The sequence below is a fragment of the Ochotona princeps genome, chromosome 10 (assembly GCF_030435755.1).
Source record: "Ochotona princeps isolate mOchPri1 chromosome 10, mOchPri1.hap1, whole genome shotgun sequence".
NCBI lineage: Eukaryota > Metazoa > Chordata > Mammalia > Lagomorpha > Ochotonidae > Ochotona > Ochotona princeps.
In genome coordinates, this window is record NC_080841.1 from 28,269,802 (window position 1) to 28,341,447 (window position 71,646).

The 71,646-nt window shown below is 45.5% G+C and overlaps 2 protein-coding genes across 2 annotated transcripts; both read left to right on the plus strand.

The window, feature by feature from the left end:
* The first annotated feature begins 274 nt into the window (after window positions 1–274).
* On the plus strand, window positions 275–23,681 carry MTARC2 (mitochondrial amidoxime reducing component 2). The gene is made up of 7 exons (XM_058669196.1): window positions 275–639; window positions 5,335–5,508; window positions 10,341–10,503; window positions 11,001–11,141; window positions 21,800–21,861; window positions 21,950–22,021; window positions 23,531–23,681. Exons 1-7 carry the CDS (start codon window positions 353–355, stop codon window positions 23,652–23,654), a joined length of 1,023 nt encoding a protein of 340 aa, XP_058525179.1. The 5' UTR covers window positions 275–352; the 3' UTR covers window positions 23,655–23,681.
* A 2,788-nt stretch (window positions 23,682–26,469) lies between these two features.
* Window positions 26,470–43,062, plus strand: LOC101521779 (mitochondrial amidoxime-reducing component 1). The gene is given in 10 exon segments (XM_058669697.1): window positions 26,470–26,519; window positions 28,332–28,513; window positions 28,628–28,736; window positions 28,738–28,878; window positions 32,665–32,681; window positions 32,684–32,831; window positions 35,837–35,939; window positions 36,482–36,542; window positions 36,641–36,713; window positions 42,936–43,062. Coding segments are annotated over 10 exon segments (1,011 nt in total).
* The last annotated feature ends 28,584 nt before the right edge of the window (window positions 43,063–71,646 follow it).

Below are 71,646 nucleotides of genomic sequence, written 5' to 3' on the forward strand. Positions count from 1 at the left end.
CCACTGGCCGAGGACAGCACCTCCTTCACGCGCTGGGGCGCCCTGATTCCAGCTACAAGGAACATCTGTTAGCAGAGAAGGCTGCAGAAGAGGCGGGTGGGGGAAGGTAGCGTTACTTGGGTAACTTCGCCCTACCAGTCGCTCGGCTTCACCCTCCACTTGAACTCTTGGCCCTTGGCACTGATTCCAGGCCTTGCCTCCTCCGGGCAGCCAATCCCCTTCGCGGCCAGGAAAGGGAGGAAGGGGCCGAGGCTGGAGCCCAGATTGGCTCCTCCCGCCCAGGTCCTGGAGCGCCTGCTGGTATTCCTCGGCCTAGTCCCTGCAGCGTCTGAGCCTAGGATCTCGCTCCGCCATGGGCACTGCGAGCTCCTCTCCGCTCGCTCGCCTCGGACTCCCCACACCGCTCCTCCCCGCGCCGTCCCGATCCAAGTGGCTCGGGGTCGCCGCACTGGGCCTGACCGCGGTGGCACTGGGGGCCATGGCCTGGCGCCACGCGCGTCCCAAGCGGCGCCGGCGGCTGCAGCAGGTGGGCACCGTAGCACAGCTGTGGATCTACCCGATCAAGTCCTGCAAGGGGGTGGCGGTGAATGCGGCGGAATGCACCCTCATGGGGCTGCGCAGCGGCCACCTGCGGGACAGGTACAGTCCAGCCGGGCGCGTGGCAAGCGGGCATGTTGGAGGTTGGGCTTGTCCTGTTGGGAAAGAACGATAGAATTTTTACGTCACCTGTTCTTTCAGGACTGAAGGTTGGGCCTTTTATCCTTTAGCTGGAAGTCCAGTTTATATCTGAATAGGATTTGGACAAGTCAGTAGAGGCCAGCCCCACCCTTGTAGATATATTGCTTGGAACAGGAGGCGCTGATCTCCAAGTCTTGTGTAATCTAATGTTTAGAACACTGTCTTAGTATAAAGCACAATAGCAGAAGCACAGAAACAAAGAAGCAAAATGTTAGTGTTGTTCAAAGACTTTGGTCTTGTTGGGGGCTGGTTCCTCCCATTACTTCAACTCTGGGAACTGTGCCTGTGAGAATTGATCTACTGTAATGAATACCGAGCAGATGAAGAGCAAGCTCTTTGCCCCCATAGTGGGAATAACACTTGCTATCAAGGAGTAGTGCACCCCTTTCTCCCAATGGCACTGTGGCTCCTCAGTGAGGCACCCATGAGCAAAAAATCTTGTCTAGTTAGGGCCCTAGATAGCATATGAACATTGCAAATTTAGAAGGAAGATGCTTTTTATGTGGCTGGAATAATTTAGCTGTGGGAGGAGGGAGTTGTGCGAGTTGATCATTCAAGGACTCTGCTAGCAGAAAGCCACCTGCTGCCTCGCGTCCCTGCTTGCCACATGGACACCCTGATATCCTTTGGGATAGTGTGGGCTCCCATTGTGCTGGAAAGCATTGCTTGCTGTAGAGAAGTGTTGCACATGCAGATCGTAAATGTCATGGGAGAGTTCCTTCCCCCTTCCCTATCCCAGATTTCTAATCCTGGAGAGGTTGGTAAAACTGATCTCCTGAGAGGTGCATCCAAGGACAGCTGGCTCAGTCACCAAGAGGGAGGTCAACTTGTCTATGTTGACAGGCGATTCTAATGTTGCATGCAATTCAGGGTTTTGTCTGAGACCACTTAGCAATGATGGTTAGAGTTTATTCAGTATGTTGGACTTGAAAAGCCTGCTTATTGCTAGAAGGACTTCCTGTGTGGCAGTCCTGGAAACCCTCCAAAGCCAGAGAAGAGGATTCCCATGATGCACAACCAGAGAAAATGGCCGCGCCCTGCTTCCTCCCTCTGGTGAAGAAGAGCAGCTATTTCATAGTTTTCCAGTCCTTACCGTATTTCGTCTGGTCACCAGGATAGTTGGCTGCCTTCCCACTTTGCAATTGGCTGCCTTGCTGTGGCCATCGCTACCTTGGAAGGACCATGTGTACCCTTGTCTGTGCTTTCCTGCTTCTGTGAGCATCTTTGAAGAGGATGCTGGAGAGCAGGTGGAGACTAGAGTAGCAAGAAATGCAGTGAAGCTGATACTTACCCAGTGCTTAATATGTAACAGACTGTGAGATCCTAGGGTATAACTAAAACCTCCTGACAGTCTCTTGGGGTGGATACTATTACCTTCATCTTGCAGAGAAGGAATGAAGGCTGAGTCTCATCCGAGCTCACAAAACCAGTATGTACTGGAGAGATTTGAACTCAGCCCTGGGTGAACATTGCTCTCACACTGGTTCTTCGAAACTAGTGAGTGATGGAAAAGTAGGAGGATTATGTGGGGGACCTTTGACCAAGTTATTTAACTTTGTAAGAGGTTGAACTCGGTAATGCCTAAGACTCCCTTCTCACCTAGATTATTTTAAAACTGAAAGATCATTGATATTTGAAAGCAAACTTTGGAAAGTGTTCTGCTTATTGGTTGCTATTATTCCACCCAAGAAGGCTAGATCTCCGTTACACATATTCCTAAAGTGTACAAGGACTCACTTAATCCCTCAGTGTGTGTTTCTGGGGAGTTGCAAAGCAGCTGAGCTTGTCTTCTGTAAGTGCACTGTGCCTCTGTGTTCTGGAGGTATTTTGCTCTTGAGCTTGGCTGAGCACCTCAGTCACCCCAAAGCTTGCATGGGCTGGGAGGGGATGGCTGCCTTTGCTGATTCTTCAAGTCCCTGGTCTTCCTAGCAGCCATGTTGGTTTACATCTGATCGCTTACATCTCTCCAAACCCCTTTGGAAGCTAAAACTGAAGGGAGTCTCTTGGGAGATTATTCCGTGCCATCATTTCCTGCCCAATTTCTTCTTCCTGTCCCTCCCCACGCCCTGAACATGGGGGTGGGTAGGTAAGGATTTCTGCTGTCTCCACTTGGAAGCTCAGTTCCTTCTGCTCCCCTAGCCTACAGTTAGCATGAAAAATGAGATTGTCATGTCACGGACAGTGCCACCCCCTTGCTGCTGGCCACTGAGGCCCAATTGCTTTTGGGGCACCCTGGGCTCCCACACTCTGCATGTTCACATCTTACCTGTCAAATCCAGATGTAGATGTTGAATATTACAGACTAGAGTGAGATGACTTGGTCATGAAAAGAATCCACATGCCTGATCTGTCTTTTCTTCAGATCTGGTAGAACAGAGTTTATTTTTCACTCAGTGGGCATGATATGTTTGCAAGAGGTGAAAAATAGTAACACTGAGGTGACAGAGTAACCAGCTGGTGAGGGCATCTACAAATGGCAGCCTTGTTTTTGTCCTATCCCCACATTGAACTGTCTGCAAGGCACTGCTTGCCTGTTTGATTGCACCGAGTAGCAGGAAACCCCAGTCACCACTTCCCACTGTTCACTGCAGCAGTTCCCCCTCGACAAGCTGTAGCTGAGGGCAGCAGCGTGAGCCACAGGGAAGGATGGGTGGGGGATCAGAAAGCTAAGTCCGGGGAGGCAATGGCTGTCTGGGATGACATGCAACTGAGTTGTTCCTCCTGTTTGGATGTGTTTTGGTTGTCTCATCAGGAATCTTGTCTGGGGATTGGGCATGTTGGCATGAGAGGTACAGGCTTTGGTGTCGTTAACTGGTGGAGATGTGCTAATTTATAAAGAACAGAGGTTTCTTTGGCCCAGAGTTTGGAGACTGGGAAGTTCAAGAACATGGTGTTGAGGTCTGAGGAGAGCTTCTTGCTGCATTATAGCATGCCAGCCAGCACCACGTGGTGAGACAGAGTGGGTGTGCTTGAGAGAGCTTTCTTTAATGACACAGCGACTCCCTAGATAATCCGTTTATCCATAAAAGTAATGATCGGCTCCAGCAGGTGGGGTCCCTGCTCACATGACACAGGTCCCACCTCCAAGCATCATGAACATAAGAATTTGGGGATTATTTTTCCAAACCAGGCAATCTAGGGGACTCAAACTGTGGGCACAGATTCAGTCAGATCTCTGTACTCAAGGACGAGGGCCGAGCCCCACGGGGATGGGGGTCACGATAAAATAGGCAGAAATCGCTGAATTATAAGAACTTGTCGCAAGGGTGAGTGGAGCAGATTATTGTTGGATACAAAGACCTAGGGGGGAAAAAGCTGTCTTCCTCAGAGCAGCAGGCATCTGTTGCTGGCCAGCATGGCCAGGTCCCGGGAAGGAGGTAGCCAAGACAGCTCCCAACGTGCTTCTATCCGATCACATCCTTGCACGTCACCAACACCAGCTGGCTTGGCCACAGGGAAGCAATAGTTCAGTCGACACAGGGAATGGATTCTTGTGGCAAGGAAGGGTCCATGTGCCAGGGTCAGGGAAGGGCAGAGACTGAGCCCCCTGCACCCTGTATTAGATGCTGTCACTGGGTTGCCACAGGCGTGTGCTTCTGGCCACTCTCATAGTTTGAAATTCCTCCCTTGGAAGCACTGCCCGTCATTCTAGAAGGGGTTGCCCCTCTTGATCCTGCCCACACTTGGGAAGGCTTAGTTTTTCCATGGCTGCTCACAGAGTTCTCCCGCTCTACTTGTCTTCAGGTTCCATTTTTCTATCTGAAATCATGATTTTTAAGACCACTTTTCCCTAGGAGAAGAATACCTGTTTTAGCAACTGGATCATTTGTACAGTGCATCCCAAACCTATGCTAAGCTGTAAATAAAAGCACGATTGACCAGGCCACTCCTCAGCTCCCACCATGGCAATAGGAAGTCTGGAATTTAGTTTACACATGATGCAATAAATCTGTGTTCTCTACACCAGAAGTTGTACATAGAGGAAAGTACACAGGACCTGCAAGTCACACTGAGGTAAACAGAGCAGAGGCCAACCTTCATTCACCTGCAGGCTGCAACACGACAAGAGCTTTGTGTGTGGGGGGTCCAGTTCACATGGACCCCTAGTTTTGATCCATCCCTTTTTGTTTCACAACAAAAAGACCTGGGAGGTATTTTGCTTCCCCAGGGGATGAGAGACACATTTAGCTGGCCACAAAGAGGTTTCTAGCCAAAGCACAGCAACAAATAGAATAAGTCACCTGCTTGCCTCATCATGAGGAGAGAGACAGTTCTTTCTTTCTTTCTTTCTTTCTTTCTTTCTTTCTTTCTTTCTTTCTTTCTTTCTTTCTTTCTTTCTTTCTTTCTTTCTTTCTTTTTTTCCTTCAAATCTGTAGATGTTTATGCCTTGGCTAGACTTTCTTGCCAGGGCTAATTTTATGAAACAGACTCCGTTTGGGGGACACCATTTTATACATCTCAAGGATTTGCCCAGACTTTGACAATAATCTAGAAAAGGGTGCTGGGTCCCTGTGGAGGCAGGTGGGGGTTTTGAGGAGGACTCTATAGAAGATGCAGACGGACTTTCAGAGTGTTCCCTTGTTTGCTTCTCTGCAGGTTCTGGCTGGTGATTAAGGAGGATGGACACACGGTTACTGCCCGGCAGGAGCCTCGCCTTGTACTGGTCTCCATCACCTATGAGAAAAACTGCCTGATCTTCAATGCTCCAGGCATGGAGCAGCTCGTGTTACCCAGCAAGCCGCCCTCAATGAACAGCATTCATGACTGCAGGTGCTCTGGCTGGGGACATTCAGGGAACTGCAAGAGACTCCACTTCCCTGCAGGCTCCTTCCTGCCTTCTGCTCTGTTTGTTCAGCAGATGTTGAAAGTGTGGTCTGGTTTGGGATTGGGCGAGTACTGGGGTGTGAGTGGTTGATGCAGAGATTTGCTTCCTGGGAACCTAGGGTTTGTTTGAGTCAGGTTAAGATCTGCAGACCCAGAAAAGACTGCTGTGCAGAAGGAACCTGTTTATGCACACATATCCAGAACAGGAGGCATGGCACAGCACCTGGGGCCACGAGGGAAGCACGGGGAGTTTGTCAGTGGGTAGAGGCAGCCAAGGGTGAGTGTGGTCAGGAGCCTTTAGTTTTACAGGCAAAATGAAAGCAATGAGGTAGACAGGTTTAGAATTGGCCAGGTTGAATGATTTCAGTATAGAGGTTGTCCATGTTTGTCTGCTATCTGGCCCTGGGGGGTTGAGGTGAGGCAGAGCGGCCCAACAGGTAAGACCTGAAAGGAAGGGATGCTTGACAACATGGACTCTGCATGGGCTGTGTTCATGTGAATGGTGTGGGGGGGATGATTGGTTTATTTTCTCCAAGAATTGGCTGACCCTGGGAGGAGCAACCCCTTTAGCATTAGCATATGCACCCAAAGTATAGAAAATCACGGTTAATACAAGTAGGAAGGGGGTACAATCTTTAGGGCTTGCCTCCTTTCATGCAAGTCAGATGAATTTTTATTTCAGGCTGGCCAGCCCTTCAGGCAGACAACATGGTTAGTGGCATCAGGGCTGGCTGGTAAATGCGCCAGAGCTTGCCAGGGTGGCTGCAGCCTCTGCGGTCTACGGTTGAAATGGAGGCGATGGAGGAGGCCTTGTGTGTTAGGGATTCTCACCTCTCAGACCTCAGATTCCTTTCAGTCTAGGGGACCCTGCCAAGCTATCAAGGTCCATGCTAAACTCTTTGTCCTTTTCTATTAAGAAGCGTTAGAAACATGAATGCTTGTCATGGCGTATTTTGGCTCCCTTCGTAACTGAGTGTGTGGAACTCAGTGTCGTTAAAAGATCTCAGGCTCAGAGAACCCCAGGTGACGGCTTGTACCCTGAACTCGAGGTTCCCAATTTTCGAAATATTAGGCAATAATTCCCTGAATACAATATTTCAATTAATTGTCTTAGAAAGCCTACAAGGTGGATATCATTAATTCTGCTTTACATGAGAAAGCCAAGACTTTGATCGCGGACACGCTGAAGTCGACACACCTGCCTCCAAAGCCTTTGCTTTTATCACATATGTGCAGGTTTTCACTGAGTGATGTGCTGTGGGCAGATACATTTATTGAGGAAAACTCGACATCCCCACATGGCTAGAGGGGAGCTGAGGCTTGAAGGGGCCTGCTTAGCTTACATGTAGAGTGAGGGGTATGGATGGTGCCTGGGCCACTCACTGTCACTGGCAGTAATCTGGTTTCCCCTTGGGGTTCTTTTAGCCTAGGGAGGCTCAAATCCTCCTTGGATGGAGAGAGGAGAAGAGGTGGCTTTTGTGCAGGTACTGGCCCAGATGTGACAAGGGTGCCAGGTGAAGCCTGTTGTGTGATTCTATTCTATGCATCCCTTTGTATTTTTTAAATTTTATTTTATTTTTATTGCAAAGTCAGATATATAGAGAGGAGTAGAGACAGAGAGGAAGATCTTCTGTTGATTCACTCCCCAGGTGGCCACAATGGCCAGAGCTGAGCCAATCCAAAGCCAGGAGCCCAGAATCTCTTCTGACTCTCCCACGGGTGCAGGGTCCCTTCCCTGTTTTTTTTTTTTTTTTAAGATTTATTTATTTTAATTGGAAATTCAGATATACAGGGAGGAGAAGAGACAGAGAGGAAGATCTTCCACCTGATGATTCACTCCCCAAATGGCTGCAGCGTCTGGAGCTGAGCCAATCTGAAGCCAGGAGCCAGGAGCATCTTTCGGGTCCCAAAGCTTGACTGCTTTCCCAGGCCTCAAGCAGGGAGCTGGATGGGAAGTGGAGCTGCTGGGGTTAGAACTGGCGCCCATATGAGATCCCGGGTGTGCAAGGTGAGGACTTTAACCACTATGCTATTGTGCTGGGCCCCAAGAGTCCCTTCCCTTTATGTTTTTTGTCTGATCTGGGGTTAGAGAACCCAAAGTGGATGCCTGAGAGCTGTGGTTTGGACTGACTCGGAGGTGAAATTCCTGTGCTTCCTCCTCTAGCTGGTTACACCTGTATTTATAAACTATTCTTTTTTAAATGGATTGGCTGCCATGGGAATGGCTAAAAGCTGAAGAAATTGTTTAAGACAGTGTGTTGGCACCACCCGCTATAATGAAATACTGTAGACTGGAGGCTTACGTGACAGAGAGCTTGGGCAGATCGAGGTGCTGTGGAGATCCAGTGTCGGGAGAGCCTTCTTCCAGGTTGCAGGTAGACATTTCCCCACAAGCCTTAGACGACCTTTCCATGGCGTGTACTCACAGAAGGGAGGAAAGGAGGCACAGAGAACTCCTCCTTGTTGTTAGAGCACTCATCTTGTCACAGCCCTCATAGCCTCATCTACACCTGATCACTCCACAGGCCTTCCCTCGCAGGACGGTGAAGGATTCAGCACAGGCATTTAAAGGAGATGCAAACACTCAGCCCATAGAAGACGGTCAGTGACAGCACCATTCGCAAGAGCAGCTCACAAAGGCTTCAAGTAAAATAAACCACAGCCTCAAGCTGGAAACCAGAAGTCCCTTAAAGGGGTCATTTGGACAGCTGAGTGGCGTGAGTTTCATTCACGCTTTCACTGTCGGTGGATGTGGATGTGAGGGAGTGCTGAGGAGTGGGCCTGTTTGGAGACGGGCAGAGAGAAAAACGAGTCAGGTGGAACAGTGGCTCCTGGAAGAGGGTTAGAGAAACAACAGAAAAGCAGCGCTAAGATTTGGCAGCAGATGGGATAGGACATGAGAGGGCGAGTCTCTCCGTGTCAGACCCGGATGTTGAACCTCCAGGTACGTAAGGGGTCATCTGACCAGAAGCACCTCAGGTGTCCACCCTGATTTCGTTTACTTACGTCACCTCTGGAATCAGCACACTGACATAAACATAAGGTTTGTGGTGTGTGAGAGAAAGTGTGTGTGTGTGTGTGTGTGAGAGAGAGAGAGAGAGCGAGAGAAGAGAGAGAGAGAGAGAGACAGAGAGAGAGAGAGAGAGAGAGAAGAGAGACTGACTTCTTGGAGTATGTGAAGGTAGAGGGATGACTTTAAGGGAATGTTTTTCAGATGTTTTGAATCTCATAGATTCTTTCTCCAGATACTGTGTCTCCAAATAATTGAACAAACTGGGGTTGATAAAGAGGATGATTCTGATAGCAGGGTGAAATGATAACAGGTAGACAAATGATTTCAATTGTCTATCTTGTACTGAAATGAAGGAGCCTCTCTAAAGTTATTGCTGCTAAATTGTTGAAAATATGTTTCTAATTTGAAAGGCAGAGAGAGAGATTTCATCCATGAATACATTCCTCAAAAGCCCACAGCGGCTGGGCTGAAGCCAGAAGGCAAAGTTCAATCTTGGCCTCCTGCATGGGTGACAGGAACCTCTTGGGCATCACCTGTTACTTCCCTGGGTTTGCATTAGCAGGAAGCTGGAACAGGGGCAGAGGTAGGACACCAGAGCATGAAGTAGTCATTCCAACTGGCAACTTGACAATAGGTCAAACACCAGTCCCCAAAATTACTTTGTGATGACAGATCATTATGTAGAAAATATCTTTGAAGGGTTCAAAGAATGAATTACATGACTATAACTCATCTTCCTTTTCTTGTAGTTATGTGGAATACTTCTCAGGATTCCTTGCTTCTTGTTTGGGAGAACTGGATTGGGTTCCAGGATCCCGGCCTCAGGCTGGCCTTTACCTGGCTTTATGTGCGTTTGGGAAGTGACCTAGTAGACAGGAAACCTCTCTCTCTGTCTCTGTCTTTCAAGGAAAAAAAGAAATTAAAATTTAATGTCAGGCCCAGCGTGATAGCGTAGTGGTTAAGGTCCTTGCCTTGTGCGTGCTGGTATCCCATGTGGTCGCCGGTTCTAATCCTGGCAGCTCCGCTTTCCATCCAGCTCCCTGCTTGTGGCCTGGGAAGGCAGTCGGGGATGGCCCAAAGATTTGGGACCCTTCTCCCAAATGGGAGATCTGGAAGAAGTTCCTGGCTCCTGGCTTCGGGTCGGCACAGCGCCGGTCGTTGCAGTCACTTGGGGAGTGAATCATCAGACAGAAGATCATCCTCTCTGTCTCTCTTCCTCTCTGTATATCCACCTTTCCAATAAAAATAAATAAATCTTTAAAAACATTTAAAGTTATCGTTGGTCATTATATGGGAAGGTAGGCTCTATCTTATTATCTCTGATTTACCAATGGAGACAGAAAACCAGAGAAGTTAGATGATCTGCTTGGGTCATAGAAGTAGAGAATGACAATCACAACATGAACCAGGGTCCAGGCTCAAGGTTTGCCTGCTGCAGAGTTATCCATCTCTTCTGAAATCATCTCAACTTCTTGCTACTCAAAGTGTGGTCCATGGACCAGCAGAGCAGGTGTCAGGCTGTTTGTCAGGAATGTAGATTGTCAGATGCCAACACAGACCCACAAGACCAGTGTCTGTAGGAAGAAGATCCAGGCTGATTTGCCTCCTTTTTGAAAGTTTGGGGAGCGTTTCCCTTCCCTCTCTCTGCTCCTGCCCAGTGATGACCTTCGGGCCACTTCAGCAGGACAGTCAGCTGTGCCATCTTTGACGCCACCACTCAATGTGCTGATGAGAGTAACTGGGTGTTCTCCTGTGACCCTTCCAGAATATTTGGTATGGACATCCAAGGCAGAGACTGTGGCGATGAGGTGGCTCAGTGGTTCACCAGCTTCCTGAAAACTGAACCATACAGGTTGGTCCAGTTTGATATGAAGATGAAAGCAAGAGCATCAAAGAACCTATTCCCTGTGCCTGTACCGAAATACCAGGTGAGCTGTGGCGTCTGCCTCCACTCCTCTCAGCTGCCCGCTGCCTCTCAGCATCCTTCTGTACCCATGGAGATCCTCTGTTGGGCCCCAAGGTCTATGAGGGTCCAGAATCTTTCTCTGCTGGCTTCCTTGCTGCTCCTCCAATGAGAACAGTGCCAGTGTGGCGCAGGCGCCTAGTAAATGTAGAGCCAATGGGTGTTATTGAAAACGTTGACCATGAGGGTGTAGCTGATTGATGGAGGACCTGTCCCTGCATTGGAGCACCTGAGAAGAGGTCACACGGGGGAAGCTGCCCCAGGATGCTGCTCTGTTCCTGGGCTTGCACAGGAGATGTGCTGCAGCACCAGCCATTGCCATGTCCACTGCCACCTGTCCTGCCTGGCCATGCCTGTCATCTTTGCCGAGGTGGTTTTGTGTATGGACCTGGTTAACTTTGCAAGTGTTCCAGGCAGTTTCCTGGGATGCTGAGGCCTGATGGTGCTGTGTTTTGGGTATAGGTGGCCTATCCAGACTCCAGCCCGCTCATGATCCTCTCGGAAGCCTCCCTGGCAGATTTGAATACCAGGCTGGAGAAGAAAATCAAAATGGAGCAATTCAGGCCAAACATCGTGGTGAAAGGCTGTGAGGCCTTTGAGGAGGTAAGTGACTCCCTGCTTTTGTGTGTTTTACATGGTCTGCTGCCCAAGGGGGTCAGGACACACTGACCACATCCTCCAGATTCTCTTTAATCTGGTGAGGCTGTGGACTTACTGCTGCCACTTTCACCTCACCTTGGCCTTGGGGAAAGGGTTGCTACTGCTCACCTTCTAATGCCTTGCACCCCCAAAGCACACAAGTCTGAGAGTGGAGCACATACTCACAGCTTGGGGAGGAAAAGCAGAAATGGAGATACAGGCAGGGGTCATGTCCCTGTTCCTTACAGGGTCTTGGGGTGTCTTCAAGGAGCTGAGGCTGCTAGAAGCCCCAGACCCCACAGTGGAGGCCCAGAGTATATAGGAAATGCCCTGTATGCACCTGCTGGAATGTAGCTTGCTGTGGCCTTAGGGCTCTGCTGACGGATACCACTACTTCCTCTCAGGGATGGGATGACCGTATCAGAAACCAGTGATGGGAAAGAGCACATCAGGACATGAACTCCACTGGGCTGAGGTTGCTTGGTATTGAAACACAGCACAGGCAAATGAAGCAGGGTAGGGGTGCCGGGTAGTGGGGGTGGCTCTGTGAGCACTGGACGTGACAGTGAGAAGCACTGGTGGGGTTTTCCTGGGTGCCAGGCACCAAACCAATCAGCCCCATCACATAAATTAAGTTATTCCACTCGGATCACGGACATACTATGAAGTCTGGAGGATTGTTCCGCTTCTGTAAGGCCTTGTCTAGCATGTACGTGTGGCACCAGGACTGCACACTGGCAACTCTGTAGAATTGGCATGGTTCCTGTGTGTAGACCCTCAGGTTCTCAGAGATCTTCTTAGTTCTTACTGCACCCTGGGATGGTTGCATGTTTGTCTGCATGAGTAAAACTTTCCCATATTGGCCGGTGCACGCTGTTGGGGCTTGACCTTTGCTTAGAGTCTGCTGCAAGTCCTTGTACAGGTAGGCTCTCCATATTATTTGAGAATTCTTTCTAAATGAAGACGTTATCAACTTAGTGATGTTATCTTGTCATTTATGATCTAGTTTTTCCACTTCCTCTTTAAATGTGTTCATTATAATATGTTGAGCACTTATTATGGGTCAGAAAAATTATCTGGAGCCTTGGTTACAGAAATGGAAAATAGGGTCCCTGCCCATTCGGATTTCCCATGGGAGAGGCATGGCCCTGTTGCCAGAAAAGCTTGGTCGGTTCTTTCCCCAGCTTAATATAGAAACAAACAAACAAACAAAAAACAAACAAACAAAAAAAAAACCCAGGCATCAGTGACAGAGAAGTTTTATTTGCAAAGTGACCGGGGAATGTAAAAAGAAAAGGGAAGGGAAAAGCATCTCCCAGGAGAGTGCTGGGAGATGGGGTGACTGTTGGAGGGAGGGAAAGATGCCAAAAGTTTGAGGAAGGCTCTGGGGATTTCAAGCCTTCCCTGAGCCCTCCATGTTGGGCGGGAACCTATGGGTAAAACATTCCCCATTAGTTGTCTCTTAGCCAGTTAGGAAATGACTGGGCAATTCTTGTGACATCCATCTGAAGGTGTGGTCAAGATCTCAGTGGGCTTGGATGATCTCAGGCAACAAAACAGTGGCAGGGCAGTGTGAGGAGTGCTGTGGTGGACACTCTCAGAGGACAACAGTGATGCCCGGGAGTAGAGATTCCCCCGGACAGGTGCGCACTCACTGCTTGAGACACCCACATTCCATATCAGAGTGCCTGGGTTCAAGTCCTGCCTCTGTTTCCCATTCTAGCTTCCTAGGTAACTAGGTGATGGCTCAAGTATTTGGATCCCTGCTGCCTGTGTGGGAGATCTGGGTTGAGTGTCAGCCTCCTGGCTTTTGCCTGGGCCAACTCTAACTTTTGCAGGCATTTGGGGAGTAAACCAATACATGGAAGCTCTCTCTCCTTGTCTTTCAAGTATAAACAATTTTTTTTCCCAAATAGTAATTCTCTTAAAGTATTCCTTGAAAAAGAAAAAAAAAGCCTAAATCTGTCTGGAAAAGGGGTACTGGTATAGATCAGGGTGGTGGAGGGGCATGATGGCAATTATAGAGGCAGCTGCTGCCAGGCCCACAAGCATATGAAGCTATGACACACAGCAGTGCCTGGGTGTTATTCCAGAGTAATTGGGCAAAGGAGAGGTGACAGGTAGGGGCTGGGCCCATAGTTGGCTGGTGGCAGGAGTTTGGATTTGATACTGTGGGTGTTGAGTAACTGGGAATGATTCCAATGAAGGAAGTAATTAAGATTTGCATTCATCCAGCAAATTCCCAGTGGCTGCCTCCAGCATGGCCGTCTTGCTGCCTTGCTGCAAGGGCCTAGAACAGCCATGGAGAGCCAGCGGAGCCTGGGGCAGAGAAACCAGTGCCACATTGAATGGCCAGGGTCATCTCTCTCACAGAGTGACAGATGAAGCCAGGACCCAGGAACTTGCTCTGGGTCTCTTAAAATGGCTGCAGGGGCCCAAGCACTTGGGCCCTCCTCCACTGCTTTTCAGACATATTAGCAGGGAGATGGATCAGAAGTAGAGCAGCTGGGACTCAAACCAGCTCCCACATTCAATTTGTGCACTGTCAATGACATCTTTTATCCTTTAGGCCAGACTAGATAAAATCTTGAGTTGAGACAATAAGAAAAGATACTGTCACAGCTGGCTAACCTAACCTCAGGTCAAGCAAGACAAGCCTAATCCTGCTCTTAGGAAATCTAACTATTGCCTTTTTCCTTTAAATACAAAACTGCTATGGAAATTTATACTGGCAAACCCATTTGTTTTATTCCTGCATTGTGAAGGACTCATAGAAGTGGCAAATAAGATCACTCTTGCTTTTCTGAAGGGATCACCTGGTCATGCACATTCTAGAAAGGACCCTTGCTATGAAGTGTCAGTGTCTCAGTGTCCTCTGTCTGGAATCAGGGGGCCCAGGAGTTAAGGACCTGATGCAGTAGCCCGTCTACCTCGTGCCACAACGAACTAGGATCCTTTTCCGTTAGTGGGGCTCTATGAAATATTAAAGTAAAAGAATAATGCTTTAAATAGTTAATAGACTAATAAAAAATTAGCCAACCTCAGCATAGTACAAAATCCAGACCTCTATTGCAAAACTGTAGAGCAATAGGAAGATCTGTTGTGAAACATTTAGTTTTCAGTGACCTGGAGTACTTTGTAGTTTCTCCAGGTAACTCAACACATTAAGCATGGTTTTAAAAAGCTTCTGTCTTTGGGCCAGTGGGTGGGTTTGAGGGCTGGGAATGAAGAGTTATCAAGTTCAAAATAACACAAGCAGGCCCGGTGCGATGGCATAGTGGTTAAGGCCTCGCCTTGCACATGCCGGAAACCCATATGGGTGCCGGTTCTAATCCCGGCAGCTCCACTTCCCATTCAGCTCCCTGCCTGTGGTCTGGAAAAGCAGTCGAGGACGGCCCAATGCTTTGGGACCCTGCACCCGCTTGGGAGACCTGGAAGAGGCTCCTGGCTTCGGATTGGCTCAGCTCCAACCGTTGCAGCCGCTTGGGGAGTGAACCATTGGATGAAAGATCTTCCTCTATGTCTCTCCTGTCTGTATATCCGCCTTTCCAATACAAATAAAATAAATCTTAAAAAAAAAAAGAAAATAACACAATCACCCAGTGGTGCTCAGCTTTGTCACCGAGAGCTGTGGGGGAGGCAGTATTTCTGGAGGTTTGCTCTCTGTCCTGCTAAGCCAAATGACTTTGTTGGGGAGTGAAAATGAGGTCGGGGAGGAATGTCTTGTTCTCAATCCACAGTAGGGAAGAATCATGGAGATACTTCTAGAAACATTTCCCTGACCCACCCTGCCAGGTGTTATCAGTCATTGCAGAAGTGTTTCCCTAAGAAACTTCTGGAGAGGGAGATGTGAAGCCAGGCAGCTGTGGTTAGAGCCCCATCCCGCCCTACTGGCAGTGTGAACTGGGTCCTTCTTTTGCAGCTATTGGGAAATGAGATTTTGGCAGATCATCATTATCAGACACTTTTGTCCCCGCTGACCTGACTTGGGTTGAGTCAGGGTTTTATGTAGGTGCTTGGGAAACCAGCCCCGTCCTGGCCTCAGAACAGCTCCCTGTCCTGCAAGGGTTCCTGAAGCAGCAAAACACTGGCAGTGTGTTTTGGAAGTCCTACTCCAGTTGTGCTTGCAGTGATAAAGCTGTGAGAAGGGCGTGCTCAGAGGTGGGATCTGTCAGCTGCCGGGGTCAGAGGTACTGAGGACTTGTTTGATTGGAGCTGGGTCCGAATATAGGAATGATGCCCTGGGTTTTCTGCAGAGGGAGAATGGTTTTATTTTGGAACAGGACATTAAGGAGCATGCATTTGCAGATTTCTGTGTTTATTTGAAAAGCAGAGTTGTACTCAGAGAGGGAGAGATGGAGAAAGATCCTCCATCCACTGATTCAGTCCCTCAAATGACTGGGCCAGGAGGTTCATTCAGATTGCCCTTGTAGGGGGCAGGAGCCCAAATACTTGGGGGTATCTTCTACCCAGGTACACCAGCAGGGAGCTGAATTCGAAGTGGTGCAGCTGGGACTCAAACAGGTGTTCATATGGAATGCTGACATCATAGGCGGTGACTTAATCCACTGTACCATGAGGACACTGGCCCCCTATTTCTAAGTCTTTAAAATAAACATCCATTTCTAGTTTGTGAGAGTTTAACTGAGGATCACAATGGGAAGAGCATGTTTGTTCTCTGGCTCCAGGCACGGAGCACCTATGCCCTTGGAATTTCCTGAGTGACAGGTGTGCAGGACCATTTTGTTGCTTGTACCAAGCCTCTTTCCATCAATCTGAGTTTAGGCTAATGGCATAGCCAGTGTGATGGCTGAGTGGCTAGTTAGCGGTTGGGATAGGGACTAGTCTCTAGAAAAGCCAAGCTGTGACTTGCAAGTTGAGATTCTGAGTCTGCTGTTGGACCCCAGGCAAGGAAAAGGGGCTGGTGGTAGAGTTTGGTCTCCAGAAGGCCAGCGGGTTCCTCCACCATGGCTTTGAATGGAGCATCTGTGGGAGCACACAGATGGGGTCCAGAGGGCTTTGGAGTTGGCAGCACATAGAGGACCTGTGTAGCCCCAACCCAGACCTGGCCCCCTGCCTCTCTCATCGGGATGTTCTCGATAATCCAGTAATAGCACGACACTTTTCTAGCTCTTGGAGTCATCTGGCAAATTACTGAGCCCAAAAAAGGGATCATGAGGGCTCCTGATTAACATCAGAGCACAGGTCACAGGCTGGGGCTTACCATTGGCCTGCTGGTTTACTCCCCACATGGTTGCAACAGCCAGAGCTGAGCTGATCCAAAGCCAGGAGCCGCTTGGGTGCAGGGACCTAAGGACTTGGGCCATCTTCCACTGCCTTCTCTTCCCATAGCAGACAGCTGGGTGGGAAGAGGAGCAGTGGGACACAAACCAACCGGGAGTGCTGGCACTTGCAGGCAGAGGATTAGCCAATGAAGCCATCTCAGGAACCCCGACTAAAGTAATTTTTAAGTAGGGTGGATTATAAGGCTTTTCATACAGATAGAATAAATAAGGAAACAGAAGTAAATAAACATTTACTATAAGCAATTATATTACTTATGACAAACAGTACTACGAGGAGTCTTGTGTGAACTGTGAGCCTGTAAGTACATAGCCATGCAGACAGATGGTTTGGCACATGCTATTGTCTGAATATCAGTGGTGTATGAAAAGCCCCCTAAACCAGAAAGGAATCCTGAGGCTGAAGAATGAGAAGGCAGCTTACATTAAGAGTTCGAACCCAGAATGGATGGGCAAGCTTACCAAAGACACAGGACATGAAGGAGTTGAACAGTGGCTAATCCCTGGAAGCTTGGCTGGAAAGCCTTCTCATCACAGCTTCCCTTAGGCTTCTAGGAGGTGGACTTGGGCTTCTTGCTGGTCTCTCCGACTTTGTCAGGAAACTTGTGGCATCCCTGAAACTCGATGGGGGCATCTGCAAGGCTGGTGGGTGCTTAGATACTCTTGAGAGAGGCAGGGGTCAGAGAGGAGGGTCGAATGTCAAGAGGACGTTTGCACATTTTGCTGTCTCTCCTACAGCTGCTGATACGTGATGTGCTTCCTCCACTCGGCGCGATGTCCTTTACTCAGTGTTCACACTGCAGTCCCTTTCTGATGCCCACTGTGGTTGTGGCTGATGCCTCGTGTGTGCTCTGCCAGCCTCTGGTAGATGACTCCCAGCCCATTGATCTCAATCAGGAGATTGCTGTGGATCTCAAAACACAGAACAATTGTGTGTGTTTATTCACTTAGTCATTTCCTCAGTACAAAACTGCTTCTGACTCTGCGTGTGCAACACAACGTAATCGACGTATGTGCGAGTGTTAAAAAATAAGGGAAGTGCTAACTCTGATCAGGACTGGGGGCCAGCAGCCAGGATGGCGGCGGCGGGTGGGCACCCAGAAACAGAAACTCCCAGAGGCAAGATAACTGTGGGTCTGATGTGAAAAGCAGGTCTGGTAAGGATGCTTAAGTTCATTTATTAAAACAAAAAGTTGTTTATTTGATTGTCAGAGTACACACACAAGAGAGAGAGAGAGAGAGGAACTGATTTTCCAACCACCAATTCACTCCCCAGATGGCTGCAGTGGCCAGTGCTGGGCCGGGCCAGGAGCCATGAGCTTCTTCGGGGTCTCCCATGTGGCTACAGAGGACAAAGAGCTTGAGCCGTTCAACAGTGCTTTCCCAAGTCATTAACAGGAAGCTGGATGGGAAGTGGAGCAGTTGGGACTTGAATCTATACCCACGTGGGAAACTCGCATCACAGCTTTACCTGCTCCAGAGTGTCTTGTTCTGAGGTCATCCCTCTCACATCCTTAGACGCAGCAGCCACTCAGGCCCTCGCTGTCTGTGTCTGTATCTTGCTCAGATGTCTCTCTGACCTGTGGCTAGGTGGTGTTGGAGAACTCACTTGGGCCACCACGGCCACCTGATGTGTTGCTCCACATGCCTGATCTCCATGTACATTACATGGGTATCCCTCCCTTGCCCTCCCCTACCCCTGCCCCCTTCATGCTTAGGCTTCTGTTTCTCAGTTCCTTGCTTGTTTCTGAGTGTTCTGGGGGCCTGTGGGAGGTGGCTCCCAGCATGAGCGGTGCTCACTGCCTAAGTTGTTTCTGTGTTTAGGAAAGCCCCTGAACCTTTTTTTTTTTTTTCCAAATCGAAAGTTAAATTTCATACAGTATTCATTTACTTTTCAGTAACTGGCAATGTATTATTTCCCTCTGCCATTTAGGATGATATTGAAACTTTATTAGCTGAGTATTTTTGTGCAGCAAATAACGCTGTCTACCGAAGGTGGGGACAAAGAGCAGGCTAGAATGAGTGGCGTTATTCTGCGTAGGGCCTAATATTGTCAGAAGTAGTCACAGCAGGGATTTGGGTGCCCTGGGTTCTTAGGGATCCAGTTTGCTAGCTTAGTAGGGGTTCTGAGGCTTAAAAGAGTGGGAGCATATGACTTTAGTCTTGGAGGTAGAAACTTGACTGCCGTTTTCAGACCTTGGAATGTGGCTTTCTAAAACTGACTTATTCATCACTGGGGGTGAGCAGGGGTTGAGCAGGGGGTGAGCCCGGAGCGCCTGCCCACCCCGAGCGCCTGCCCTGCCCACCCCGAGCACCTGCCCACCCCGAGCACCTGCCCTGCCCACCCCGAGCGCCTGCCCACCCCGAGCGCCTGGCCACCCCGAGCGCCTGCCCACCCCGAGCGCCTGCCCTGCCCACCCCGGGCGCCTGCCCACCCTGAGCGCCTGCCCACCTGAGCTCCCACTTGCGGTCTGCAGCGCCCTCGTGTGGTGACACGCTCTCAGGGCACCTGTCTGCACCCGTGTCACTCCAGCACACTGGAGCAGGCTGGCTGTGTAGACTCGCTGGTTTGCGTGCGGCTACCCTGTCTCTTACCAAGGTTCCACTGTTCATCTGTGCGCTGGTTGTTGCGGACTCAGGGCGTCCGCTGAGACCCGCTGATCTCCGTCCACAGCTGTGGCCACAGCAGGTGGGTGGTCTCTGGAGTTTTGGAAGCGGAGAATCTTTTGCACATTTGCTAGATCTCCGCTGAGGGTTCCCTGCTGGGGAGGCAGGGGTGAGAGTACAGCTCCTGGCCCTGAACTTGTTATTAGCATCAAGGAATGAGCCTGCAATGCAAACCTCACATCGGCACGGACAGGCCAGGGCACCTTAAGGTTAAGGAACACAGGTGGCTTTTCTGATGTCATCAACAGGAGGACCTGTAGCCTTTTTACAACCCGACAGACTTCCCTTCTGCATGTGACTTTGAAATGACCAAACTCTTCATCAAGGAAAGGGAGCGAATGAAGTGTAGGAAGTCCAGGCGTCACACAGGCCGGTGGGCCCCATTCCTGAGGCCGCAGCGCCCTCCTGTGGTGAAACGCGTCCATACAATTACTGATAGAGTGTCAGGGCTGGAGTAGAATTTGGCTCCCCAAACTTAGACGCTGGTGCTTAAACTCTGAAGTTCTCATGTTAGAGACTGATGGGTCGTGGACGGAGAATTGATCTCGTGGTGTCCGAGGTCATCTGCAGTGTGACCTCAGTAGGGAGTTCTTGCCAGAAAGTTGGATTAATTAATTAATTAATTAATTATATGCAGAGATGAGACTAGGTTCTGTCTACTTCCTGGCTTCCCTCGTGTCAGCTGCTCCACACCTGCTCCGTCGAGGCTAGCCTTCATCACATGCCATTCTGAGTGATGAGACTCCAAGCTGCCAGGCAAAAGAAGGGGCGTTTTAGCGACAGTGCTGAAAGCTGTCTGATACACAGCGTTGGGCATGCTCACTATTATGAGTTAAGGGTGCTTGACCCACAACAGGTGCAAGAGGGTCTCCCTGACCTACCTTCCTTTTCCTGACACATGGGAGCTGAGGTTCCCACAGGAAAGAGGCTTTCCCTGTACCCGGAAGAGTCCTCCTCCTTGTCATTAAGCCCTGGAATCTGAGAGCAAGGGAAAGTGGTACTAACAAACCTTGTTAAAATGTCCCTAGTGCTGCTGCTGCTGGCATGCTTCTGCTCAGTTAGCTGTGCTTGCTCAGGCACGTCTGCCTTGCCCCGTCTTTCCAATTTGCTATCTGGAACCAATTTGATGTATCAGTGTCCAATTCTAATCATGTCTTTGGGTCTTCATTTCATTGTGAAGGCTCCCATGCCATATTAAAGCATAAGAAAGCATGTATTAAATACATTTGCATGCATCTCCACCTGTTGATTGCTCTTATGCCAACTCAATTCTCATCTAGCTGAAAAATACCAAGAAAGTGGAGATAATATTTTACCTCCCCTATAACTAGCCCCTAGCTCCTCCATGTATGTGTGTATATGTGTGTGGGGGAATGTCTGCCTATCAGATCACATGGTTCATAAATAAGGGTCATTTGTTGTGTTCATATCTGTGTGCAGTTGGCCTCACCTGTCTGTGAGTTCTGCACCTGCCCAATTCAGAGAGGACTGGAAATGGTTGAAGCAGTCTACGTCCATTGGAACATGTGTGGACACCTCCTCCCAGTCCTTATTCTCGCAAGAATGCAACGTAAACACTTCGCATAAAGCATCGGCATTGTGTTGGTTCTGTAACTAGTCCAGCTCTGACTTAGCACATATAGGAAAACATACAGAAGTCCCATGCCTTTCAACATCTTGGGATTTCGGTGTCCACAAGGAGATGGGGAATCCATCCTCCTTGCAGCCCGGAGGACAACTGTGGGTGCATGTGTGTACATCTGTGTGTGAGTGAATAAACAGAAGGAGCAGTGACCAGAGAATGCCAGGCGTGTGAACCAGACTGGCTCTCCTGGGATGATGTCTTCACCTGTTTTCTATTATCCTAACAGACTATGGGGTCGGATGCACTTATGACAAATAGAGGCACAGCTCAGGGTTCTGGATGTCCAAGATGGAGATGAAATTCCTGGGAATAGTGTAGAGCCTTGAGGCAGAGAGATCATCACACTGCAAGCAGGGCATGTGCAAGAGACAGAACGCATGTGCCCTTGGGAGCTCGTTCCTGTGGCGGAGCTGCTCATGTGCCCATGGGAGCTCGTTCCTGTGGCAGAGCTGCTGCCCTGAAGCCTGCTTACTCTTTAACTGATCAAGTCCCAAGTAGGAGAGCCCATCTGTGCAGTGGAGCCCTCCTGACATAGTCCCCTCCCAGAGGTCCCATCTCCAACCATCGTTACCATGTATGTATGGGGATTAAAGTCTCCAACCCATGAGTTCTGGGAGACCAAGTCAAACTATAACTGGTGATAGTCCACCCATCAAAGAGCCTTGCACTTTAACTTGGCTTCCACTGTAACTTAGCTATGGAGAGTCAGTGGGCTTGTCCTGTGATCTATACATCCCCCACAGTATATCAGTAACTTAGTCTCTGGTTGATTATGATAACCATGACAAGCTGCATCCTATAAGTCACCCTTGCTGTGCAACCATAGGGGCTCTGGGCTGATGAGCCGAGCAAGAGGCCCTGGGTGCACCCACTCATTGCCCTCCTTTGGGAGACCATTCTTGGTGTCTCCCTGTGTTGCTTTCCTCTGCTGCTTTCATAGCACCAGCCAAGCAATACAGACTCCAAGGAAGTCTGGTTTTAAAAGGCAACTTTCTTCTTTCTTCTAGGACACCTGGGACGAACTCTTAATTGGGGGAGTAGAAATGAGAAAGGTGTTGGCTTGCCCCAGGTAAGGCTACTCAACAGACTTGTCCTCCAGGGCCTGGTAAGCCTATTTCTTCTCCACCATCACCTAACTCTTGGTTCTTTTGTGACAGGTGCATCATGACCACAGTGGACCCAGATACAGGAGTCATTGACAGGAAGGAGCCCCTGGAAACCCTGAAGAGGTAGGGCGCCAACGTAGCCAGTGTGTTTATGATAGGATCCCCATCTGAGCTCTGCTTACAGGCTTGGGTGCTGTGCCTGCTGCAAGGTGCACGTGGCATTTCGCTCCTAGCACCTTTCGCCCTGCCTTGTGCTGACTTGTGTCTTTGGCTAATGTAAGGGAGTTTGTGTTTTCTTTTGCTTCTGAATGTATTGGCTCATATTTTGATACATTTTTACTTGTATGGACTCCATGTTGAAATTTTACTCTCTCTAATATCAATTTTTAATAATGCTTACATGTACACTTCAAAATCAAAGCCTCACAAAGTTCAGTTATGCTTACGTTTCTCCAGTTGCCTGATTAGAATCAACATCAAGGAAACTGAGAATAATTGAAATGATACCACGAAGTATTGGAAAACAGTGGCATGTAATTAATTGTCAAAGTTTGTCCGCCCAGGAGCTACTTTTCTGCCAGGATGTTTTCTTTTGAAATGTTTGATTATGTAAAGAAGTCTGACTGACTTCAATTCTCAATGAAGAATGTGTTTTTTAAAACTACATAAACATTTGTTGGAGCTGCATTGTATTTTGCCTCCACTTCCTCTTCTTCGATGTTGGCTTCCAATGGGTTTAAGTTATTTCACGAAGACTTCACATGTACTATTTTGTTTTGTGTTTTCATTTTTAAGATGCAGCGAAAACCCACTAATTTAGCTGTCATTTGGAACCACTTGCTGATTGTATCTCTTTGTTAATTTTTGCTTGTCAACAAAAATCAGCTTTGGACTTCAAAACTTGGAGGGAACTGAGAGCCGTGCTTCAGTGCACTAAATGCTCCAAGGGGCTGGAGGATTCAGCGTAGCTCCATTTTGAGATTCCATAAACAATTGTTTCAATGAATTGCAGAGTTGAAGCTGCTCATCCAAATTTCCTTTTTTACATATATATATATATTTTAAAGTCAGATATACACAGAGGAGGAGAGACAGAGAGGAAGATCTTCCGTCCGATGATTCACTCCCCAAGTGAGCCGCAATGGCCGGTGCACGCTGATCCGAAGCCGGGAACCAGGAACCTCCTCCAGGTCTCCCACGTGGGTGCAGGGTCCCAGTGCATCGGGCCGTCCTCGAGTGCCTTCCCAGGCCACAAGCAGGGAGCTGGATGGGAAGTGGAGCTGCTGGGATTAGAACCGGCGCCCATATTGGATCCCAGGGCGTTCAAGGCGAGGAGTTTAGCCGCTAGGCTACACCACTGGGCCCCCTTTTTTACATATTAACACCTGCAATTGCTTTCTCTTTGGCCTCAAACTAGAGCCATGAAAAAATTGCTTAGATTTTCAGGATACTTCCAGAAAAAGTAAGATTATTTGCAACTTCAGCAACTATCCACAGATTTCTCTGTTAACATCTGAGAAAAGGCTTAGGAGAACGACATGGGATGAAATGCAAGAAAGGAAGCTGGTGTTTTGTTGCGGGCACTTAGACTGCGCTGTCCCGTGGCTGATGGTGATGTTTTGTTTCTTGCAGTTACCGTCTGTGTGAGCCCTCTGAGCATCACATATACAAGACATCCCCACTTTTTGGAGTGTATTTTTCAGTGGAAAAAATAGGAAGCCTGCAAGTGGGGGACCCCGTGTATCGGATGGTGTAGTAACAGATCCTGTCTGGACAGTTGGCATAAGGTCAGCTTTGTGTTGAAGACACAGCAACTTGAAGTCATTCCATGTTTCCGGGGTGTGTGTGTGTGTGTAATGCTTTTTACATCATGCTGTTTTTTTTTTAAAGATTTATTTATTTTTATTGAAAGATGGATATACAGAGAGAAGGAGAGACAGAGAGGAAGATCCTCCGTCCGATGGTTCACTCCCCAGGTGACCGCAACGGCTGGAGCTGAGCCAATCTGAAGCCAGGAGCCAGGAGCTCTTCCAGGTCTTCCATGTGGGTGCAGGGTCCCAAGGCTTTGGGTCGTCCTCGACTGCATCCCAGGCCACAGGCAGGGAGCTGAATGGGAAGTGGAGCTGCCAGGATTAGAACCGGCACCCACATGGGATCCCGGGCGTTCAAGGCCAGGACCCTAACCACTACGCCACCATGCCGGGTCCCACCATGCTGCTGGGATTAGAACCAGAGCCAATATGGAATCCCAGTGAGTGCAAGGCAAGTACTTTAGCCACTAGGCTGCCGCACTGGGCACTCCTATTCAGTTATAGAATGCTGAGGGATGAGTCACATTAGAGCCCTGCCTGACCCTTGCCCCCAGCATCAGAGAGGGCTGCCCTTCTTGTGCGATTTGCAATAGCAGTAATGTTGCACATCTGTTTTCAGGGTGAACCCACCATGATTTCTACAGCTAGAGGACCTTTTTAAAAGAAGAAATCCCTTTAAAGCCTTAAAACAAGCAGTGAATAGTCATGCCAGTCTCACTGGGATTATGTATTCAGTTACAATTTCAAGATATGGTTGTTTATGTGGTTCATTCTAAATGCAGTCCACATTCACCATGGCAAATTTGGAAGGCACTTAGAAAAGTGGAGCAAAGAAAAACAATTGCATTTATTCTGGCTGAGTGTGTGTGTGTGTGTGTGTGTGTGAGGAGTTCTGATTTATGTGATATAGGAAGGGTTTTCGAAAGTTTGTGGGAAATGCATGCTATGAAAAAAACTGAATGGATTTTCAAATTTTTTTGTGTAAAAATAAACTTATCATTTAATTCCATTTCCATAAACTTCGAAAAGCATCCTCACATATATATTCACATGATATATACAGATCTGTTATACATGCGTGTCAGTGTATAAATATATTTGTGTATATGTATTAAGTATACTTTCATAGCTACCCAATCTATTCCGGCACCATTTTTGATAGCTTTGTAATATTACATTGCATCACTGATGTTACTTCAAGTAACATCATTTTTCTGGCATTTGATACTTTGGCCTACATAGAATTTTGTTGTAAAGAATAAAGTATGCAGCTTTGTAGGCACAGGTCTTTAAAATGGAGAGAGATTTTCTGTAAGTTGGATTCCCTACAGTAGAGCTGTGGATCCTTGGGGTATGGGCGTGCTTTTTTAGCCCTTCACTAGCGGTATTCACAAGGGTTGCTCCTGCCTGCACTCCCACGTGCCCCGGATGCTGCACCCTTGCTTGAATCCAGTCTATACAGGCAGCTTCTTCCCATTAAGGTCATCTGGGGACAGAACGTCGTTGATCTTGCTGGTATTTTAACCTCCGCAAGTGACTATTCTGTGAGTGTTGAATTATTTATGACCAATGGACTAACTAACCAAGGAATGAGAGATGCTTGTTATTTATTCAGGTTTCGGCCCCAGGAAGCAATGAGGAGGATTTGAACAGCAGCAATACTTGGGCAAGTCTTTGGTAACCGGACTTGGACCATCTTCTCCCTGGAAACGAATCTTGATTTATGACTTTTCAGAGTTTGGTATGCTTTGAGTTAATGCAAGGAAAGTATCAAGGCTGTTTGGGGAATATAAAGATATATAAATTTTCTGGAATGAAGGCTTATAAAATAAATGACATTGTTGATAAAGTCATGTTGAGTTTTACGATAGCCACTATGCTTTTCTCATCCCTAACTTTTGTGTTTATGAACAAAGAAAGTTTGAGGAATCAGTCAAAAGGTAGCTGAATTTTTTTTTTCAAATGTCACCATTTGATTAGTTATTATTCTGTTTGAGGAGAAATGGAAAACAGTAAGTCGCTTTCCTCATGTGTCTTACATGTTAACATACCTGTACGTGTCTATTAACTGGTTTCACATGGCTATTCTGCCCCACAGACCTTTCACACCTGTGCCAGTGTGTTATGAGGGCTGTACTTCAGTATAGGAATCATTTTAGACCTTGCCCTTGGATTTGATTCTACTGTATGAAAGGGATTTATTTGTGTTTAACTGCCTTGGAATTCCAAGTCTGATCAAGAAGAAAACAGAGTTTTTAAAAGAATGACATTTTAGGAGTAAAAGGGGGGGGGGAGAAGAAAGCACAAATATTTTAGGTGCAAATAATTTTTGTAGCAAAATAAATATTTTAATATGAGCAAAATTTCTCACTGAACTGCTATGTAAATGAATGAACCCACTTGTAATTCTTTGTGGTTTCTGCATTAATAAAGTGAATCTCAGTCCCATCTTCTCTTTGGTATTTATTATTATGAACCTGGTCCCGGGGCTTTGCTCAGTTTATTCTGGTACTTCAGCGGCTGTCGATGCGTTTTTCCTGGCCCCTTTTCATTGTCTCCACACAGCCAGGTTGACCCCACAAGCATCACGGACTTGTGCTGGGGTTGGGGAGCAGGAGAGCTGGGGAAACACTCTGAACTGTGGGTTCCAGGTGGCCAGTGTGAGGTGCAGTAACCATGATGGCCAGTGTGCGGTGCGGTAACCATGATGGCCAGTGTGCGGTGCAATAACCATGATGGCCAGTGTGCGGTGCGATAACCATGATGGCCAGTGTGCGGTGCGGTAACCATGATGGCCAGTGTGAGGTGCGGTAACCATGATGGCCAGTGGCAGTCCAGGAACTCCTGGCAGTTGCTTTGCTCCCGTTTTTCCTTCATTGGATTCCTGAATTGATTTTAACCTCAGTTTTCCTGCTGTTTAACTCTGTAATGTAAGACTGCTAAGTGAAGTTCCCTAGGTAAGTTCTGGGAGTGATGTCACTGAAAATCCACACCAACTTTCAGGGTCAACCCTTAAAACAGAAAGGTCACTTTTTTCCTTGTCACTATCAGAGAGACATCAGGGCGGGGGACTAACGGAAGTACACATGTAGTACTCTTAGGGGGTCTTCCCGTGGGGAAGCCAGCAGGCAGGCCCGGGGTCTTGCGGACAGGTGCCAAGCTGCATCCTGCTCTCAGGGGCCCCTTCTCCCACATCTGCTTTTGGAAATCAGAGGGCAAGAGGCCTGGGACTAGAAGAGAAGATGAGGACTGGTGAAGATTTATAGTGAAGAACAATAAGCTAGAAAAACAAACCCTGCTGGAGACCCTAAAGGCCTTGCAGTGTATTGCCAGCTGGGGTGAGAGAGTTCACTCCCTCTTGGGTTGGAGACACCATCCATCTGTGTGGACGCCTGGCCAGTACGGGAACACGCATCCCCAGCCCCTGGGGCCCTGGCTGAGCTGCACCTGAGTGCAGGCTTACCAAACTGCAGGCTCCTCTGAGCAGTTCTCTTTTCAAAATATTTATTTACTTGTTAGAAATGTAGAGAGGTTGTCTGTCTGCTGGTCCGCCCCATAGATGACTGCGGTGGTCAGGGTGGGCTAGGCAGAAGCGAGGAGCCAGGAACTGCATGCGGGTCTCCCTGTGGGTGGCAGCGGACCACATAGTTGGCCTATATTGTGTTGCTTTCCCAGGCACCTGAGCAAGCAGCTGGTTCAGAGGCAGAGCAGCTGGCTTTCCACCCTGTGCTCTGACACAGGATGCCTTGACTTGACCTGCTCCTCTGCAGGGCTGGTCTCAGGAGCCCCTTCTAGGACCTGGTCCCCTTCCCCAACCCTCTTCCCCACAGAGCTCTGTTACAGCAAGAATCCTGCCTGGTTAGGTTAGTGAGCATCTCTCCACTGGTTGATATCTGATCGCCCCGGACAGCATCTCAAGTTGCTCAGCTCTCAGCTGCAATGTGTAAGCGCTTGGCCTGCCATCTGCAAAAATCCTGGTAAATGTGCAGCAAGGACCCCCTACCCACCATCTCTCCTCTTGGCATATATCCAACCCGCTGGCCCCCCTCAATCTGCTCCTTGCTCATAAGCCCCCCAGCTATGCTTGGTGTAGCCGGAGTAGAGCCAGATTTCTGTCCCCTGCTGTAACACCCCTGTTACAGCATTCTGGAATATTCTCCCTTGTACTTGAATGATGAGAGAACCATCTTTCAACAGTTCGACTGCTATACCACCCTAACTGCAGTAGCTGTTTGAAATAACATCTGATTTAGAAGTGTCAGTGATTGCAGGGCCTGGAGACATGCCCTCTGCCACAGGGAAGCCCTGGGACCTCGTACCAGTTCAAACTTGCTTGCCCTTGCTGGGTGGGTGTGCCTCCAGGTTTGTCGGGAGGAGGTGAGCCCACGGGAGTTAACGCAGGGGCCTGGTCCAATCGCTCCATCCCCACGCTCTGCCCCTCCCTAGACCCTGGGCAGCTCGTGGGGAGAGCAGCGGAAGACAGATGGTCAGACGCTGCAGGGCCCAGGCTGTGCCAATTGCTCTCCCGCGCTCCCCAAGAGAGACAGCTGGCCATCCGCTGCCTGATTTCTACTTTCAAAGTCACGCTTTGTTCTGCACACTTCGCGTTTTATTTATTCTAGGTTAAGTGAACTACCCCACAAGCACAGTGATCCAGAAGGCAGCCACGTGGCCTCGAAGCTGCAAGTGGAGGTCGGCGGGGGAGGCCACCAGGCGCCGACCTCGCGGAAGCTACCACTCACAGTCACATCACCACTACTGGGAGAAGCGCTCGGTGTTCCCATTAGCGTCCCAAGGGGTTCAGGTGCTGCCTCTTCTGAGAGTCCCCCAAGGCTGGAGAAACAGCTGCGCTTCGACCCCATTGCCTTGCGCCAGTCTGCCAGTCTCAGCGTGTTCTGATGAGCTCGCCCGCGCTCAGCCAAGGGCACCGTGGGCGTCTGGGTATCTGCCCGCCTCGACCTCCCCACGCAGTCCCGGGCCGGGTGGCTCGGGGTCGCCGCACTGAGCCTGGCCGCGGTGGCGCTGGGGGCACGCGCGTCCTGGGCGGCTGCAGCAAGTGGGCACCGTAGCACAGCTGTGGATCTACCGGGTCAGGTTCTGCAAGGGGGTGGTGATGAGCCCCGCGGAGTGCACGCTCAAGGGGCTGCGCAGCGGCCACCTGCGGGACAGGTACGGCCCAGTCCGCTCTTTGGGCCGCTGTGGGCGGCTAGGGAGACACGCGTGGCAGGCTCCCCTCCGTGGCTGATCTCAGAGCGCTGGAGTCTGAGGTTTGTGCGTTTTTAGTTCTGATTAGCTATTTTGGTATCTTGAGCTCCTGAGAGATGTGGAATTTGTGCCCAGGGACCTGCCAGTCCACAAGCGAACTCATGAATCTGTCCTGGGCGGGCGGTGAGCTTCTAGACCTCGATTAATTTTATTTACAGTTTGGTGTTTGCAGAGCCTGTTCCTAGGGATCCCGGGGAAAGTTGAAGCGATGGAACCCAGCCGTCCCAGAGCGCGCTAAGCGGCAGCACCCGTGATCCCCGCAGCTGAATGGGCTCACAGTTCAGAGGTGCTGTTGCAAATAGGCTGGGCTCTCTGATTCGCTCAAGCGTGGATTAAGTAGTTGAGGCCCAGCGCCCTTTTTCACTGATGCGCTGTCTGGTGATGAGAAGCTGTTCATGAATTCCTGGGACTCAGGGAAAGGTCGCAAAACCCCAGGCTGACTCTGAGCTCGAGCAGGCTTGGGGTCTCATTGTGAGGCGGCCTCGGCCACCTTCCCAGAGCAGCCGCTCAGCTTCAGCCAGTAGCACAGCTGTAACCAGTCCTGTGGCTTTTCCCCTAACAGCTCCAGACACAGAACACTTGAGCTCCTAGGTGGAAGGTGCTCTCTGCTCCTGTATGCTGTGGGGATTGTAAATATCTGTGACTGGCTGCGGTTGTTCCTTGGACCCTAGGGTCAAAGGCATGATTCTACTCTGTTGATCCAGAAAGCATTTATTGAGTTCATGTTACAGTTGATGCTTGTGAGAGCTGGCGCTGGTACCAGACCTGGCGCTCAGTGCTTGGTTTTGGCCATCACACATTCTCAGAAGGTGGAATCAGAAGGCAACGACGGCTCGGGGTCCTAGCTGCTGACTGCTCATCAGAGGTTGAGTTTAGAGCCAGCAAGCAGGAAGAAGCACCGGAAGCTGTCAGGCACTACTCAGCAGAGGCAGTAGCAGCTTGATCTGGAACCTGGACAGTGAGTACAAACTTCCCAGGAAAAGAAATAGGGAGAGGATTGTACTAGATAGATAGAGAGAATAAACTGGGCATAGACAGCCAGAGAGGACAGTGTGTGCTGGGGGAGAAGCTACCATATGCACAGGTTTTTAGTAAAATTCAAAACAAAGAGGTATATATGCGGTGTATTGCAGCATCATTGGTAATTGTCAAAAGGTGGAGACAACTTAGATGTTCGCTGATGAGTGGAGAAACGAAATGTGGTGTAGACATGTGACGGAGTATTATGCAACCACAGAGGGGTGCAGGTCTTATATATGCTCTAACATGAATGGGTCTTGAAGCACAATGTTCATTGAGATAAGCCTGATGCAAGAAGGGAAGTGTTGTATAATTCTGGCTCCTGGAGACAAAAAGCGTATTCGAGGTTACAAGAGGCAGGAGAGGAACTGGGGAAAATGGTAGTTATTCTTAATGGTTTAAAGTTTCTGTTTGAGATGATGAAAAGGTTTTTGGAAAAAGTGGAGATTATTGCAAAACCATGTGTGTGTTCAGTGCCACTGAATTGCGCATGTCAAATGGTCAACATGGTAGAAGTGCTTAAGCATAAATATATTTTCAAAATCTGTTAATGGACACTTGTGTTTTTGCTTTTTGCCATTGGAATGACACTGCAGCAAACATTGATAAAGCAGCGTGAATGTTTTCAATTCTTTTACATTCATGCCTAGAAGTAGACCAGATACTTTATACAGGATAAGAACATTTCAAAAGATTTATGAAAAATGCTAAATTAAAAGATAAGTTTATTTAGTGGTAAACTGCTGTGGACTGCATGCGTGGGTTGTTCCATGAGCTTTCTGAAATGCCTTTGGATGCATGTGTTTCATATTCTTTGTGGGTGAAGCCACAGGAAATGTGAGAAGCCCTGGAAATGTGGCTGCATTAGGAGAGGCCCTGCTTAGCTCCAGTTATAATCTTTGGCCAGTGTTGTGGAGTGGTGGGGCTCATGGCTCAATTCCTGCTTGGGATGCCTGAATCCCAGGTCAGAGGGCTGGCTCTTATCCCAGCTACTCTGTGTCCAATTTGGCATTCCTGCTAATGCAGCTTGGAGGCAGTAGGTGATGGTCCAAGTTCCTGGTTCCTGCTACCCTATAGCTTAAAGGAAGAATTATGGAGGGGTCTTTGAATGAGATTATAAGATCAGATTTGCATTTTTCTAAGATCAGACAGCCATTGTTGCCAGGGAGAATTACTAGACTAATACTCATTTTCTGCTATCAAAGATTTGGGGTAGGACAGGCAGAGCTCTGTCTGTGGAGGAAGAAGAGTAGTCACGGGGAGAACTTGCACCAACGTATTTCTCTTGTGTAGCTGTACAGCTCAGCCATGATAACCTACTGGAAGTGATGGAAAAAATATCTTTTTTAATTTTACAAGGGTGTATCTTTTTTATATGAAAGTCTAATTATATTTTCATATAATTTAAATACATAATATATAGTCCGTATACATATAATATACACATATATACACATGCATATATACACATACATATGTATATATTTAATATATTTATATATCATATATATGCACACACACATATATATATATAGAGAGAGAGAGACAGACAAACAGACAGAGAGGGCTTCCATTCATTGGTTCACTCCCCAAAGGGTCTGAACAAGCAGAGCTGGACCAAGCTGAAGCCAGAGCCAGGAGCTCCCAGATCTCCCAGATGGGTGCAGGACCCCAAGCACTTGAGCCATCCTCCTCTTTCTTAGGTACGTTAATAGGAAGCTGGATCAGAAGTGGAGCAGCTTGGATTTGAACTGGTGCTCCTATAGGAAATCAGCACTGCAGATGACAGCTTAACATGTTACACCATGACACTGGGCCCCAAGAAATATCTTTAGTGACCTAAAATTTCTTCCAAATCTTTTCTTATGCCTGGGGATGGCACAAGCAAAAATTTACTTTTCTTATTGTGATTGTTCCATCAGTGTGCACAGAAATGATCAAAATGCTAATATATCTCACTTCTTTGTGCTGAGAGATAGATTTCACAAACGCATTCTTTTTCTGGAAATGGCTGTTCCTATTACTTCTCCATTTTTTTTTTCTAGGATGTACAGAGTATTGGGAGTATTAGACCAGAAAAAAAAAATAAGCCACATTAGATCTTTTAACAAACTGCAAATTTCACAGCACTGGATATTAAAATTAAAAAAAAAATTTAAAGGGTGAGTGTGGGGGCTTGGGATTGGCACGGTGTACGTGGTGGTGTGTGCTGTGCTTCTGAACTCCGTGGCCGGGGATGGCACAAGCGAGGGCGCCTCCGTCTACACGAGCTGTTGCCTTCCAGGTGACAGGTACAGTGCTTTCTTGTGCCCTTGAACTCTTTGTGTGAAGTAGATTTTTCTTTTCTGCTTGGGGTATTATTTAATAAAAGTCATCCAGTTTTCTGACCATTGACATGAAGGCAGAATTAATGTCTTTGATTTCAGTGCCATGAGCAAACTCAAAATGTTCTGCAGATCTTGTAGGTTGGAAGCTAGAGTTGTTAGCGAACTTTTTGAAACTAGTGGGCAGACTGTCTCACCAACTGCTGAGCTGGTGTTAGCACAGCGGGGCAGGCACAGCAGACTTAAAGGGAGGAAATCAAAGACAACTGTGCCTAACTGGAGCTCCTGCGAAGGCTGACTACCTGTCATAGTGCTCCATTCATACCCTGTGTTTTGAACAGGACAGGTTTTGGCTTGTGATCAACATGAGGGGAACACGGTCACTGCTTGCCAGGAACCTCACCTGGTTGTGATTTCCCTGACCTGTGACAGGGACACCGTGACACTCAGTGCACCCTACTCAGAGGACCCGCTGTTGCCCATCAAAACACCCACCACCAACGCAGTGCTCCAGTGCAGGTAAGGCAAGGGCAGTTTTTACTCTTCCACGAAGTGGCTGACAATGTCAAGTTTCCACAGCTTCCCCACCCAAGTCCATAAAGATCTCATTTTGCTGAGAATACCTTAGGATGCCTTAGTCTTGTTCGAAGGAGCCAGTGATTGTACATAGAACTGCATATAAATATACATATATACATATATGTATAATAATAAATAAAAGGATGTGAGCCAATGGGAAAAAAAATGGCGAGCAATGGCAAGATGAGAGTGATGAAGGGAACTAAGCACATGATTAGCAATGAACCGAGATAGCAAATGCACAGTTGGCAGGACTGAGTCGTCAGCTTGAGGAAGGAACAAGCAAGCAACTTCTGCAGCTTATGCTGTCAAAGTCCCATGCAGAAAACCATGGGAACGGAAGCACAACTACACATCAGCAAGAGAAACATAACACCCCCAAGGGGTCCAGGGCCAAGACACAAGGGGAGCAGGAGGGAGTCCATCCTAGAACCAATGAGATGAGAGCTATGTAATGTATACACAAGCCTTGCTGTACTGTGCTTGAAGCAACCGGGTACATTCCAAATCTGAGTTAGGATAGGAGTGGCTGTGTTGACTTTTGATTGTTCTAATGAGAGGAAGTTCAAATAAAGGAAGGAGCTGCAATTCTACCTGTGGCTGCTCCCTGGGTGCTGCCAGAATGAGGGCAAGACTTTGCTCAGCAGGGCACCTTCAAATGACCAGAATGGTTTTGAAAGGGGGTAAGGTTCTGTGGATCCCCTGTACAGGTAGCTAAGTCCTTGACATTAACTTGCAGGGTGCATAAAATGCTTCTGCAGGGGTCTGGGAAGATTCCAGAATGTGGGGTCAGCAGCTGGATAGAGCTGGGTAACAGTCATCCAGGACAGAGGCTGAATTCCTGCTCAGAAGCTTCTGGAAAAGTGAACTCAAGCATCACCTTGGAGCCTACTCCACCCAATAACTGGGGTCCTCCTCTGCCCCTCTTCATGTCCATCACCTGCACTCACTTCCTGCTCTCCCACTTCTCCCTGGGGCCACAGCATGGGATCACTAGCACCCTGGACCACACTCTGTGACCTTTTCTGTGTACCCACTATCACCCTGCCTTTGGGCTTGTGGGTACCACTCACAGGAACCTTTCTCCCTTGGCTGCATTGCCTATGCTTCTGTGCGATTCTTCCTTCTGCTCCTGACTTTAACCATGACTTCCAAAATTTTTGGTCTTGACCTTCCTCCCTCTCTACTTTCCTTGGTTACGTGCTGTGTTGCCATCTGCCATCATCATGAGGGCTCCCTCCTGGATGTTGGCATGGCCAGTTCTCTTCTACTATAAGTGTCTGTGACAACTCCCCAGGGCTCCGCTTTGCTCAGAACTCTTCAGTGGCTTCTCATTTCTCAAAAGGCCCAGCCTTCCATTCTGTTACACACTCCTCTACAGCTTTGCTGCTGTTTGCTTTCCCAGCCTGTATTTGCAAAATGAGCTCTGAGGCACAAACTAGACCTAGAACCTAGCATAATCCTCTGCCTCCTGCCATCAAGATTATTTTTAAAAGTCTTCCTTTTAATTTGAAATGCAGATTGTATAGATGGAATGAGATGCACAGGGAAAGAGATTGAGATTTCATCTGCTGGTTTACTCCCCAAATGGCTGCAATGGCCAGAGCTAAGCCAATCTGAAGCCGGGAACTTCCACCCAGTCTCCCACATGGGTGCAGAGGGTTCCTGAGGGCTTGGACCATCCTCTGCTGCTCTCCCAGGCTAAAAGCAGGGAGCTGAATCAGAAGTGGAGCAGCTTGAACACAAACTGGTGCTGGTGTGGGATGTTGGTGCTTACACGTAGCCGTTGAGCCACCACACTGACCTCTGCCATATAGATTTCTTGATGCTGCCCCATTCAAAGTCCTTGGCTGTTTTTAAAAAGCTACCTCCTAGGACAGGAGGTATAGCCTAGTGCGAAAGAAGCCTGCATGCCACACAGGAAGTGCCTAGGTTTGATTCCTGGCCCTGACTCCTGATTTCAGCTTCCTGCATATGCAGACCTGATAGGTAACAGTGATGATTGGCATAATTGGATTCTTGTCACCCATGTGCAAGGGACATGGCTTGAGTTCCAGGAGCCCGCCCAATGGTTGCAGGCATTTGAAAACTGAAGTAGAGGAAGAGAATGCGCGCTCTCTCTCTCTTTCTCTCTTTCATTGTGTGTGTGTACATCCGTCTGTTTCTCCGCCTCGGACATTAAGAGAGAAGTCACCTCCCTGGCAAGTCTTCTCTGATGGCAGACTCCGCCCCTGGCCCCTCCTCCACCTCTCCCATTGCCGGGGTTTTTCCTGTGCAAACTGAGTGCCCCCAATAGGGGTCCTGGTGGGAAGACTCTCCCGAGGTCTTCTCCAGATCTTCGTAGGATTCTAGGCTCCTAGTCAGGGTCCAGTCAAGTTTTCTTCTTTCCCTTTTTTTTTGTCAAGTAGAACTTTCCTGATGGTGGAACCTTTACCCTACTTATCTGTGTGTCCATGCTCTATTAGATTTCTTTTGCGCTTAAAAATGTCTCTGGAAATATGTTTCTAATTAATAAATAAATTCCCTGTACCCTCATTTCTCTTTGCTCTTTTCCCATGTTTTTTGATGTTCACAGTGCCCCCTGGTGGAGAGATGCTTACAGGCCAGGCTATGATGCTGTTTCAAAATTCAACATACAATTAAGGTCATATTACATGTTGTAAAACGAAACGAGACAGAACAGCACAATGCACCTATTCAGAATAATTCACACTCTTGGGAGTAAAGTTCCGGATTTGGAGCTTTGTCTTGGGGTGCATCTTACACTCACAGAGCTCTGCCTTCTGCCTCACCTGCTTGGCTGGCTCCATCCTCCCAGGTCACAAGTCAGGATGGTAGGGTGATTGCTGTGGTGCTTTTATTTCCTGAATACTGGGTCTTCTTCCTGGAGTTCCTTTACCTTCTGCCGTGTTGGGCTCAGTTATGCTTCACCTGTCCAGACCAGAGCTGCACATAGATCCACCCTCCCTGACTGCCAGGATGATCACTGACGGCTCAGTTGAACCAACCCATACCGTGCCACCTGAGGATGCTTATTCACAAGTGTTTTGGGATTTTTTTTAAAGAACATTGATCTTGAACGTTTTCCATGTGAGTGTCCTCTCTCCATTGCTGGGGTGCATGGGCTTGGCTCACTGATTCGGACTGCCCTGGGAAACAGGACCCACTGATCGAGCGCATGGGCCAGGGGTTGGAGGACAGCAGAGGATGCTAGTCCTGCCCTGGCAGGGAGATACCGGATACAGATGTGCGGTGACTTTGGGATCTTAATGCATGCAACCTCAGGCAGGCACAAAAGGATCTGACATTGTGATGAGCCAAGTCTCCCTCAGCAGGCAAGTTCGGGTGGTCAGGGAGGTCACCTGAAGAGGTGTTGCCATGATAATTTTACCAGGGAGAGACAGAGAGAACATTTCCCTCAAGCGACTGTGTCGATGTTGAAGGTAGGTATCAAGGAGCCGCATGCTGGTCAGGTGGTCTCCCAGGACCAAAGCATATGTTGGCCATCTGTGGTGCCAGCTCCTGGGAAGTCCAGGCGGATGTGTCAGGGAGGTGCTCAAAGGAATTTGTACTTGGTCCCCTAGGATTCTTGAGATGAGTTGCTTATTGGCAATGTTGAACTGAAAAAGGTGATGGCTTGTCCCAGGTAAGGCTTCTTCTAGTTCCCCTAGGGGTTGGCAATGGAGCTCAGGAGGAGTCGCTTTGCCTGGTCCCCTGTATGACACACTCTCTCTCTGTGTCCGGATGCATTTTAACCGTGGTGGACCCAGACTGCGGGGTCATGATCAGGAACGAGCCACTAGAAACACTGGAAAGGTAGAACTGGGCCAATGGAGTCTCACTCTCGGGCTTAGGTGCCCAGGAAAGAAGCAATATCCAAAGCTTAATGCCTGTAAGAAGGATGTGGGACCACATGGGTATCAGGTCCCATCTCAGCAGCCCTGCAGACTCAAAGCTTTGGCCCTGACTATTGTGCAACGTGTCAGAGAGGAGGGATGGGGGGGGCAACTGCTTAGGCACAGCCCTGGGAGACTTGGGGTAGGGCGGCTACTGGTCAGATGTCACATCTTTCATGAGAACCACCAGGAAAAAGCCCCAGGCATGCTGACGGCCTGGACTGAAGGGCTGGGATGCCATCCTGCCCTTTACCTCTAGGTGTGAGGCTGTGGGCCTGTACTCTACACCAACACCTGTGGTCCACCATGATGCATCTCAGCATGAGGGCCAGGGGGTAGCAAGATTGACAGATGACTGCCAAGTGCGTGAGCTGCCTGGCACAGTGAGTGGTCAGGAGAAAATGTAACAAGGAGAGCAGAGTGGGTTCAGGAGAAGGGGCTCTTCTAGAACTGGAGAGGGTCTCAGGGTGCAGTCAGTGGCTGCTGCTGCTGAGCTGGGACCGCCAGCGTGGGCTGTGACTACATTAGAGGTGAAGGTGCTGACGCCTGCAACTTCTTTGGAAGTAGAAAAAGAGTGAGGTGCATCGGATTGAGGGGTGGACAAATATATGATACAGGAAATGCCTTTCAGCATTCAGTAGAATTCCAGCAGTGGGTCAGTAGGCATTTTCCAGAAACTTAACTTTTCAGCCTGCTTGAGGCTGTTTGTCATAACACCACGTATGACAAGGCAAATGATACCAGCAGAAGCAGCCGTGACAGAGGATAGCGGTTCTTCAAAAAGCGCCCACTCCTCAACAGAACACACTGGAACCCAATCTTCCTACTTCTCCATGGTCACAAAAAACCACAAGGAGCAAAAATTGGGATGGGGGAGAGGAAGAGGAAAGAACCTGGCATGGGAATTGGGAGCATGGGCTCTGTGATCCTAGCTCATCCTGCTCAGCCGGGTCCCAGCCCGCATCCCTGTGAGATCAGAGGTGACAGGACAGCTCCAGGTGCTACTGTGTGCAAGTCAGCTGAGGAATTGGAGGAATTGGCTGTGATGGTGTTTCCCTAAATTAACTAATTAACTAATGGAAAAGCAGGCAGAAAATAATAGGCAGAGAGCGAGGGAGGGAGAGAGAGGGGGGAGAGAGAGAGAGAGTGTACTTTCTTCCATTGGTTCACTTCCCAAGTGCTCCCAACACCTGGGGCTGGCTTAGGACAAAGCCTCGAACAAGGGACTCAACCAGGTCTCCCAGCTGAGGCAGGGACTGCAGTACTCCGGACACCATCACCTGCTGCCTTCCAGGGTGCACATCAGCCGGAAGCTGGACTTGAACCCAGGCACTCCAATACAAGATGCGGGAGGCCCATGCAGGGCCTTAACTGATGTACCAAATGTCCACCCATGTCATATCTTTCTGTACATCTTGTTCTCTGTCCCACCACAATTGATACCACTTGATGTCAGACTAGATTTCGCAATTTTTCTGCTTGCAAAAAAACGCCTGCTCCAAGCACTCAGTGGGCTGGTTCCCGGAGTCTCGGCGCTCCCTCCCTCCCTGGGAGGCTGTGTTTATAGAAGCAGTACAACTAACTGACCCCAAACATAGAGGGAAGGTAGGAAGGCTGCCGGGGGCGAGGGGAGGGAATGTCACAGGGATCCTACCCTCCCTCCCCGCTCCCGACCTTCCGCAGGCTCCACACAGCCCTAATTGCTTCTAATACCGGGGGAGACAGAGCAGCCAGCCGAGGTGTCTTGTCCTATCTCGGACTGAGATTTAAATTGCCACAGAGGTCGTAATGTATGTGTTCGCCAGGACAGGTGGTCATAAATCGGGACGAGAAAGGCCCGACCACATCCCATAAATCACAGGAAGGGAAGCACACAGTGATGTCAACAACAGCCTCTTGCTTTCGGGCGGGTCACTGGGAGCCACACTGTGTGTCTGTCTGCTCCTGCTGCCCTAAGGCTGCAGCGGCTTTGGAATGCAGATGCTCAGCAGCGCCACCTGTCTGCTGCCTGGCCTCACCTACCGCTGTGCATCACCCACAGGCTGGGCTGGGGAGGACACTGGGAGATGATGAGCAGAGAGAAGTAGGGGAGCCTCTGTCTGTGAAGGGAGGACTTGCAGAGGTAGGGAACAGAGTTCTGCCTGCTCAGAAAGACAGGGAGCGCCGCGCTGTTCTTGGTTCGGGGACAGTGGCACACACACTGATCCTGCAGGCTTCGGGAGCAGCTGGGGTCTGTGGAAGCTTTCTCATAGCCTTGTCCCTAATAAGAAGAAGAGAGCATGTGTAGGACACAGGCACTAAGATTCTGCTGGTGCATGAAGCCTATGGCGACAAGGGCATTTGCTGCGTGTGTCACCTGTGCTGAGTCAGGGGACAGAGGACCATGGTGCTGACAGATTCATGGGAGAAGACGGAAGCCCAACCACCAGTCTGGCCCCATCACCTGCTCCTCATGGTGCGTTGGCAAGTCCTTGGGTCCTCAAGGACCACCTTTTACATGTAAATCTTTTACATGTAAATCTTGGCCTTGTAAGATTTCTTCTGACAGATGAGACTAAGGCAGTAGGTATGAGTTTTTTTTAAAGATTTATTCATTTTATTACAGCCAGATATACACAGAGGAGGAGAGACAGAGAGGAAGATCTTCCCTCCGATGATTCACTCCCCAAGTGAGCCGCAACGGGCCGGTACGCGCCAATCTGATGCCGGGACCAGGAACCTCTTCCGGGTCTCCCACGCGGGTGCAGGGTCCCAGTGCATTGGGCCGTCCTCAATTGCTTTCCCAGGCCACAAGCAGGGAGCTGGATGGGAAGTGGAGCTGCCGGGATTAGAACCGGCACCCATATGGGATCCCGGGGCTTTCAAGGCGAGGACTTTAGCTGCTAGGCCACGCCGCCGGGCCCAGTGCTCTTGAATTCTTAACTAGGACATACAGTGAGTTGTGGAGCTTCTGGGAAGGTCTCCACGTGATCAAGTGACCAAGATGTGGCCTCATGAGCTGCTGTGGCTGGGACTGATCCCTGACCAGAGATGCTGCCCAGAGCCATGGACTTGGCCTTGGGTAATCCATGCACCAGCCTGGCAGTGTGAATGATGAGCTGCCTTTACAGTGAGCAGCGCTTCTCTTCACACTACACCTGTGCTCAAGCTGAATGCTGTGTCATAAATGCAATTATGAATTGTTTGCATGGAAAGAGAAAAATGCTCCAAGAAAGGAGATATTGTGATTTCTGGTTTATTAATCCCAACAAATGCATATGTGTGTATGTGTGTGTGTGTGTGTTTACATGATCGTGGCAGATCAGTGCATGAGACAATCCTGGGCTAACTACCAGCCTGTTGAACACTGAATACTTGGCCACTTGCAATATTTCCATATCCCCACAAGGGGTCGCTAGTGACTTGGTTTTGTCTTCCCTTGCCCTAGAAGGTGGCTTGGAGGTGTTGTTGGAGGGTGGGCAGTGCTGGCAGGACATTGTGGTTACTGAGAAGTCCTGGCCAATTTCCCAGCCAAGAATCAACTCTCCAGTCTCATAACTCTTTCCCCAAACCAGGAGACCACCTGACTCAGGTCTCTTTTAAAAGATTATTTTGAAAGAGTTACAGAGAGACTAAGAGAGACAGATCTTCTGGCTCCTGTTTCACTCCTCAGATGGTGACAATAGCCAACACTGGGTCAGGCAGCAGCCAGGAGCCTGGAGTCTCATCCAGATCTTCCACACGGGTTTCAAGGACCTAAACACTTGAGTCATTTTCTTCTGCCTTTCCCAGGCCATTAGCAGGGAGCTGCATTGGCAGTATATTGGCCAGGACAGGAACAGGTACACAAATGGGCTGCTGGCATTGCTGGTGATGGCTTTAGCAGCTACACCACCATGTCTGTCCCATCACCTGCCTGTTTATGTATTGCGTCCTAGCAGCTTTTAGAGAGGCTGGGTTGGGTGGTACGGTAGCATTTTGGGGTCTTTTATTCTTCAGTTACCTGGTGGTATAGTGAATGTGCAGGGGTGGAGTGATGGGAAGATTTCTGTAGATATCTCTTGGGCCTGGGGTGTTCTTAGAAGGTAGATGGATAGCAAGGGACAGATTACACTCAGGAGGAGGAGTCCTCAGCATGGAGACATGGAGACCTGTGTACTAGCTCCAGATTCGCCTCTGAGACTGAGGATCTGGAGCTTCTGGGCAAACTGGCTACTCCTCTGATACCTACCTGCAAAATGAGGATATCACAAATTCCTGTATAGGCTTGTCAGGATTTAAAGCGGTAGTTGGTGTGTGATTGCTTATAAGTTGTCAATGTGTGATGTACAGAATTCCAAGTCTCAATTCCCTCATGGAGATGATCAGAGCTGGGGTCTCAGAGTCCAGATCTTGTGAGCTGAAAGATGTAAGCTTTGAAAGCAGCTGAACTGTCCCAGTCCTAAAACAGTCCCGCTCAGACAGGCAGATCCCAGTTGACTCTGGTGTTGCACATTCACAGAAGGGAGGGAGGCCAGGAGAGAAGCCTGGTTTCCAAGGGTTCTGCAGTGGAACCTTAGTATGGAGCTAGAGAATAGTTCTGTAAGGCTGGTAACTACGACGTGGCAGGTAGTGGGAATACAGCAGCAGACAAAACAGATGCAGAGCCTATGGCCTGGAGTTCATGGCTTGAGTGACAGGCTAAAGATGTCCAGAGAACCTGCTCCACTTCATTCTCTTGTGCGTTTATTGGGCATTTCTGGTTTGATGGAAAAAAATTACAACTACATCGATGTCATGCTTTTTTCCTTAAGCAAGGTGGAATGAAATGAATGCTCTTAGCAACAATGTGTTAAATTAAAAAAATGTGGTATAAAGTTAGAGTTGACATAGGAGGCAACAGAAGGAGAACTGTACCCTGGTGGAGAAGGGTGGGGAATCTTGCCTTGTCACACATCTGCCCATGGTCATGCATTTGGGCTTCCTGAGTTTTCTGCCTGATAAAGATGTATCGCCTGACCCTGATGCTCCAACATGTTCAAGCATTCAACAAGCATTTGTGGTCATGAGGAACCCCAGCCTTGGGCAGGGAGGGTGTACACAGGTCCTGTTTTCTGGGGACTCCCTGTCTTGGAGAGCAGATTTGTGCCCTGACACTACAGGACAAGACATGGGAGTGTTGATGGCAGGGCTCCTGGCTTGGAGTTCCTGGATTTTCTTCCTGGAAGACTTGGGCCTTGAGGAAAAGGTGGAATGCTAATGCCTAGGGAATGGAGGAGGGATACTCTTGGGAATCCCAGAGGAATCACCGAGCTGGTGAGACACAAAGCAAGATGACAGGACATGGAGGAATCCAGTACGGCATGGGTGCAGCAAGGAGCAGAGGGTGTTGGAGTTGCAAAAGCTGGTTGGGGCCAAGGAAGCGGCTTACACGCCAGACTGAAGGATTGGAATGTTAGTTTTTAGGCACTTGGGAGCCATTGAACATTTCTGAGCCTAGGAATGCTAAGACGAGAGCAAAATTGAGACAGTAATATAGTGTAGTGTCAACAGTGGATTGAAGGCATGGGGAGGAAGAGGAAAAGAGGTTGTTTAAGAAGTTATTAGCGTCACCTCTAATGGAGTCTGGCCATGTTGGAAGCAAGATTTTGATAGAGGGAATGGGAAGAAAGCAGCAAAGTCTATTGAGGTCATGCAGGAAGCAGCTCAGGACTGGGCAGCTGGGTGCAAGCCATGGGGAGCAGGGAAAAGCTGAGAAAGGGGAGCCCAGGGCAGTAGTTTGGGTCGCAGAGCTGGAAGAGGGAGAAGGAACAGTATTCAGCACCCAGTGTGCCTGGGTACGTCGAGCACTGATCTCTTGATTCTGAAAAGGAAAACGTTAATGTAGAAGAACCATTGGTTATTCCCTTCTAGGCTTGCACCGAGCTGGATATTTGCTCTGTGACACGAGCAGGTGCTATTTGGTCACACTTTGGTACCAGTGGTGTTCTCTGTGTCTCTTATTTGTCTCATTTTTTAATTTCAATAGGATTTGCAAGGGGATATGATTTTTTCTTTTTTCCCTGCCAATGGTGCTCTCTGGAGCTGTGCAGTATGGTAGGGTGGTTCTGTCCACCCAGTGGAGGAGAAGTCACAGGTATTTGTGCTCTGACGAGCTCTGACTTTTGTTTGGGGCCCATTGCAGTTATCACCAGTGTGACCCTGCTAAACAGAAATGATATAGAAAATCACCTCTGTCTGAATAATATTTTGTTCTAGAAACCCCAGGGACAGTCAAAGTGGGAGACCCTGTATAACTGCTGGGTCAATAAGGAGAGCCTGGACTGTCAGATGCCTTCGAAAATGGCCTCCCAGAGTAGCAGCACTGCGGCAAGGTGTTTCAGAAGTGACACTTCATCATGTTCTTGAGCTTGGGTTTCCTCTTTTGGATTTCATGCCTCTCAACACTGCCTGGCAACTCCCCTACAAAGCAAACAAATATAGTGTTGGTCATTTGGTAAGACTTTAGTATTAACTCCTTTACATGACAAATAGGATTCTGAAAACTACCCATGTAACTGATTCTGGAAAAATGCTTTCTCCTGCTTCTCTATGCACCTGGTGGGATTGCTAACCTCAACCATCTCACCACTACTCCTAGGGAAGGGCAAAAGAAGAGAAAGAGGAAGAGTGGATGAGTAGATCTGGAAGCTTTTATTGGCCCTGTGCATGGAAGTTAAATAGCTCCTCAAATAAAATTGGAGTGCCATGGAACTTTCCTTCCCACTCCAGGCTAACTTTTGAAAAGGGTGTAAAGAAGCTGACCTTCGCATGGACTCACAAATAACTTACTAGGTAGGACACTAGGTAGATTAGTTACTCCTCACTAAGGTATTGAAGATTTCTCTGCACACCTCTCCTAAAACTGTTCTGCACCTCAACTATTGACATATGCCTTGTTAGAGTTATAAGCCAGTTTAGACTATCCTGAAATCTGCCAAGTTCAGCAAAATTATGCTTCAACACTATAAACTGCTAAATACTAAAATGAAAATAGACACGAGACAGCTGAATAGTAACCTATAGCCATTTTAAGGTGTACAGAACCGGTTGTATATAAACTAAAATTGAAATGTCAATGAAGTAGTCACAGGATGTGGTTAAGAGCTTGCATTTTTTAAACATAGTGGTTACTCAATACCATGTCAAATAATTCCATAATGTTGTAAATTGTTGTTGATGTTATGTTGTGGCTTTTAATTGATTGGGATGATATTCTGCCAGCTCTGCCTTCAGACCAGAGATGGTCTCCCCTGAAACCGTTGAATTTATCTGGACAATAAGATGCTGGACTCTATGCTTGGTATATGCTTGCAATGAAAGAATCTTGACTGAATTTGAACTGTAATACTGCAACAAGGTGGAGGAATCCACCATTGGGGGAGGGTACAGGGAAGGGTTGGGGGAATCCCAGAGCCTATGAAGCTGTGTCACATAATGCAATGTAATTAATAATAATAATAAAAAAAAAAGAAGCTGACCTTGTGGAAGCATCCAAGATACCACTTTCCCATAGATATTCTTCTGCCTGGCGCTACTGCCCCTCAGACAGTGTCCATGAGGACTTGGTGCATCCCATGTAGGATGCAGAGGTGGGACAGCTGAAGTGTCAGAATGGAAGGGTGAATTAGCAAGAGCTTCCAGATTCCAGTTTAGGACCTGAGAGAAGAAAGGTAACATCTATACCATGAAACAAAATATCAAATATGTCCCATGCTGCTTCAGAACCCTTTCCAGTGCACAGGAGGTTACAGCGGAACTGGAGAGGGAAGGAGCTCTGCTTTGCTGTTTCCAAGATGATGCCTAGGGAGTTTTGGGCACCTGTTTAGCAGGCCAAAAAATATGCTCCTGAAAGGAGACAGCGCCACCTAGTGGTGGGAAATGGCCACTCAGCTCACATGATGGGTAAGAGGAAAAAACAGTGATGGATGAGCTATCTGTCCTACACGTAATTAAGTGATCTATCCTATACATATTTAGGTGATCCCTGCTACTTTGCCATAAGTGCTTGATTTCCCAGAAGCAGTCATGTGAGTGCATGCACCATCCTGGACACCTCCTGCATCCTGCTTGGTGCCTTCAACTTACATCTGAGGATGGAAAAGTCTTAAAGTCAGAGGAGAAGCAATACTGTATGATTGAGATAGCTCATCAAAATCTTTTAAAAGGAGAAAAGAAAATCATTTGCTGATTCAGTGAAATTCAGTCTCAAATGTTTCTGTTGATCTCATTCTCTGAGATATGAAGAAGTGCACCTTTCGTTGCCATTTGTCCTTTGTAGGAAGAAATTGACCAAATCTTGAAAATTTCAAAAGCACATAAATACATGGAAGCTGGGCCCAGTGCAGTAGCCTACTGGCTAAGGTCCTCTTCTTGCACGTGCCAGGATCCATTTTGGGTGCCAATTCGAATCCTGGCTGCTTTACTTGCCAACTGGTTCCCTGCCTGTGGCCTGGGAAAGCAGTCAAGGATGGCCCAAAGCCTTGGGACCCTGCACTCACATGGGAGACCCAGACTTGGTTCCTGGCTTCAGATCGGCTTAGCTCTGGCCATTACAGCCACTTGGGGAGTGAACCAGCAGGGGGATGATCTTTGTCTCTGTTTCTCCTTCTCTCTGTATAGCTGTCTTTCCAATAAAAATCAATACATCTCACATAAACAAACAAAAACAAACAAATAAATGGAAGCTACTTACTATTTTTAGATCATACTAACTTTTTGTCTCTGAGTCAGGCTTTAAAAGTTGGTAAAGGTGTCTTTACAAACCTGAAGTATTAACTGTGAGGACAAAGGCTCACCTTGAGTGTCGTCTTTGAAGGGCTGTCATACCAACATGCTTTAGAGCAAGAACTCCATTCCTCACTGTAATGGCTGGAATCCAGCTGAGCTCTGAAATAGTAAGAAGAGGATGGGTGTCAATGTCTTCTGGTTGGTGCCTTCTTGCAAGCTGTTTTCTGTACATTTCGTATGAAGGGGAGAATTGAAAGAATCATCTAGGAACAGGTATTTGGCCAAGCAGTTGTGAAACTTCGTCCCATGTAAGAGTGCTTGGGTGTGATACCTAGTTCCAGCTCCTACAGATCCTCATAGGCAGAAATGATGGATTGAGTAATTGAGTTCTTGCCAGACACAAGGGAGACCTGGGTTGAGTTTCCTGGCTCCTGGGTTTGCTCCATTCTTGTGCCTGGGGGCATTTGGGGAGTGAGCTAGCATGAGTTTACAAATAAATAAAATGATCCAGAGACATACAGATAGACTGAGACCAAATGATGAGTTTAGCGAACAGCATTGTAAACGGGACCTGTGGTAGAATGCACGTTAGGGACCAATCAGGAACCCAGGCCTGGGCTTGGTGGCTATTCCTAAATGCTTGATTCATTGGAAAACAGAATGGTTTAGGCTTGAATTTCTAATCCTTTGTAAGAAATATTGCCCACATCTTCATATCCAACCCTACATCCAAGGCCACACTTCAGGGAGACCCAAGGCCTCTCCACAAAGGGTAACCATTAAATTGGAGGGGTACTCAGACTCCTTCTCCACCCGGGGGGAGTCCCCTGCTGCTCAGAGTGTCAGAAAGATTCCAGTTTGGAGATAGAAGCTCCAGTGACCTCCAGGATCTCAAGACAGTTGCCAAACAAGCTGTCAGTGAGATTTAAAAGTCATTTGCTTGTGTTTATTTTATATTTAATGAGTTGGTCTATGCCAAAAGTGAAACTAATGTCCCATTTATGTTGGATACTGAAATTTGCACACAATTCCACTTGAAACACAGGATCAGGAATGCAGGCCATCATGCTTTCTCAGAAAGACCTTATTCCAGCGGGTGATGGACATCCAAGACACAACATCCTCCCTTGATGGGCACTGATTCTGTATGGCTGTTTGTGGGGTGGTCACAGTGGGAAATTAAACACCAGAGCTGAAGAGCTTGTACAGGACCATGTGGAAAAGGCTTTGGCTGAGTTGTCCTAAAGGCAGACTTTCTTGGCTCTTCCACAGAAAAAGTTGGGGATCTGCTGTCAGAGATCAAAGCAGCAACTTAGGAACAAAAGGGCAGAAAGGAAACAGGGTGGGCCTAGTGGAAATGAGATAATTGTCCTATAGTGAGAAACACTCCTCCTCTCAAAAGTGACCATGCAGCAAAGACAGTACACACAGGAGCTTGTGGGAGGGCTGTGGCTTGGTCACTGTGGAGAAGTCAGGTGAGCTACACTAGCCCCATTTGGATCACCAGCCAGGAGGCTGATGGGAACTAGAGCCACGGGCTGTGTCCTTAGAATGCTGAGTGTGTGACAAGTTAAAACAATCTATGATGATAGGAAACAGACATATCAGAGTCCCTTGAAGGGGATAGAGCAGCTCTGGGTGTCTGTACCACACCCTGGTATTATTTTTCCCAATTCTGTGTTGGCCTATGACATTCTGAAAGTTTGCCTGGACAGATGTTCCTAAAAAGAATTCCAAACCCCAGTGTGAGAATTTTGCATGCCCCCTCCTCTTCACAGGCAGAACAGTCCGCTTTAGGCTCTGGAGAGACCTGCATGAAGACATCTGTTTGTGCTTATGCAGCCCTTTTGATTGCCTTTTGAGAGACATTGTTGTGATCTGCAGAAGGAGTGCTGGCCAGTGGCAAGGAATCCCAGTCAGCAGGAGTGGGGAATTGAGAAGACATTAAAAATACCCCCTGCCACAGGTTGGAGGCCTCCCTTGTTTATCTCACTGGCCCAGGGGATGGGAGTGAGGCTTGAGAAGTTAAGGAGGTACAGAGAAGCATCTTGGACCAGTTTTCTATTGCAGGCCATAGGGAAAAACATTACCTGTCTTTGGACTCATTTTCCAAACAAGCACTCATGGAAGAATAAGGTGGATCAGGATGAGGGAGGAGAACCCCTGCTCTCAGTCCTAGCTCACAATGATGTTCAGAGTGCTCCAGGGTGCTGCAAGCATTAGAGAGGTCTGTCTGCTGGCTTCAACTCCTCTTTACTAGAGTTACCTCTCACTCTGGGAAGCAGAATTACCCCCAGGGTCTTATTGCCCCACTCATGTATCTTTATATGTTTTAAACAATGCTCTCATAACAGCCAAGATATTATTTGCTTTATACCGCTTTCTTGAACATGAATGAATGACTTACTATGTCATCTAGTTATCTAGCATCAAACAAGGAAAAGAATCTAGTTTGGCACCACCAATGTTCTTAGAATCAGGATAATAAAAACATACCTGAGTTGCACGTTTGTCTCCTCTGCCTAGATTCTCTTCAGAGGAAGAGGCCACAGCATTGACCATAATTCTGTACTTTCTCTAAACAGCTGATGGGGAACCAGGGACTGGGGTGGAAGGGGCACCTGCCTCCCTTGCTGTGTTTTCACTAGGAGAAGGGAGATGCTGTAATTATTAGTCTTCCTGGACAGGCTGTAGGTTGCATTAAGCAACAAAGGGGCCAAGAAATGATTTTCCATTTGATTCCTTCCAAGGCCGTTTTTTGATGGGTGGGTCAAGTTCACTCACATTTGGCGACTGAGCATTCTAATGTATTCACCCTTGGTGGTCCTCAGTCATGCTCCTGTACGTTCATGGAGCAATCTAGACTGTTCTTTCTCTTGCCTCCCTTGTGAGACCCACGCTCCTTGGTTCTTCCCTTTCATTTGCTTCTCATGCTCCCTGGTGCTCTTTGACCCATGCCTTCAGTAGGCTAGTTTGCAGTCCTGGTGCAGCCCTGTGAAGTCTAACGTACTTTCTCTCTCTCTGCCTCTCTCTGTCTTTCTCTCTCTTGCTCTTATTTGCTGGGAGTATTTACTGTAAATTAAGAATTGTTGTCACAATTAGTTCTGATTAACATTTTTTCACCCAATACAGTTTCAGAAAGATCAAGTTTACTTGGTCTAGGGGAGGGGCACCTTCCAGATGACTTGCCCAGCAATTAGCGCGGCTTGTTAGTCAGAGGCCCGGGATGGCTGAGGACAGCTGGAGAGCTCTTCTTTGCAAGCAGCTCTGGTTAACATCAACCAGGAAAGCTCTTTGTAAACACATGAATAATTGATCGTCCAGCGCTCACATAGCTACCGAGGAGCTGAGTCCGTATGACTCATTTGCGAGCCATCCCTGTCGTCTGGATGCCATAACATTGGAGGAATGATGATCGTTTCTTGGAGGTTCTTCTGTGGCCAGAGTTGCCAAGACCAAGGCTGTAATGGTTTGTTATGATGACCTTTGTTATTCCATTAGGCTCAATTGCTTTAAAAAATGATGTGTGCATACTTCAGGAACGTTTTTACCCTTTACGTTGACCTGACATCATAGTTTATATTACAAAATGTATTAATGACAGAGGAGTGTTTTCATGTCCCAAGGACAAGTTTTAACAACCATAATCTGCCCTTAGTCATCATAAATATAAATGTATTGGTCAAACAGATCTCGTTAATGTGGCCAAGATAAATGCAAGTCTATATTTTAAGGCAGTTGAAGTCCTAGAGAATATATTTGGAGCTTTTTGTGGGGCTAAGAGATCTTGTATATGTGCTATCAAAAGGCTGAGAAAACTAACATGTTTTCCCCCTCTGGTTTTGCCTTGGACAGATATAAACGTCTTGGGGATGTCGAGTGAGATTGTTCACATAGTTTCTGGACACCATTAATGCCTGACAGGGTGAATCTTAGGTCTTAAAGCCATATTCTTCTCATTACGTTCACAGGGCCTTTGAAAAGCAAACAAAATAAAGATTTCAAGTCTTAGCAATGTGCTGCCCAACCAACATTTTTCTGAATTATTCTTGTTAAATTGCATTATCCTCCCTGTTCCCCCCCACCCCCGCTCCCCATGGGATGAGTTTGCTTTTGTCGCAGATGTGTTGGTGACATTTTGCATCGTTCCAGTTGGCAGTCCCCTTGGCAGCCTTGGGTTCTGGGCACGATCTGTAGGATGGGATGAACACTTTGTTTTCCTCTTCGTTACGCCACAGGCAGAAGTGTTGGTCTCTATTAGTGGTATCCACATTCCAAGCTTATTGGGAAGAAAATTAACTTTGGTTTAAGGAGCACTTTTTAGTAGTGTTTTTATTTTGAAGCATGCAAATGTGTTCAAGGCAGTGTCTCAAGGGCTGCTCTTTGAGAGAGCAGTGTGGGCTGAATTCATTATTAGATACAGTAAACACAGTGCCACCATTAGCTTCTCCTTGGATTATGGTCACCTGGCAATGAGTGATGACCACATCAGTTAAAACCATTTACCTCTTTCCATTTGAAGAACCTTCTAAGAAACATCTTTGCACCTTTATCTATTAGAGTTAGTGGCAGCACCAAGTGTTGGGCTTTAGGAATGTGGTTTTGCCTGAACTATTCTGGGATTGGAATTTTTAAAAATTGTGCTGTGATAATATCCTGTATGGCTTAAGCTTTTTGAGTGATTTAGGGTAGGCATTTGGTACAGTGTTTTAAGTCATCCCTTGGGACATCTGTACCTTGTATTAGAGTGGCTAGTACAAGTCCTCCACTTTCAATCCAGCGTCCTGCTAATGTGCTCTCTGGGAAACAGCAGCAGATGACCAAAGTACTGGGGTTTCTGTCAAATAGTTGAAAGATCTGGCTTGAGTCCTGAACTTCTGGCTTCAACTTGCTTTAGCCCTGGTTGTTGCGGGTATTTAGGGAGTGGACTGGAGAATGGAATGTCTCTCTCTGTCTCTCTCTTGCTGCCTTCTGAACAAAATGAAAACAAATAGAAATAAAAGAAACTGAAACATACTACACCTATGTACAGAGTAACATCATTCATTATAGCTGAAAGTTAACTGGCCATTGACAGATGAATGACCAAAACATGGTATGCACATAATGTGGAACATTTTTTAGCCTTAAAAAGGAAGGAAGTTCTGACAGGGGCTACATTGTGGATAAACTTTAAGGAATTATGGTAAGTAATAATATTGCCAGTCAGACAAGGAGAGATACTCCACAATTGCACTTATGAGTAACCTAGTGGAGTCAAACTCATGGAAAGAGAAAGTAAAGAACAACTGCCTCAGGGGTGGGAGGTTGGAAGAACGGAAGTAATTGCTCAATGTAGACAGAGCTTCAGTCTTGCAATAGGAAAAGAGTTCTGTGGATGGATGCTGGTGATGGTTGCACAACATGAATGCGCTTAGTGCCGCTGCACACTCAAAGTGCTCTGGTAGTAAATTTTATCCTGTGCGTTTTACCACAATTAATAATAATGATAAAATTAAAAACAGCAAGGCACATCAGAGACTTGGAATTGAATTAATCCAAACTCTAAGGCTTCTTCCTGGAAAGGCATCCTATGGTATCACTGCTTAAAAAGCTCCAACGCCATCCAAACCATTGAGAAACTGTTTTTGCTGAGACTAATAAAACAAGAAACTGAAGTTGAATGTGTCTGATCTGTAGCTTGACAGGAGGTGAGAGAGTTTAACTGCAAATTTTACTGTCTTGCACTTTCTTTGGACATTAATTTGTGAGGACATTTAATTTTGGAGTGCAGATTCCTTGGTAATTAGATGTTGAAAGTGTTTATTTTCTTCTTTTTAAAATATTTATTTATTTTTATTGGAAAGTCAGATGTGCAGAGAGGAGAGATAGAGAGGAAGATCTTCCATCCGATGATTCACTCCCCAAGTGTGCGCAACGGCTGATACTATGCCGATCCAAAGCCAGGATCCAGGAACTTCTTCCAGGTCTCCCACATGGGTGCAGGGTCCCAAAGCTTTGGGCCGTCCTCGACTGCTTTCCCAGGCCACAAGCAGGGAGCTGGATGCGAAGTGGAGCAGCCGGGATTAGAACCAGTGCCCATATGGGATCCCGATCCCGGGGCGCCAAGGTGAGGACTTTAGCAGCTAGGCCACGCCGCCGGGTCTGAGAGTATTTATTTTCAAACCTGGAAATTCTTTTTGTTGACACTTTTATTTTTGCAATGCCCTATCAATATAATTTGATTTTGCTGCATAACTTCTTTTTTTTTTTAATTATTTAACTTCAGTAATTACATTGTATTATGTGACACAGTTACATAGATACTTGGGTTCTCCCCACCCCTCCCCAAACCCTCCCACCATGGTGGATTCCTCCACCTTGTTGCATAACCACAGCTCAAGTTCAGTTGAGATTTCCCCATTGCAAGCATATACCAAACATAGAGTCCAGTATCTTATTGTCCCGTCAAGTTCAACGGCTTCTTAGGTATACCCTCTCTGGTCTGAAGACAGAGCCAGCAGAGTATCATCCCAGTCAATTGAAAGCTCCAACATACCATCAGCAAAAATTTACATCATTATGGAATTAATTGACATAGTAATGAGTAACCAAGATGTTAAAAGTAAATGCGAGTTCCTAGCCACCTTCTGTGACCACCTCACCTATACTTCAATTTTAGTTTATACACAACATATAACATTCAAAACATAACATGTTATACATAACATCATATCTTAAATCAAGGCAAACATGTGGTATTTAACTTCTAATTGATTATGTTGGTCAATGTGGCTGGAAGTGATTTGAGATGGAAAATAGAAGAGAATGTAGATTTCTTGTCCTGACTACATAAAGACCTTGAGGAACATGGCATACTATGTTGACCTGCCTCATAGCATTATGAAAAAAAAAAAAAAAAACAAACCCATGCTGCCTAAGATGGCTGATCTATAAGAGAGAAGTGGTTGGTGTTTGGTCTGGGAGCTGACTCCTCTGCAGGTGTTATTTCCAGTTTTGGTTGATTACAGGCATAATGGCTAAGCACACTGGGTTCAAAGAACAGCAACAACAACAGCAGCAACAAGAACTGAGGGATTTGGGGGTACAGGTGGTATACTCCCTTTAAGCTGTTTGGTATTATAATCACACTTGTCCCAAATGAATTCACATAAAGGGACACCACTCTCTGTTGGTCCCTCTTTGCCTTCTCCCACTCTTACATACAGGAGAGATCTCATTGGTGAATTTGGGAAGAGCAAATTTACACTCTGCTCTTTCTGCCCATTCCACCACCCCACCTCCTTGGGTTCTCCCCACTTTAAAGATGCTGAGATCATCCAACTGGTAATCTCACCTGAAAATACTCTGCCATGCTTGGGAGAGACTGAAGGTGGCCAGTGTTGCCTAAGACTGAGGGAATAATTTGCATGTAGAAATTCAGCATAAGAATTCTGTGGCTTCTGAATTACAAATCATATCTTTTAGTTTAGCTATTGTCAGTGTTAGAAAAGATATATTGATTTCAACAAACAAAAAATAAGCAAAAATCAATTCTAGTGTACCCACTTGGTCTTATAACCTGATGAGATACAATAGATTTGAACATATTTTATTATAATCACAGTATCCCTAATGTGCACCTCATGTTCATAAGGTTCAAGAAAGCTAGGCACCTGAGGCCAACATTGTAGCATAACAGGCTAAGCTGTCACCTGCAATACTGGCATCCCATATCAGCACTGTTTTCAATCCCAGCTTCCCTACTTCAGACCCAGCTTTCTGCTCATGCTCCTGGGGAAGAGGTAGATGATGACCCAAATCCTTGGACCCTTGCATCCACGTGAGAGACCCAAAGAAAACTACTGGCTTTGGTCTGGCCCAATCCCTGCTGTTGCAGACATTTGGTGAGTGAACCAGAAACTAGGAGATTCTCTCTCTCTCGCCTTTCTCTGCTTTTTAAATAAGTAAAAAACTTTTTTTTAAATAAAAAAGAAGAGAGGATACTCTTAATACATCATTAATCGCTTGAAAAAATATGGTAGTGATGGTATTATCTTTCTTTTTTAAAAATACACAGTGGGGATTAGGAATGCTGGTGGATGACTGCCACGTTCTCTAAGAGCTCAGGGAGAATCTGCGGTAACTGGTTTTCTTCTTTCTCTACTGCCTAGCCAAAGTCCAGAGAAAACCCTTCCCATGTGAACTGGAAAAGATGAATTTCAAGCTTCATTGAGCATTTTAAAACCTTAAGTCCTTCTTGAAAATAACCTGCCTCTCAGAAATCTTCAGTCCAAAAGAATTAGAAAGCTTGTCCTTGGGTTGTGCAATGACTGCTTTATTAACTATGATTACTTAAGTCTCTGAATAGAAGGATGTAATAAATCTGAAAGTATATTTTCTGGTTTGTGACTAAGTAAAACTGTATAATATTAAATCAGATGTGTTATAAACATATGAAAGAACACTTTTTTTTTACAGCCTAGGCACTGTGGCATGAAGCTTCTAAAAAATATTTTTACATTCTTGGATACCAAGTCTGGTTTCTGCTAGATTTTCTTCTTTCTGAGCATGAATGCCAAAGAAAAGTGCTCCTACTTAGTTTTCTGTTTTCCCAGGGATGTCACAAGGCAGAAGAGGGGTGTTTACACTCATTTGCATGTTGTTTTATGGGATGGGTAAAACTGGAGACTTGGGCTGTGTATGTGTGGGTGTGTGTGTGTGTGCTTGAGGTAGAGGAATAAATGACACCCTAGCATGCTGAAGTATTGGTTTAGGGAAGATCTTATAAACAAGGTAGTTGACCAACCTGCTTGTATTTCAGGTCATTTTAAAGAAGATTTATTTATTTTACTTGAAAGTCAGAGTTACATAGAGAGACAGATGGGGAGACAGAGAAATCTGCCATTCGTTGGATCACTTCCACATGGTGGAATCAGCCAAAACTGGGGCTGAGTCAGTCTGAAACTGGGAGCCAAGAGCTTCTGGGTTGTCCATGTGGGTGCAGGCACCCAAGGTCTTGAGTCATCTTCAGCTGCTTTCCCAGGTCATAAGCAGGAGTTGGATTAGAAGTGGAGCAGCTGGGACTCAAACTGGTGCCTCTATGGGATGCCGGCACTGCAGGTGGAGAATTAGCCTATAAGCCTCTGTGCTCGCCCCTGAGGTTAGGTTTTAAAGTTATGTTGAAATGTATGTGCAACAACACTGTGCAGATCTGATGGTTGCAAAGAGTTTTGAAAGGTCCCTAAACTCATCTCCTGCCTCCCTTCCTTTTCCTACCTGAGTCCTCAAGAAAGCCTTTTCTCCCCCTTGCCAGAGTCCCTGAGAAAGAGCTTTCCTGGATAACCCTGATAAGCAGCAAGCAGCTCAAGGGCATGATGCAGTGGCCACATCATAGGAGTGACCACAGATGTAGGTGGCAGACAAGCAAACATCTAACCACAATAGGTTTATTGTCCACAAGGCCCAGGTTTCACTGGGCACAAGAGAAAGACTGGTTGTAACCCTTAAAACTGTCAGGGGAGCTCCCCTTGACGTCAGGCCATGAGTGTGGCTTTCTCTGTTAGGCCTTACAACCTCTCACTTCATTAGAGAATTGCCAGTATTTATCACAAGATAAACCTCCAGCTGTCCTCAGGGTTAGAGCACAGCTGCCATGAGCACTGTAGGAAATCATGACCCTTTGGAAAGCTGCATATTAGCTTTGGTGAGTTGGACTTCAGTTTTCCACCTTGGACTATGCCTAATGTCTGATGCACGCAGTTGCCACAAAGGAACTACGGAGAAGTACTAACAGACTGACTGCTCACACATTGATTACAGTTTTTGTAAGTGGGGCTTATGCATAAGATTTTCTTTTGTCATTTCCAAATATCTTTTTAATGACAAAGATAAACTAATATTAAAAAAATAAAACTACATTCCAGGTGTCAGCATCAAAAAAGAACACTGTAGTATGAGAACCTTCTGAATTTAAGAATCATTTTCAAAAAGTGATTTAGGATGTTGGTGGCAGCACTGCCCAGTAACCATTAACCACCTGTGATTTTGAAGACTTGGGACAAATGAAAGAATATTAAGATATTTTGATAATCATTTTCATAACCACATATTGAAAAGGCAATAAACTGGATCTGTTGAGTTAAATAAGCTATCAAAATTAATTTCACCTGTCTTGGTGGTTAAAGAAAGCTTAAAGTCACATTTATGAATGCTGTAAACAAGGTAGAAGGTACATGATCCTCCAGCAAAGGTGAGAGACCATCCATCTTTATCCCATTCAACGGTCATCTAGACAAAGCATTCATAATGGCTTCATGGTATCTCAGCATGATTTCCAGAATGGACAGCAACTGCATAATGAGGACAGGGCTTCCTTTTGGCATGATGACAATGTTCCAGGAATATACAGTGGTGTTGCTTGCACACCATTGTGAAGGCATGAAATGTGACATGGTAAATTTATGTTGTATATATTTCACCACTATAAAAATTTCAGCATATGTGTCATATTATATTTCTACTGTGCAATGCTTGTTTGAACTAAAGAGCTAGTGGATGTGGCCTTGCTTAAAATAGTGTCTCTAGAAATGGAGGGGAAGTGGAAAGAGAGGCTGGCAATGATGGGCTGAAGACTGCTGGGAGAGACTGCAGCCCTTTTCTCTCTGCTTTTGGTAAAATATTAGCATGTGTTTAAATTCCCTGCCATCCTCTCAGGCCTTCCTGGAGGCCTTAGCCTCTTGTAACTTCTGTCTCTTGACAATGCCTTCATCGTGTTTATCTCATTCTGGCTCTTTTTTCTCCATACTTGGCATTTTGCCCACTGCTGTATTTGTCAGTGAGATAATTCTTTTCTTAAAATTCCTCACCATTTATGTGGTGTTAAGAAGGGAGAGATCTCGAGAGTTGAAAGTAAAATGAACACCCAGGTCAGATCAGCAAACATCTCCCCCTGCCACCCCAGATATTGTTGATGCAGAGAAGTTAAATTCTTAATAGGGCATCTCTAGAACACAGTTTCCTGGAAGTAAACATGTGACCCACCTGGTCAATGGTGTGCAAAGCCAGGACTGGTGGGCAGTCCTGTGGTGGCAGGAGGGGGCAGAGAAAGGCTGATGTAAGAAAGCGCTTCTGGTTGTGACTGAGAGTCTGTTCCCGGCCTCAGTGCTGATGGCTCATGTGTGTCCACGTTGGGACAATTTATTGAGCTTGTGAACTGTATACCTTTCAAGTGTGAGTTGCACAACAATAAGTATCTAAAAAACAGAGCAGATTGCCGCATGAGGTGCATGATTTCCTGAGGGAAAATCCAGCAGCCCTGGAGTGATTGTGTGCATGGTGGATGAGGGCCTGTTCTGAGGGAACAGTCACTCAGAAGTGCTCCTCCTCGGGACCTGGATTCACCAAAAGGGCTGGGCATCATGCTTCTGGAGACATCCACCCACAGTCCAGAGGCCAGAGATTGTGGGCAGTGAACCATCTTGGAAAGCTGACCACAGAACTTCTTCCACAAGGGAAAATGGAATCAAAACATATGTTTGCTTGGTGCAAACAATATTTGGAATAGCATATTTGAGAGGTTTTCAAAAGGTTTATGGAAATGTGCATTATAAAAAATGTGCTAGGATTTCCATTTTTTGGTACCACAATAAGATGGCACCTTAATTTCATTTTTTCCATAAATCTTTTGAAGTCCTCTTATATCTTGGCTGTCCATCTCTGACACTGTCAAACATACAGACCAGAAGAGACAGACAAGATTAAAGTTAAAGTCTTGGGGCCAGTGCTATGGGCATTTCAGATTAAGCTGCCATCTGGAATATTGTCATCCCATATGGGCATTGGTTTGAATCTCAGCTCTCAGCTGCTCCACTTACATTCCAGTTCCCTGCTAACGCACCCTGGAAGCAGCATAAAATGATCCAAGTGCTTGGGCCCCTGTACCTACATGGAAGACCTGCATGAAGTTCCATGCTTCTGACTGTGGCGTGGCCCAGCCTGGCTGTTGTGGCCACTTGGGAAGTAAAGCAGCAAATGCAAAATTTCTGGCTCTCCAAAATTTCTCTGTAACTCTGACTTTCAAGTAAATAAATAAGCCCATAAACAAAAGATTAAAGTCTCAATTCACAGCGTTCAGAGAGATGATGCTTACCAAGAGGCTCACTTAGTCATTGAATGTAGGGAGGACCTTAAAGCAAGTCACATTACCAGGAGAAATTAGCATTCTTGCCTTGCTGTAAATAGACACAAGAAGAAGAGGGACAGCTCTGGAGTGACCAGACCCTGATGTTATCACCTTCGGAAATCCTGTGTGGTGGTGAAAAACAGTCCTCAGCAAAGCCTGCAGAGAAGATTACTGGCAGCAGAGAAGGACTGAGGATGCTAATGGGGGAGGTTATTGTCCAGATAGTTGTGGGGAAACCAGAGACAAGCAGGGACTTGAGTTGGTAGAACATAAGTGGAAATAGGGGAGGAAAAATAAATAAAGGTGATAAGCAACTTCATTTGCTTTCTCTATTGTAGCTCTTTGGTTTTGTGTCAGGATTCTGCTCTTTCTGAAATCTCTTCTGGGGAGAAGAAACTGGAGCCTAGTTTTAAAATCATCTGGATTATCATTCCTTGCCCTGCCCCCCCTCCTCATCTGGTATGTCCTATTCACTGCATGGACTTCTCTGTGGCCTCTGGATAGGATTCCCAAAACCAGCCCTCGGGCAGAGCCTCCAGAGCCCCAGAGCCCTGCCCCTCCTCTGGCAAGTGGAAAGGGCACACGGCTACATACCCAACTGCGTTCTGTCATGACCACACATGGGAGAGACTGAGGCAGATTGTCAAAAGCTCTAATGCTGTTGGTATTGGGGCATGTTTTCTTTCCTTAGCTCACACACTGATCTAACAGCAGGACTCAACTGCCCTCTGAAAGGCAATGTTCCATGTTCCAACATGAACATCAACTGGTTCTTTTAGAAGAATTTTGAACCCTGTGAGATGGTTGACAGGGGCTTGTAGGTGATGAAGAAAGTAACTTTTTCATACCCAACTCTGCTCTGTGACTATGCCCATGTGTAGGTTTGCTAAACTTTGGAGACCTCTATTTGTTTTCCCCGAGAAGTTCATGATAATGCCCCCTTATAATGTGGGTATATTTGCATATACCCACATTACAATATCTGTAAAAGCACTTTGCGAACTGTGTAGTCCCTAAATATTAGAATTTGTGGTAGAGGCTGTTAACCAGTGTGCTATGAGGTGTGTGGAAAGTTATCAGTAATTCAAACAACTCCAATTTGCAAATGATTGACTTTAAAGAACCTGTAAGAGAAAAGTGTTGCTGTGGTTAGATGAATTAGGCCCATAGTTGTCAAGAGTGCATGCTACAGAGTTAATTTAGGAGAAGCTGCTGGACAGAAACTCAACTCTTGCAATTGCAAGCACCTACCCCTGGAATGTCACTTTAGGGCTCCCACCTGAAATCACTGTGTTTTCAGTCCTTGCATGGATCATTTAAAATGCTCAGCCATGAGTTCACACCAGTGGGGGCAACTGTGTTCTGTCCTTAGGAGGTACGTGGGGGGCTTTTGTAAACTGAGGCAATGAATCCCTCTTTGCTAGCCATTTTCCAGACTACTTCTCAGTCTGAGGGACAATGTTCTAGGGTTGGATAAAGAGAAAGAGAAGGCTAAGAACAGCCTTACTGGAAGCCTTTTGACTGCTTAGCTGTAGAATGATCCCCACAAAGATTGTAAGGTGCTAGAATCAGGAGACAGAGCAGGGAATCATGGTAGTCATAAGCAAAACAGACCTAGGCACAGCTGTCATTGAGAGAGCTTAACATATGATAGAGAAACCTGGAAAGGAGCAATATGTTACACAAAAAATTACAAATGTGATGAAGCAGAAGTACAGGTGCACCAAGAATAATGGCTTCAGCCTATCGAAGGGTGTGGCGGTGATGAGGTTAGAGAGGGAGGGACAAAGCATTCCAAGCAAAAGTGAATAGTGTGTGTGTGTGTGTGTGTGTGTATTACTTCTTGCTTCTCCCTTTCATGAAAGAGAAACCTAAGAAACACACACTCTTGGAGTTTATTATAGTTATTATGACTCAGAAAGATTGGAAGCTAGAATTTAATGGAGCTTTTTCTAAGATTCCTTGGGGGATTTTAAGGACTTTTCCCACCATCTGTTGAAATAGGATTTAAAAACACATCTCTCTTTTTTTTTTAAAGAAGGAAGCTTTTGATTCAAAGTTCTGATTGTTCTAAAAACAGAATACTTGTTTCATATTTTCATATTATTCTCTGCACCTGCCATTTCTCCCACATTCCTTTATTTTTATGTCTCTGGGTAGTAATAGCAAAATACAGAAGGGGTTGGTTTTAATCATGGTTCTTGATCTTGCTGTATGATGTGGGCCAAGTCAATTTCCCTCAGTTTCTTCAAATATAAAATGAAGGAGTTGTATCTAAGGGCTCAAACTTGCTTGCAGCCCTAAGATTCTGTGGTTTTCATGGATGAACCTTAACAAATAGGCTATTCAGTACTTCAAGTCTATGAAAAACCAGACTTGATGGAAAATCCCCTTTCTTCATGAGGAAAACCAGAGGCAAAGCCTGTTTTGTCTTCAGAGACAATCTTGGTGGCAGCCAATTGAAGTACCAGTAGGGGACTTTCTCCTGTTTGTCTCAATCCTGCATCTACCCACACTGCATTTCAATTGGCCGTTAGAACCCCAGGAAGCCTTCTCTGGTACTCAGAGGTATGCCTACTCCTCCCTATCAGAATCCTGGAAATGTCCAGACTAAGAAATTACTCCTAAATCCATACTATGTGAAAGTCGAGGTCCGGTGAGGGGCACAGGCCCACATATAGGACCATGACCAACTCAGGGATCATGCTTGATCCAAGGGCGTCTCCACTGGTTGGTGTTTTTATTTCCTTCCCTCCTCCCTCCTTCTCTCTCTTTCTTTCTTCCTTCCTTTATTCCTTCCTTTCTCCCTCTCTTTCTCCCTTTCCTACTAGGTCTGATTCAGTCAGAAACACCCCCACAAACACATCAGGAAAAATGCTTTGCCAGCTATCTGGGAATCCCTTAAACCAATCAAGGCAGCATATCTGTAGCTCTTCTTTAATTCCAGCTTTATAAACTTTTTTTAAAGTGCTAGTGCTAATCATTTTTTAAAAGATTTATCTTATTTTTATTGTAAATTCAGATATACAGAGAAGAGGAAAGAAAGGGGAAGACCTTCTGTCCACTGATTCATTCCCCAAGTGTTCGCAACAGCTGGAGCTGTGCCGATCCAAACCCAAGAGCCTGCAGCTTCTTCCAGGTCTCCCATGCAGGTGCAGGATCCCAAGGTTTTGGGCCGTCCTCGACTGCTTTCTCAGGCCACAAGCAGGGAGCTGGATGGGAAGTGGTACAGCGGGATTAGAACCACAGCCATGTGGGATCCTAATGCATACAAGGCGAGGACTTAAGCAGCTAGGCTATTGCACAGGGCCTACAAATAATTTTTAAAATTAAAGAAGCACATCGTTAAAATGAATAGACATGAAAACATTGCCTCTAAAAGCCAAGGCTGCTCACTTATTCCAAAAAGGACAAGGTGAGTAACATAGCTCCATGTAACAGATGAAAGCAGTAAGGATGGAATTAAAAAATTTGTGTTAATGTGAGCTTTCACTGTAGTGAAAAACTTATTGGGTTAGGAATCAGATCATCTCCTTTTTAGTCCAACTCTGCAACTGGGTACTCTTGGAGCATACCACCAAGGCCATTTGGACCACTGAGAAATGATTAAAGGAGCCTCCGAGTTACCTCTGGCTTTCATAATCTGTGCTTCTGGGCGACTGATTGCCTCTTCTGAGACCACCTGGCCTAGCAGGAAGAAAAACGCACCAAAAATGTGTGTGCCAATCTAAGCTTTCCTCTGTGAGACTGGCCAGAACACTGCTCCCCATGGGACAAATGCATGAGTTGTATTTAGTAGAAATTTCACCTCCTTCCCTCTTCATTACAGCTAAGACATTGGTCCAAACTGCTGAAAAAACCAGCAGGCTAAACCTAGCCCAGTTTTAGGTTGTAGCAGCACTTTGATGCTTGGATTTATCGGACTTCAGTTGCTTTGGACTTCAACTCAGCACTTCTCCATTACTGGGCGTCATTCTCCAACTCAGGCTTTGGAGACATCCATTAGGAAAATGAGCACGGGGGAGGGAAAGAGGAGAGTTCTGAACAAAGTGCTGGGAAATGCTCCCTTAGGAGAAGGGAAATCTGGCACCATCAATAAGATTAAGTCTATAAAATGATTTTTCCTCCAGGACTCAAAACTTGGTTGAAGTATTATATTTATTACTCAGTGAGTCTCATTTTTTGTCTTATTCAAAATTTCCACTTCCTACAGTTGAATTCTTTTGGCCCATGACCTGTCATATTTCTTACAAGGCGAGTACATGGAATTTCAACTAATAGCATTCATTTCTTAAAACAAAACACACCTGCACAAAAAAATCAAGCAAACAAAACTCATTAGTTAGCATCTGTGTTTTCCTCTTAAATTCTCTTAAGATCAGAGAAGTGTTAAAAAAATTGCTAATGCTTCCACATTTTTTTTTAGAAATGTCTTAGAGTTATTCCCCAATCTTGGATTTCCTAGGTAAGATGAAAATGAAATGCTTTGAAAGCTCTCAGCTCCACAAAATGTGGTATACTACTGCAGGTGGTTTCCTCTCAGAGGCCAATCTTGGAGAAATAAGAAAGACTTGTGAGTTCCTGCAAACTCAAAGAAGGAATTGATCTAAGAGTGGAAAATAGTAACATAGAATAGCAGAGAACAGTCATGGGATGTGATGTTTGGGGCCTGAAATGCCCAGGTCTTTGGTTAGAGATTGCTCTGGGTGTGTTGGTGACGGTCTCTCTGGATGCAGGGAACATTTGAACTGGTGGATTGCGCAGAACGAAGTGCTCTCTGCAATGTGGGTGTCTCTCATCCAATCGACTGAAGGCCTGAATAACAGAAAAAGGCTGAGGAAGAGGAAACTGCTTCTGCCTGACTGTTTGAGCTGCAAAGTTGGGTCTTTTGTCTTTGGAGCTGACCTGAAACACTGGCTCTTCTTGGGTCTTGAATTTGTGGGCTTACTTACCAGGACTCTTTATCCCCTCTCGTGATTCCACAACATTCTAAGGTCTTTGGACTAAGACAAGAACTACACATCTGCTTTCCTGAGTCTTCAGCTTGTAAATGAAGATCTTAGAACCTCCATAATCCTATGAGCCAGTTGGTTATATGTATTGGAACAGAACCTATTGGTTGTATGTATCTGGAGAGCCTTGACTAATAGGTGAAAGTCATGTCTGGAAGGAATTGTCAGTTGAGGTCTTAATCTGTCTTCATATTTACTTGTGTGGATCACTGTCCACTGCATCAACCTTCCAGAGTAGGAAAAATTTGCGCATCTCAAAGCAGAGGAGTAAAATCCTAGATCCTCTCTTGGTGGCAAGTAGAGGCTGGCTGAATAGCCCTGTCTGAGTACCTCCTCTTCCCCCCCCACCAAAAAAAAAACCAACCCTGCCCATGCTTGATCTTGGCAATTAACACAGAAAAAGCCTCTGAAAAGAGCACTGCCTAGGTGGACGCTGGAAGTATTTCCTTTCAGAATTGGTTTGCATAAGTAGTGATTATAGCAGAATTGCGACATCACTTGGATATGCCTTTAGGCCCTTTTCCAACTCACTTGGAGGCCATAAAATTTAGAATATAGGCTTTTGACCCTCCTCCAAGGCATGTACAGCTAGTAAAGGTAGCTAATAGTCTCCAGTGGATAAAAGTTCAGAAGAAAAAAAATGAGAACTCCAAGCAACACAGGCAGCATGAAAGAAATGCCAAAAACCAGAGGAAGCGGGATTAATGGACTGAGAAGGACAGGAATGTAAAATAAACTTAATAAATATCTTCAAAGTCTGAATAAAGGATATTATAAACATGAAGCAGAAATAACATGAATATGAGCCAAATGGAAATTCTGAATATGAAAAATATAATTGTTGAAATAAAGAACTCCGTGATTGAAGCTGAAAGTGCTTTTTCCTGCTTTTAATTTCTTTAAAATATATGACAACTAAGCAAAAATCAGAATATTCTCTTTGGAGTTCATTATATATAGAGATATAATATGTAACAGTAGCACAAAGGCTTTGGACTGGCTTTTAAACTATTTAAAGTCAGAATTATATGGAGAGAAGGACACACACACACACACATCTTTCATTTTGTGGCTCATTCCTCAGATGGCCACAGTGGCAAAAGTTGGGCCATCTTCCAGATTTCCCACATGTATGGTAATGGGCCATCTTCTAATGCTTTTCCTAATCTATTAAAAAAGAACTGGATCAGAACTGAAGCAGCTAAGACTCGAACTGGTACCCATATGGGATGCTGGCATTACAGGTGGCAGCTGAACTCACTATGTCATAAAATTGGCTCCAAAGCAAATTTTCAACATTCTTAACATTTTATGTGATGTCAGCTCTAAATGATGAGGATGAATTATGCAATCCCCAAAACAACTAATAAACAAACATGAAATGCAAATAAACTAAGTTAAGAAGCTGGTAGGGAGGTAAAATGGAGCACTAAAAATGTTCAGTCACAACAAAAGGAGGCAGAAAAGAAACAGAAGAGCAAATGGTGAACTGAATCTAACCTCAATAATTATGCTAAATGTCAGGGATCAATTTAATGGGCAGAGTTGGTCGGAGTGCATTAGAAAATTCAAACTATTTGCCATCTACAAGATATCTTTTACATATAAGGGAAAAGTCTGGAAGTAATTTATGTTGGTAGGTGTTTGGTGCTATGGTTAAGATATGGCTTGAGATGCCTGCATCCCATCTTGTAGTGCAAGACCTGCTTCTGCTTCCAGCTTCCTGCTAATGTGCACTATAGGAGGGAGATTTTGGCTCAAGTGCTTGGAGCTCTGCCATGCACAATGGAGACTTGGGAGTTGGATTAGGTTCTCAGCTCCTGGATGCATGTTGGTCCCACACTAGCTGGTGAGGCATTTGAGGAGTGAACCAGTAATTTGAAGAGGATTCCATTTGTCTCTATATCTCTATTTTCCAAATAAAAGGTAAAACAAATAAATAGGGGATAAATTAGGAACGAAGAAATGAATGCAAAAAATAAAAATCACGAAGTGATTTTAATTAAACATTTAGAGTTGACATTATACAAAATGTATACTTCATAATTAGAAATGTGAACTCATCAGGGAAATAAAACAACTGCAATGTATGATATAATAACAGCTATAAAACACATGAAACAGAACTAAACAATTCTATGAACATAATTAAAGATATTTTAATCTGTTTCAGAAATTAACAGAACAACTAAACTTAAAAAAAAGTAAAAAAAAGAACAGCAAGAATACAGAAACAAGTGTTTGATCTGTCAGTTAAGCCAATAGTGAAGATGCCCATGTGCATATTCAAGTCCCTGGGTCTGATGCATACTTCCAGCTCCCCAACTTCAGCTTTCCATTCATAGAGCTCCTGGGAGGGAGGAGTGGTGGCTGAAGTTACTGGGTGTCTGCCAACACAGGTGGGGGCCCCAGACTGAATTCCTGGTTCCTAGCTTTGACCCAGGTATCACAGTCATCTGGGGAAATAAACTTCTAGATCAGGTTATCTTCCTTTGTGTGTCTCTCAAATGAATAAATAAAAGTAAGACAAATCAAATACAGAAAATTGGAACAATGGTATCAACCCACCTTGATCTAAATGACATTTATGAAGCATTGCAAACAGTGTTTACATATTACATTTTACATACTTTTCAGGTGGGTAAAGGGTACTTACTAAGAGAAACTGCATCCTGGGCTATATAATAAGTCTGAATAAGTTTCAAAAGACTGAGATTTCTCTATTATAATAGAATTAGATTAGAAATTAGCAATAAAATTACTGTGATGCAAATATATATAATATATGTATATCTAATATATGTGTAAAATTTTAATTCTTATCTTGGACAAAACCTAATATACAGCATTGGATTTTTTCAGTTTATGAAATTGGATGAAGAGTAGTTACATTCATAGTTAAATAAAGACCAATACTAGCAAAGAGAAGCAATCAACGGCATAGAAAATAGAAAAACAATAGAGACAATAACAAAACCTAAAATTGATTCTTTTAAAAGATTAATGAAAGGAAGCATATTTCCACAAAAACACTTTTACAAGAATGTTTATAGCAGCTTTATTCATAATATCCAAGAAACGGAAACAACTCAAATGTCTATGAATAGAACAGATAAATCAACTATGATATACTCATACAATAGTATACTGTTGGACAATAAAAAGGGAGGAACTGTTAACACGTGCAACAACATGGAACAATTTCTGAAACATGCTGATCAAGAAAAGCCAAACAATGGGAGTAAATACCATGTAATTCCATTTATATGAGGTAAAGAACAGGCAAATCAACAGAAACTTGTGGTGAAAAGAATGTAAAATAGTTGCCTGTGGTGGGAAGGGGTGGATGAAGACAATTTCTGGGATAACAGATCTATTTTATATCTTTATAGTTGTGTAATTTAGATGGATATATTCATTTGCCACTACACATCAAATTTAGGTAAGATCTGTATGTTTTACTTACAAAATTTTATCACAAAAAATGATCAGCAAACATTAATGTGAATTAGCAGGGTTACTCACTGAAGTGGTATAGGCTAGCGAATGAGTAAGTACAGTTAGAATAATGAGGACAAGATCTCCCATTGCTGAAGTTACAAATACAGCAAGCAGGAAGTACAGAATGATAGTATGATAAGACCATCATGTATTACATATTAAATATACATATATTGCTGAACCCCTGGTCTCTGAGAGGACCTGGGAACCATGATCTATAAGTAGGAATTACTCAATCTATTTCCCAGACTTTGGTTTCTAATACCATTTTTATTAAAGCAAATCAGGGCTCCTTGGAAGAAAGGGGCCTGGTCTGAAAGTATAAGAGCAGTTAAGAACATTTTATCATTCTAGAAGATCAGGAAGTATTTAACAAATAATGGAAATGTGTCAAAACTACTTTGGACTAAGTTTGAAGTGCTGTCACTAGCCAAATTTGTAGCAATTTTATAATCAAATAGTAACAGTAATGGATGAGATTAATAAAATGAGAATTCATCAACCTAAATAAGTATGAATAATAAATTAATGACTAAATGAATAAATGTGGATAAAGCTGAAGCCCTTGCCTAAAATAGATGAAATAATGGAATCAGAAAACAGTGGATGCTAAAACTGAGGGATGAAATTTGGGGGGCTAATTGAATATTTACTTAATTTCAAATTGGATTCCAATAAATTACTTATTATTTACAAAGCAAAGGGGGACAGTTTTGCAGTACAATGTGTTAGGTCATTCTCTTCTGCAGCAATGGCATACCGTAGGAGCACCTGTTTGAGGCCCAACTACTCTACTTCCCATTCACCTCCCTGCTGATATGTATGGGAAAGGGGTGGAAAATGTCCTGAGTGCATAGGTCCCTGCTACCAATTTGGAAGACTTGATGGAATTCCAGGTTCCTTACTTTGGCCTGGTGGAGTCCTGATTGTTGTGATCATTTGCGGAGTGAACCAGAGGGTGGGAGATCCTCTCCCTCTCTCAAGCCTTTCAAATAAACAATAAATAAATATTTTTATATGCTTTTTTCTTTGAAAGTGTTACAGAGAGAGGTGAAGGTAAAGATAAAGAAGTCTTCCATCTGTTGGATCACACCTTCCACCCCGCAAATGCCTGCAACAGCCAGGGCTTGGCAGGCCAAAGCCAGGAGCCAGGAGCTTCCTCCATGTCTCCAATGTGGGTTTGGGGGCCCAAATACTTGCCCATCCTCCACTGCTTTCGTAGGGACATTACCAGGGAGTTGGATCGAAAGCAGCTGGTGCTGAAAGTGGTGCAGTTGGGATTCAGACAGGTACCCATATGGGATACCAGCATCATAAATTGTGGCTTTACTCTGCTATGTTACAACACCTCCAAATAAATGCTCTTGATGAGATGATAGTATTGCATCAATGATAAATATCCTGGTTTTTTTTTTTATCTATTTTATTGTATTGTTGTTGACAATTTTTACATAGTTAATTACAGTTAAAGAAAGAAAAAAAAGGGTTCAGGGGGATAAGGAAGTGGGTAATACTATTATGATAATTGAACTAGGAAGCATAAAAGAACATTCTTGTCTTAAGGAAATAAACACTGAAAATTTTACAGATAAAAGGGTAATGATAAGGCCCGGCATGGTAGCCTAACGACTTAAGTCCTCACCTTGTATGCAGTGGGATCCCAAATGGCTGCTGGTTCTAATTCCGGCAGCCCCATTTCCCATCCAGCTCTCTGCTTGTGGCCTAGGAAAGCAGTCAAGAACAGCTCAAAGCTTTGGGACCCTGCACCTGTGTGGGAGACCCAGAAGAAGCTGCAGGCTCTTGGCTTTGGATCAGCACAACTCTGGTCGTTACGGCCACTTGGGAAGTGAATCAGTGGATGGAAGATCTTCCTCTCTGTCTCTTCTCTCTGTATATCTGACTTTTTAATAAAAGAAAAATAAATCTTTAAAAAAAGGGTAATGATATTTTAGTTTATTCTCAAATAATTGCAAATATATACATATAGAGATAAGCAGGTAGTTATGAAACAAATGGGGTAAAATATAAATGCTTGGTAAATCTAGATAAACAGTATATAAGTACCTTGTACTATTCTTTCAGCTGTTCTATAGGTTTAAAATTATATCAAAATTATAAGTTACTGATAAAGTCAGCGGGAGAAAAATCAAACTTGAAAGGAGAAATTAAAATAATAAGGAATTAAAGGCAACCATATGTATATTCCTGAGGAACTCATAAGTATAAAAAATGACACAAATAATTAAATACAAAGCGGTAGTCTGAATTTATATTAATATGTATGTGTATGCATATGTAATATATGTAAACATCATTAGCTCTTTAAAATACACTATTTCATTATAAAAGGAATCGAATGAGATGCTAATCTAAATACTGCTTATGCAAACTAAACAGCTTTACACAATGTTATGAATAAGATATGGTTCCTGAACTCACACAGTTAAGCCTCGAAGTCACAGATTTATGGTACCAAGAATATGGAGGTTTAATCCAATTATGACATATAACAGGTAAGGCTAGTGGGTGGTCCCTAGGTCATTGGATGAATGCCCTTAGAAGGTAATTCTTGCAAGAGAATTGGTTATGAAAGCTGACCTGGACCAAGCAGTCTCTCTGCTTTCTGGGTAACAGCTGAATCCGTCCTTTTGCCTTCTGCCATTGTAGTTCTTCAGCCTTACAGGATAGCTGAATCAATTGTGCCTACTCATTCTGGAACTAGAATCCTCTAAAACCATGGGCCAAAATAAATATGTAGCTCCTCTTGAGTGTTTATTACAGGGCTGAAAATCTGACTAGTGTATAGTACTATACTATATACTATAATATTATACACTATATAGTATATAGGGTATAGTACTGTAATATTTAGAAGTACAACTCTGAGAACATAAGTTAGGTACTCTGGAGTGGACACATATGCAAAAGAGAGGGGTGAAAGCCATATTGAAGGGGTAAGGATAAGAACAAAGGAGACCACCAACAAAATGATGTAAAATATTTACAAACAATACAGCCAATAAATGATTGACATCTAGAATATATAAGGAGTTTAAGAGACTTAACAGCATTAAAGCAAACAACTCAGTTAAGAAATAGGTTAAGAATGTGAATAGGTATTTTTTTTAAGATTTACTTATTTTTATTGGAAATGCAGATTTAAGAGAGAAGGAGAGGCAAAGAGAAAGATCTTCTGTCTGCTGGTTTGCTCCCCAGATAGCCACAACAGCCAGAGCTGAGCTGATCTGAAACCAGCATCCAGGAATTTCTTCCTGGTCTCCCACATGGGTGCAGGATACTAAGGCTTTGGACCATCCTCTACTGTTTTCCCAGGCCATGAGCTGGGAGTTGGATGGTAAGTGGAGCATCCAGGACAAAACCAGTGCCCATATGGGATCCTGGTGATTGCAGGATGAGGATTTAGCTACTGAGCCATCACACTGGGCCTGTGAATAGGTATTTTTCAAAAGAGAAATTACAAATGGGGAACACATGAAAAAGTGCTCAAGATCACTAGTCATCAAGGAATGCAAATAAAAACCACAAAGAGGCATTACTTCATTCCAGTTAGAATGACTATCATCTAAAATTAAAAAAAAAAAAATAGCAAACTGGTGTGTGTAGAGGAAAAGTTACCGTAATTCACTTTTGGTGGGAATATAAACTGGTAGAAACATTGTGAAAGACAGTATAGAGATTCCTGAGACAATAAATCTAGATGTCCCATTCCTTTGGAGTATATCCAAAGGAAGTAAAAACATATATAAAAATATTACCTGCCATGTTTATAGCAGCTCCCATTTGTATAGCAACTAAAGTAACAGTAACTATGATATGGAATCAGACTAGATGTTCATCAGTTTATATATATATATATATATATATATACATATATATATATATATAACTTAACCAGAAAAAGAAGAAATCTTTACATTTACAGCAAAATGGATGCAATTGGAGATTGCTTTGTTTTTTTATATTTTTATTAATATTTTGCATTATGTGACAGTTTCATAGGCTCTGGGAATCTCCCCACCCCTCCCTCTCCCCTCCCCCTCTCCCCCCTGGTGGATTCCTCCACCTTGATGCAGCATTACAGTTCAAATTCAATCAAGATTCTTTCCTTGCAAACATATACCAAGCATGGAGTCCAGCTACTTATTGTCCAGATGGGTTGAACAGTTTCTTGGGGAGACCATTTCTGGTCTGAAGTTAGAGCTGGTATAATATCATCACAGTCAATTAAGAGTCCCAATATAACATCAACAGCAATTTGCAATATTATGGAATTGACATGGTTTTGAGTAACCAGTATGTTAAAAAAAAAAAAAAAAAGCAAGTCCTAACCACAACCTATGATTAGCTCATTGACATCTCAATTTTAGTTTATATACAGGACCGGACCGGCTGCTATATACCTTGAAAAGGCTATAGGGTACCATTCAGCTGTTTCATGTCTATTTCATTTTAGTATTTAGCCATTTGTTGTGTTGAAGTATAATTTTGTTGATCTTGGCAGATTTTGGGATAATCTAGACTGGCTTGTAACTCTAACAAGATATTTGTCGACATTTAAGGTGCAGAACATTTTTTTTGGGGGGGGGGTGTGTGTGCAGGAAAATCCTCAACACCATGGTGGGGAGTGACCAATCTTTGTGTCCCGCCCAGCAAGGCATGAGCCAATCCACGCCAGCTCTTTCCTGTCAGATTTCAAGCTCTACTTTCTGTTGTTTGTCTATTTATTTTAGGTTTTTTTTTAGTTTGTATGATTGTTTGTTTGCTGTGAGGGGTTTTCGAAGTGATCCCGATGGTCACTGCGAGGGAGGGCGGGGGTCCAGAGGTGGAACCAGGCTCGGACCAGAGAAAGCTCTCTGGAGATTGCTTTGTAAGTGATGTAAGTCAGACCCAGAATGAGGTTTTGGTGGTTTCTCTTATTTTTGATAATTAATACATATAGATATACTACTATAGTATTGATGATCTGTGATTATTTTTGCTTTTACTGTGTATGAGTGAAATGAGCATATTTTCATTTGATTATTATTTATAATCCTTCCTATATTCCTGATGAAATAGAGCTTGTATTTGTTCAACTCTTTATTTAATGAAGCATCAAGCCTTTGCTACAATATAAATTAAAAACATGTTATCTCAAAAATGAAAAGGGGAAGAAAGAAAAACAAGAAAGGAAGGAGGGAAGGAAGAAAGAGCGCGAGGAGGGGAAGTATTATTAATTTTGATTAATTTAGTTAATTTTTAATTTATTTTTATTTTTTTCTGACTTGGGCAGAGTAATAGGATTACTTAAATATTTGCCACCACAGTTTGTTCTAAACAAAAGAAGTTGATAAAAGAAAGGAAAGATCTCTTTCAAGATACATCTTAGATTCATGTTATTATTTTATTTGTAAAACATAGATCTAAATACATACAAGGCATCTTGCTAG

Coding starts and splice junctions, on each gene's coding strand:
- MTARC2 (XM_058669196.1), top strand. CDS start 353: ATGGGCACTGCGAGCTCCTCTCCGCTCGCTCGCCTCGGACTCCCCACA. Junction 11,142..21,799: donor GCTGTGAGGCCTTTGAGGAG/GTAAGTGACTCC, acceptor TCTTTCTTCTAG/GACACCTGGGACGAACTCTT. Junction 21,862..21,949: donor AAGGTGTTGGCTTGCCCCAG/GTAAGGCTACTC, acceptor CTTTTGTGACAG/GTGCATCATGACCACAGTGG.